Consider the following 72,089-nt stretch of genomic DNA (forward strand, 5'->3'; position numbering starts at 1 on the left):
GCATTGCATTGTATGGATTGGCATGACATGGTATGGTATGGTACGGTATTGTGTCATATAGTATGACATTGTATGGTATGGTATGGTTTGGTATGGTATAGTATGGTATGGTTTGGTATGGTATGGTATAGTATGGTTTGGTATGGTATAGTATGGTATGGCATGGCATAGTATGGTATGATATTGTATAGTATAGTCTGGTATGGTTTGGTATGGTGTGGTGTGGTGTGGTATGGTACGGTGTGTTATGCTAATGTATGGTATTGTATGTTTGTCTTATCGTACCAAAACTACACTTGGGCCATGCTGGACGCTATAGTGAACTGCTGCGCAATTACTTTGACCACATGGGGTCCTTTACCACCCGCTCACGCCACGTGGTATGCTTATTATTGCCTTAAGGCCTTAGGTGGCTGAATTATGTATACTGGAACAACTTTGTCGAATGAATGAAGTCTAGTGCAGCTGGACGATGCATTCTCTGTGTCCACGCTTCACAGGATTCTAAGCTGTCCAATGAAAGACCCGTTGCCTCCGGGGTCGGTTTCTGGTTTGTTGCAGTTCAGAGCAGATGTACAGCAGTTGCCATATAGCGGCAGTGCCGTGTCTGTCGTCACAAAAAAACTCGATTACGTCGCCACGCTGGAGTCACGTAATAGCCTCCTGACGGATGAGAATGAACTGTTGCTGTGTGCACATGCTCGGCAGTGAGGGTGTGCCACCAGTGGTCACGTGGTACAGTTATGTGGCCTGCAAGGGAAGCCCTGCTGAGGAAGGGGAAGCAGTAGCTATCGCTACGTGGAAGCTGTTCCTCACTTTAATAATAATAATAATAATAATAATAATAATAATAATAATAATAATAATAATAATAATAATAATAATAATAATAATAATAATTGGTTTTTGGGAAAAGGAAATGGCGCAGTATCTGTTTCATATATCGTTGGACACGGGAACCGCGCCGTAAGGGAAGGGATAAAGGAGGGAGTGAAAGAAGAAAGGAAGAGAGAGGTGCCGTAGTGGAGGGCTCCGGAATAATATCGACCACCTGAGGATCTTTAACGTGCACTGACATCGCACAGCACACGGGCGCCTTAGCGTTCTGCCTCCATCGAAACGCTGCCGCCGCGGTCGGGTTCGAACCCGAATACTCCAGTTCGGTATCCTGAGCGCCATAACCACTGAGCCACCGCGGCGGGTGGAGCTTTTATCCCTTTCTTATTTTTAGTGCGTTAGCGTTACTAGGCGCATTTTCCGAGTCCGGGCGTACGTACGTACATACGTACGCCCGGACTCGGAAAATGCGTTCATACGTACATACTACGTACGTACATACGTACGGACGTAGTACATCTCTGAAGCCTGCTTTATGGCAGGCGGCCTGCCTGCCCACCTGTTCGTGGGTAACCTGCCAGGTGTGTGCACCCGGCAGGCCTTTACCCAAGTCTTTACCCAAAGGCCTTTAGGGTAATGGCCTTTAGGGTGAAGACCTCTATGGTAAATGCCTTTCGGGCAAAGGTCTTTAGGTAGATGTTCGTCAGGCCAGAGGCCTTTAGGTCAAATGCCTTTGGCACGTAAGGACCTTAAGTGCACAATACTCCGCGCTTCGCTATGCTAAACCGTCTGCTATTTTTTTTTCCCGCGCAGAACTTTTCCGAAAAGTCCTACGGATTTCGCGCTGAAAACACTACCCGGAAAAACCTGGCTGTGGTGAGTAGCCTTCCTGGTTTTTCGCTTTCCCGAACATGCCTACAAGTGAGAGCTGGATCACTACGGCCCCAACAAGTACAGTGCGCATTTGCGATGGTAGCATTAAGTTGGCCTGTTGTTCGCTAGACTAAACTAAACGGCGGACCTGTTCTTTGCGTAAAACAAGCAAGCAAGCAAGCAAGCAAACAAACAAACAAACAAACAAACAAACAAACAAACAAACAAACAAAAACATTACAAAGGTTACTTCGTTCTTCCTAGCCCGTTGTGTCGCAAGACGAGGCGGACAGGGCAATTGTTTTTTCTTTAGCCCAATCTAACCTCTGTCCCTGCGACCGCTTCGCGCTCGACAAAACGTAATGGTATACAGCTTTCAAGTTCATGCGGAGTAAAAGAAAGCACATTCGTAAACATGACGGCTGGAGACCCTGTCTTTTGCCATGTTCTGGTTCCTGTGGGCCTAACTGCAACGTATTATTTGCGTAGACGAAGAGAGACGGATTGAAAGGTTGAAAAGTACTGCGCACTACGCACTTGTATGTCAGCCGACGCTGTTTACAGCACGCGGTGTGCATTTCGTCAAAAGTAAAGAGCCCAATGCGTTTCATTGAGGTCTATGATGTGCTGCTTATTAATCGCCAGCGCTCCAAATCTCTTGAAGATGAGAACTCTCAGCCAATCCCGTCCGAAGCTAAGTACTTCCACGGATGTTGCAGGATCCCCGCTACAAAGCTTAGAGAAAGGCTCCTTGGGCTCTAAACTTTTGAGGAAGTCTGTAATAATAATAATAATAATAATAATAATAATAATAATAATAATAATAATAATAATAATAATAATAATAATAATAATAATCGGTTTCTGTGGAAAGGAAATGGCGCAGTATCTGTCTCCTATATCGTTGGACACCTGAACCGCGCCGTAAGGGAAGGGAGGAAGACTGTACGTACTCTAAATCTGACCTGGAACACGCAAAAAGTATTGAGCAGTGAGGCGTACGCGGGCTCGGCCTGCGCCAGTGTTGCACGAAAGTAGTCCTGGACAGGCGGGGTGCAGTCACCAGAACGCACGTTTCCTCTCTCACTCTCTTTCCCTCCTTCCCCCACCCCTTCCTTATCCTCTCTCATCCCGAAGCGTTTGTTACAACACACGCTGTGCCTTTGGCTGGAACCGCTTTCTTTTTTGCTCGTTCTCGCGTTACGCCCGTCGGTGAACGGACGTCACGATCGCGCGGCTTCTTGGCCGAGTGACCGGTCCTTATCGGCAGCTGCAGAGCGAAAAAAAAAAAAACGCTTGTTGGTCCGATTGGCCTGGATGATTACGTCGTTAAGGAAGAAGAGGCGAAGTCGTAGCCTTTACGGCTGCAGTATAGACTAGAGCTGTTGCACGAATGGAAGTTAGGAACGCCCCTTTGAAACAAGCTGCTGACAGTTGCCACCATGCTCGGATCCCCCCCTATATTTCTTTAAGCAGCCCGTCAAACAAGGCTTGCAAAGTACGCCTGCTGCTGTGCGGTCGTGAAAACTTCCTCGTGGATGCGTGCTATGCTGCTAAAATTTTCGAATCGAACTGATTAGGAGCGCACGGTAGAGTTTTAGATAACACTTTTTGGTTGTGTTGCAGGGGCGTAATTCTTGACAGACACCTTGATACAGGGACAGCTGTACCTATGACAGCTGTAAGCGGCGGTAGCTGCAGCGTAGGTGTTTCTTCTCCTGGACAAATGGTGAAGGAGTTGGCGGCGTATGTTGTAACCCAAAAAACTCTCTAAATCCCTGCGACGCCATTATGGAGACTTACGTGCCATGGCTTGCCGGATAAGGACGGCTGTCATCGCAATTTTCCTTATTTCAGAACGTTCGTACGAATAAATATACAAAAAAGAAAGACTGGCTGCTTCAACAGGCGTTGAATTTTTTTAAATAATGTTTTATTAATTATGAGCTTCTTGATATTGCGAACTTAACTGTACTTCTCCCAATATCCTTTCACCTCTCATTGTCTGCTTTTCCCTCTCGCCTGTAGTCCTAACCTGTTCCTTTCATTCCCTTCCGTTGGCCGCAGCTAAGGTGTTTGACGAACATATGGCAGCTCCGCGGCTGTCAACAAATCTTTTACGGCTCAGCTTTCAATGTCTCGCTTGTAGGTTGAGCGGCGTTGGTGGTGTCCGGTTGTGTAGTGGTGACGTAACAGGATCACGTGACCAGCGGGCCGATCACGTCACTACCACTGATTGGTTCCCAGAATCGGGAAGTTATCGCTCACGTTACCTCTAGGACGCCTCTCGATTTGTTCTCAGAATTCGTGATGCCATCAATCAGCGAGGGTATATAAGGTGGCGTGATAACTTCATCGTACAATTGAAGAAACCACCCACAACGGCTACTCTGTAAATACGTATTCTCGAGTATGATAATTGTTCTCTGTGTTATATATTATTTTATTTAAATATTACTGTTTTAATAAAATCAACATACCGCGACAACCACCCACCAAATGTGTCACCAAATATCGCAGGAATGAGACTTGTAAGTTGAGTTTCGCCCCAAACGCGGTCATGGTGGCACAGGTTGGAATCACGTGATCCGAAAATACCGACACAGGCAGGTCTCGCTACTTCAATCGGCGTTGCCGAAACCGAACCTTTCATCCTCCCTCTTAAAAGTCAGATCACGGCGACCCGCAACGCCACGAGATCGAAACAACAACGTTCGCGGGGCCCCCCTCACGTATTCTCTACGTTCGCAGGCACTGACCGAGCACCTCTCTCTCGTTAATGCTGGCTTCTTCTCAGTGTTTATTCTCCCTTCTTGATTCCCCGTTAATGGTCCGACATTTTGCCCCCCCCCCCCCCTCCCCTCCCTCGCCGTATCTCCTCTATCGTCGGCGCCGCCCGGACCTCGTCTCTTCCCACGGTTACGCAACCCAGCGATGGAGCGTCGTGCTCGGCGTACAGCCCTCCCTCTCACCGTAATACGGTGCAGCGAACTGGACGCTGCGGAGCCGACACCGACGATCCTAGCGGCCAGTTCGCGCTTCAAACTATCCGCATTTGCATATCGGAACGCTCTGCTGCGATTGCCCTCACGTTTCTACAGATCATCGCATCGTTGGGTGTCGTGACTGGTTAGCGGTGAAGCCGCGTTCCGATGCGTACAAACGACACGCGGCGAAAATGGACCCCGTGTAACTGCTCGCTCCATCCGTGCGCCTTCCTGGGCTCTACTATACTGCACGGTTTTTTAAGGGGTACACAGTGTATACGCATGCGCAGACGCTATGCATCGAGCGGTCACGCGTGAGGGGGATTTCGCGCGGAAGCTCCCAGCTCGCCGGTGCATTATCGGTATAATCCAACCGCCCGACCTAGAGGGGACGAATAAGGTGGAGAAAGGCCTGGGGGGAGGGGGAGGGGGGGAGAGGAGAAGGCACGGAGCACGTCCCGTATGCTCTTCCATTCCGAACTCGCTCACTACCACCTTTTCTGTCAACCTTCTCACCCCTTTGATTGCGCAAAAAACACACAAAATCTCACTACTTGCTTGCATCCTCCCAGGGAGCACCTGTACCGTGGCACGCACCATGAGTGGCTCGGTGGACGTATCTGCGGCAAAGATCGCGGTCGTCGCCTGCGCGTCTTAGCGCGGTTGTGTTTGCTTACATCGAGCAGAGTACGAGGCAAGGTACAAACTTGATCGGCGCGCATCGATAAATATTAATGACGGGACTGTGGGGGGGGGGGGGGGGGGGGAAGAACCTGGCGTTCGCATAATCGAGGAGCGGCGTTTTATGAGCGCCTGCTGGTGAGGAGGCGTGCGCGGGTTTTGGTGTTCACTTTCGCGCGGATCCTTTAGAGCGCGTACGAATCCGTCCGCCTTTGTTACGCGTGCGGGGTCATGTTTGCGTAATAGCGTTTTGGTATTTCCCCTGAAGGACCCGCGTTTTGTCGCGAGCGATTGGCGCTTAATTAAAACGAGTTGGAGAATGCGAGCAAGGTTGGATTTCGGGCTACGCGATTTAGTTTGTTCTCAGGACAGTCATTTAAGTGATTCGGACAGGTAGTGTAGTAGTCGCAGTTGTAGTAGTAGTAGTAGTAGTAGTATCAGTAGTAGTAAGTTGTTTATTATAATAGTAATAGAAAGGAAGTAAAATGTTTTTGATTGCCCCGGCATCTGCCATCGATACTGAAGCACCTGAGCTGGGGCAGCGGAAATGAAGGATAGCAGGCAGAATGGAGAAATCAAATGAAAGAGGTGAGGGGACAGGAAGACAGAATAGGGGGGAGAGGTAATGCGCACAAAAACTATTCACGCAATAGTAAACATGTACAGGTTGCGCGCGTGATTAGTCAGCGAGTGGTTAGAGCGCTCGTCTACTGATCCGGAGTTCCCGGGTTCGAACCCGAGCGCGGCGGCTGCGTTTTAATGGAGGCAAAACGCTAAGGCGCCCGTGTGCTGTGCGATGTCAGTGCACGTTAAAGATCCCCAGGTGGTCGAAATTATTCCGGAGCCTTCCGCTACGGCACCTCTTTTTTCCTTTATTTTTTCACTCTCTCCTTTATCCCTTCCCTTACGGCGCGGTTCGGGTGTCCATCGAACGATATATGAGACCGATACTGCGCCATTTCATTTCTCCCGAAGCCAATTATTATTATTATTGATATTATGGTTGCGAAAAGGAAAAAATAGTCAGCTAGAAAACGGGAGAGTCATTAGTAAGCAATCAAGGTTACTAGTTTAATCGCACGCGTTCCTTGCGCGAGTGTCACAAACGTGGGAGCGTTTGTGCTTTTTAGTGTGTAGTTTAATTAAACATACATAGGCGCCGCCACAGGTGTAGTTAAAAATTTCATGTACCTTATGTTTTGGGATATAGTCCTTTTTGTCGTGCACGTGTACGAACACGTGGTGTCCTCGGGTCAACCACCGGATACAGAGGAGCGTATACGCCAAGCTTTTTTGAAGCGGCAAGCTTCACTACGCTAGGTAAAGCAGTCGTCGCGTAGGCCGGAGAATGACCTTGAACGACCTTCAGCCTTACCACGTTAGCCGTGTATGACTGTATGTGGTGCAGTTATAGTATCCAACCCTTGACTTTGACCCATGAGATTTAGTTGACTTTTGACATTGGGTGACCTTTGGGTTAACCTTTGACCTTGACAACATCCGAGTGGGTGATGCGAAGCCACGTGATGACATCCGATGGGGGTGTCGTAACACAATGTGATACCACGTCATAGCCACGTGGCCGTGTGGGTGCATATAGAACGGCTGTCGCGAGCGTGTAGCGGAGCTGCCATGGACGAGTCACAGACGCTTAGCAAGCGTGCCTGCTTTTCGCGGAATTCCAGGGTTAGCAAAGTTAAGCCACTGCCATTTGTTGTTTGTCCTTTTCGGTCTTCAAGGTGACCCTTAGCAGTGCGAAAGTAAGTGCGTACGTGCCTCTTTTTTGCTTGTGATGTACGTTTTTTGGTGTTTTATCTACTCTTTCTCTCAAAGATTTAATAATCACTCCTAGCGTGCATCTTTACTGCACGTCTTTATGGTTTTATGAAAGCCGGCCGGCTGAAGTGGATGAAAACGAGATTTTTTTTTTCTTCGCCTTTTTCCGTCACGACTCGGTTTGCGCAATTGAAAATGAGTGCTCAAGCATATTATTTCCCCTTAGCTTTCGCACTGCAAAAGCTCGTATGGTTCCTGTTGAATTATGTTTTTCTTCCCTTGGTTAGTCTCTTAGAATGCGTCTCTCACGTTTCGAGTTCTTGCCGGCGGATATCGTGCGCTCGGCCTTCACAAAAGCTCCACGGCTACGGTCTGCTTCATACGCGTGACATCCGTGCTTCAAACTTTTTTTTATTTCACGATGCTGCAGATCAGTGATTTGGCCGCAACAGAAGCTGGAGAGAGCTCGCCAGTAGCATGCGGGTTGTTAGGATTGTCAAGTTATAATCGCTGGAAAGCCTAACTCAACACTTTGTTTGTTACTTGGCCAGTTTCTGGTTTCCCCTGTTGGCCTGCCTTGAATTTGCTATTCTTTTGCGTCAGGTAGTGTCGCGAAGTGACCGAGCGCTCTGCGTGTGTTACCTCGGACGTTTAACAGCTGGGCGCCCCACCCCAGCTGTTGTGTGCAGTGTTGTGGGCGCGTGTTTTTCCTTTCTTTTATTAACTCTGCACGCGCGCGACTTGCACACATCAATTGTTATGTAAATAGTGTATTTATCACCTCTCCCCCTATCCTCTCTTCCTGTCCCCTCACCTCTTTCATTTCATTTCTCCATTCTGCCCGCTGTCCTTTACTTCCGCTGCCCCAGCTCAGGTGCCGCCGCCGTAGTGATGGCAGATGCCGGGGTTAGGAAAAATCTTTTACTTTTCTTTTTGTTTTTATTTTACATTAAACGCTTAGTACTACCTCTTGAACAGGGTAATTCTTAAATATATGCAAAGTATACCGCATGCCATAACAACCTAAGGCGACACAGCCGTGCTTCGATGCGCTGTCGCGTTTAGTGTTCTCCACGAACGTGTTCAATTAGATCGTGATGACGCTAGGTTTTTGATTTTTCAGTCTTGGCGCGCTGCTCTCTTATGTGTGACACATACTGGTCCTGTCAATGAGGGAGGCCGCAGTCCTTGTTTGCCTGTATGTTCTGCAGCAGGCCTCGCGATGTTCGCGTCCCGCCAAACGTGACCTGAAGGCTGAACGCTCAGCGTCCAAGCCCCTGCTGTTCTTCTGGCGATAAACAGCGAATCATGTTGAGCGTGTTCTGTCGTCGTTACGCCTACGTATCTGGAACATGCACGCCCGAAAAGCAAACGTGCACGTTGCGTGCACGTGTAGAGTTAGTCGCTGACAACTTGCACCTGTCGTCTAGCACGGAGAGAACGTGTGCGTCTACTAACCTCACTTTTGTAACATCTCGTGTTTTCTTTGTGCTGCCCCATGGCTCACGTTCTACACTCGCCTAACTCGTCGTACTGATTAGGTTAGTCTTAATTACGTCGCGTTCAAATGTTTGTGTTCGCACAGTGAAGAGCACGCGGTTGCTGTGACGGTCAGTAGGAGCGCCCAACACTTGCGAAAATTTCTTTAGACAGTCTATAGACTGTCCATAGACTTCTCTCTATAAAGTCTATACACTTTCCGTAGACAAACCGTGGAAAACAGTTTATGGCAATACAAATCGATAGACAGTTTATCGACAATCTATAGATTTATGGCCATACACTTTGAGTTGACTTTTGTCTATAAACAATCTACAGATTATGAATAGACAAAATGAAATATCTACATGAAGGCAATAGAGTCTATAAGAAGTCTATAAAAACATCTATAGACCATTTTTGTAAGGGAACACAGGTGAAGCCCGCAGGAGCCTCCCGGCAATCAGGTCACGTGACCAAGACACCATTTGCTGTCCATAAGGAATGCTCGGCCAGACTGTGCACAGAGCCCTCGTTGACTATTAAAGTCTACAGTATAAAACTAGAATAGCAGGGTGGGTTTCTTGCCTTTGCCTTTCAGTCGCCGTGAACGCCGCTCACCAGCGTCATGACGTCATGAACATGCGGGTGTTATGGGCGCACAGAAGTTGTCGCATTTAGTAACGGTAGTGTGCTTTCTGATGGGTCAATGTGTACAAGTATCTGCTTCTCTGTCTGCCTCCTCGGGGTTCGTGGTGATGGTGATAATGACGACGACGTATTATAATGGCGCAAGGGGAGCTTTGGTGAAACGTATACCTATGGCACAAGGGTGTTTCGTCTATACAAGGTGGAGTAAAATACCCATTTTTCAAGCATTGGCGAAACATAGCTATGGGACAAGGGTGTTTTGTCTACACAAGATGGAGTAAGACTCATTTTCTAAGCATTGGCGGAACATAGCTATGGGACAAGGGTGTTTTGTCTACACAAGATGGGTTAAAAAAAACATTTTCCAAGCATTGGCGGAACATAGCTATGACACATGGGTGTTTTGTCTACACAAGATGGGTTAAAAAAAACATTTTCCAAGCATTGGCGGAACATAGCTATGACACATGGGTGTTTTGCGTACACAAGGTGGAGTAAAAGACCCATTTTTCAAGCATTGGCGGAACATAGCTATGGGACAAGGGTGTTTTGACTAAACAAAGTGGATTAAAAAAGAACATTTTCTAAGCATTGGCGGAATATAGCTATGACATAAGGGTGTTTTGTCTACACAAGGTGGATTAAAAAAATTTCCAAGCATTGGCGGAACATAGCTATGACACATGGGTGTTTTGTCTACACAAGGTGAAGTAAAAGACCCATTTTTCAAGCATTGGTGAAAGATAGCTGTGGCACAAGGGTGTTTGCGATACAAGGGGGAGTAAAAAAACCATTTTCCAAGCATCGGCAAAACAAGCCTATGGTACAAGGGTATTTTCTTTGCACAAAGTGGAGCAAAAGAAAAAAATTTCAATCATTTCACCCCGGAGAAGCCGATCATCAGGCGAAGGGAAAACTTATACCCATTGGAAGCCGGTGGGCACAGGGTGGCACTGGGGATCGAACCGCGCACCTCTGGCATACCAGGCGGATTACAGACCAGAGGTGTACAGCGCTGTATTTCGCAGGAATGATATAAAAACTTGTGCTTAGCTTTGCGGCCCCGCGTGCGAACTTGTTCTTCGTTTTATCGCACCACGGACGGAATTGTGCTTAGTTTTGCCCACCCACGGCAGACTTGTGCACTTACCTCTGCCCCACCATGATGAAGCTTGCTTTGCACTTATACTGTATGAACCCGCGACCACATGCGTCACTTCATGCCCTCTAGAGGAACGAGGCACCTGTCGTGACCCGGACCGCTGACTATTCTAACGTAGCCGCCTAGAGAGCACCGAACGTTCAAATAATATTCTGAAATTCTAATGTAAGTTGCAATAACGTTACATGTCACATTAGAACGTAAATTTAGCGCTAATAATGAACAAATAAAGTTGTCTTGTATCGTTGATTAGTTTAACATTGGATATAAACACTGTTCTAATATTGTGTTCTAAGTGTCGTCATAATGTTTTAATTCCAAGTATAAAACAATATTACAAATATATTTCGAGCATTGTGTGCCAGAATTTTTCCCATTATTCTTACTTACTGTAAAGATGTTCAACTATAGCAATACTTCGCAATAAAGGTGTTGCTCACATATCTCGTGCATCGCCGCATTATTTTGTTAGAAAACTTTTTTTTTTCGTGTTGACCGCTGTCAGTCATGGGACAGACTTCAACAATGACTATATAAGCTTATCTCCACGGTATCTGTTCGGAGAGGAGTGAGTTTCACGTATTGCTGCTGTGTATTGTATAACTCAAGTGTCGTCTTCGCTGTTGGTTCTTGCAAAGCGTTGAAAAAGTTTTGTACCTTCACAAGTGGCGAGCCTACGTGCTCCTTAAGGTTACTTCACCATCTTAGAGAAAGTGGCGTTAATATTGTTTAAATGTTTAATTAAGGATAGGGAGATATTATTGAAGCGTATATTTAACGTTTCAGAAACGTTAGAAAAATGGAAGTAGTAACAATATACTAACGTTTTACTAAAACTAAAGATTAACATTGTAAAGTTTCGTTGCTGCCTGGGCCGCTGGTACCAGCCTCCGTGCACCCACCGGTTTTTCAGTGTGTACAGACTTTCCCCTGGTCTGGTGCTCGTCTCGTCTGAGGTGATACGAGCCGAAAAATGCATATTCGAACCAGCATCGCGCATAACAAGGGCAGCAGCAATGGTCATTATTGGCTGACCTGACCTTGCATCATTAAAATAAAGTCATCATCATTCACTGGCTTTCTGAAGTCATCTCGAGTCACGCACTGGTGGTAAGACAGAGAGAGGTTGCCATAGCTGAAGTTATTCAGTTAGCTGCGAATAAAAAAAACCGCATTCTTCCTTTCATAGCGTTCTCAAGTCCGCTGTAGTCACTACCGATGCCGCAGTGCGGTCGCCGCCGGCGCGTTGCACGTTATACTGACCGCGTTTGTACACGAACTCCTTTCGCTGCATGTCGCGACGCACGAAAGCGGAAACTGCGCCTCCTCAGAGGAACGGTCACGTGGCAGCATACATATCCGGTCCCAGTTTCCGCGTCGTCAGTCCCCTTTTTTCTCGTCGAAGAACCTGCGCTCCAGCGACAATGACGCGAGGAACGCATTCCTGACCGGCTGCCGGGGCTGTCGACGGTGCGACACGGAACGCGTCACACACACGTGCCGTGCGCCTGCGACAACTGCAACGGAGACCGTGCAGACACGACAGACGTAACGCACGGCGGCATCTCGCCGTTGTGTGGAGCACGCGTACCCCCTCCTCCTCCTCTCACTCCTCCTCATCCATTCCGCTAACCGCGGCGGTTCATGTGCGCGCGCCCGACGTTGGCATCGGAGGGGAGGGGGGGGGGGGGGGGGGGGGGGGACGCTCTGCTTGCTGCTCGTCCGGAAGTCACGTTCGGCATAGCTATGCAGAGCGCGTGTCTCTCGCGTCCACCTGTAAGCTGGCCCGCGCACGCCGGACTCAACGGGCCGACAAGAAAGCGCATAATATGCGGCCGCACGCCCCGATCTTCATTAAAACGGTGCAGTGTTGGAGAGGGAGCTGGAAGACCTGGTGTCGCCCCGAATCAGGCCTGGATCCTACTAACTCAACGCAACCCCTGCTGACACCTATAAGGTAATCAGTGAGTGTCCGGCGCCCGTCCGGTGATGATTGTACCCTGATAGTTAACGACGCTATGCATCCAAACTCTCCCGGAGTCCGCATGCGACGGCGTGGGAACGGCTTGTTACGGAAGTCGACGGGTCGCTTAGGTGGCAAGAGCGGAAGTCTATTCTATTTAAAGAAAGTTTGGTAACCCATTTCAAATCAAGTGTCATTAAAGGGCAGTTAGTTTCGCAGAGTTGATTCACGGTGCGTCAAAAGCGCATTAAAAACGCGGCGGAACGGGGACACATCTAGGGCTTGTCTGTGTCGCCGCCCCGTCCCCCCGTCTTTGATACACTGTTGAGGCGCAGTTAATACGTGCATCGGCTCGCCCAAATTTACTATTTACTCCCCGTATTGAGTCTCCCGAGGCCAGCCTTCTATAGTTTTCATAGGTCTCTAGCTGAAAGAAGTCACTTTAGTGGTTAGTGGTGTTTGAGGAAAGGAAATGGCGCAGTAACTGTCTCACTTCTCGGTGGAAGGAAATGGAATTATGTGGGAATGAAAGAAGACAGAAAGAAAGAGGGTGCCTTAGTGGAGGGCTCCGGAATAATTTCGACCACCTGGGGACCTTTAACGTGCACTGACATCGCACAGCACACGGGCGCATTTTTTTCATGAAGCAAGCCCTTTAGGTGCCACAGTACTGCACCGTTCTAGTGAGAGAGCGAGAGAGACATATTGAGGGAAGAAGGGAGAGAGAGAGCGTACAAAAGAAAACAGTGAGAGAAGAGTTGAAGTTGTTAGGTGCGCTGCAAAAGGGGCGCTTCCGTTACCACGCGTTTGCGGCCGCCTGCGTGATTTCTTTTCTTTTTTTCCCCTTCTTTCTTGCCTTCACTCTCTCTAGAGACTTCTGGTCGTGTCTCCTGGGTATTCTTTCATTCTTTCTTTTTCATTCCGCTCGGAAGTCCCCTCTCGGCTCCTTGCCAACGCCGGAGCATGCCCCGACTAAACGGCGGTGTTGTGGTCGGTGCTGGAATGAGGCAGCTGAACTCCCCCCCCCCCCCCCCCCACAACTTCTTCCGAGTTTGCTCTTTGCCTCCCGGCGGCAGCTTCGCTAAAAAGGTGTTGTAGTGCATACGAGAATTCGTGCCGGACCTCCGGCCGCGCCGCTATTAACGAGCGCTCGGTATGGAAGTCTCGTCCGGCGGCTCGCCTGCGCAGGGGTATAGGCGCGTTGACCCCCCCCCTCCCCCCCCCCCCCCCGCCCGTGTGTGTGTGTGCCGGTTCACCGCGTTACATGACTTTTGCAGAACCCGATCCATAACAGAAATACAGCCGATTGTAAGCAGCTTGCGGCCTCTTGAACTGCTCGCTGCGACCGGGTGGTCGTTCGTCTTTCTATCTTATTTGTTATTCGCCGAAAGAGAAGTACGTTTTATTTACTGGACTCATTAAGATTGTGGATGCAGATTGGAACGAATATCGTGGGAAACTTGAGAGGATTTCCATTTGTTTTGCAGCAGTAGCCATACGAGAGGGGCAGGTGACGGGGGTTACGGTGTCCACAGGTGAACGTAACGTCGATTGCACCCGGCCTCCACTGGTCGACTCCCACAAATGATGGTTTATCTATCAAAATCATGGTGCGGGCAAATCGATGGTTCATTTTAAAAGTAAAAGTAGTGCAGCGCATAAAAACAGGGACAGATGAGGAAGACACAAACAACAGGACTGGCGCTGTCCTGTTGTTTTTGTCTTCCTCTTCTGTCCCTGTTTTTTGCTCTGCACTACTTTTACTTAAGATGGTTTATGGTTTGTGATGGTTTGACGCCCCAAAGTGACTCAGACTATGAGAGACGCCGTAGTGAACGTCCCCGTAAATTTTGTCCGCCTGGGGTTCTTTAACGTGCACTAACATCGCACATTACGCGCACCTCTAACATTTCGCCTCCATCGATATTCGACCGCCGCGGCCGGGATCGAACCCGCAACCTAACAAATGAGTCTGAACCAGCCATACATGCATAAATTGACAAAGCTGGTCATTTATAGGTCTTTGGATATGTATTTCATGTGCATCAGATAGGGAAGTGGGGTGAATTAATTAATCACTGTACTGAATAAAAGATACTGCTCATTTGTCTCAAACTTCCTCATCCAGTTACACTTATCTTTTTTTCTGGTTGTTGTTGTTACCGCCTAATTCTGCCTTTCGCCATTCAGCCTTGGCCAACGTCGTGTTGTGATGTATCGTTTTTCATTTTATTTTATTGTATTATGTTTTGTTGTATTAACGTTTTATTCTCAATTGTACTTGCTTTGTACCCCCACCCCTTTATGCAAGGCCTCAATAAATAAATGATTGTGATGATGAAGTCCTGTCCAGCAACCGCTGTCGAATTTTCTATCAGGGGAGGGGGAAAGGGTTTGTTTGTTGTGTTTTCAGCTATGAGAAAAACAAAATAATAAATTAAAGCGTTTCCTGCGGCCGAATGTAGACCAAGCATAACATTGGGCTGATAACTGCGACGCGAACCGGCACCCATTGCGCTGATCGAATAACGTGGCTTTCGCCATCAACGTCGTTAGCGTCTTTCTCACGGCGAACTTAATTCATCGACATTCGCCTCACGTTCTTTCAGAAGCGTTTTGCCACCTTGCGAGGTTATGCCGGCGCCGATGACTCAATCGGCAGAGGGCACCGGTCTTGGAATTGTGAGGTCAAAGTAATGGTGTCAGGCACGACAGGAAGCTGATAGCTTTAGTGCCAGGGTTTTGAATAGAAAGTGAGTGCCTGCCATCTGGCGGTGTATGCATAAAGCCTGATTAAAGCCCTGCCTCAGGAGCGCATACTGAGAAACGGGCCGCTGGCGGTATTGGTATAGAGGTCATAGATAGTTGTGAGTTAATAAGAATAATAATAAAGGAATGGATAGGAGAACGAGTGATGCTCATAGCTCACTGAGAAAGAGGTCATGATGGACGAGAGAACAAACTTGAGATGATATCCTGACAGTGAAACATTGAAAATGAAAACTGGTTTTTCCGGGAAAGGAAATGACGCAGTATCTGTGTCATATATCGGCGGACACCTGAACCGCGCCGTAAGGGAAGAGATAAATGAGGGACTAAGAGTAGAAAAATAGAGAGGTGCCGTAGTGGAGGGCACGGAATAATTTCGACCACCTGGGGATCTTTAACGTGCACTGACATCGCACTGCACACGGGCGCCTTTTGCGTTTCGCGGTCGGGTCCAAACCCGGGAACTCCAGATCAGTGGCCGCCGAGGCGGGTACAGTGAAACTTTGCTTACACATTTTTTTAGTCATTGCCAGATAGCGAACTGGAACTGCTGATGCTGTCGCGGTGATGTGTTGAGGTATGGGACCCACCTTGTTTGTGCACGATGTTTTTTTTTTTCATCGTCAATGTTTTATCTTCTTTGGGTTGGGTTTTATTTTAGCTTCGTTATTTCATCGCCTTACCTTTCTTTTAGCGTTCTGTTTTTTACAATTCACAACTCTGGTTCTAACAGCGCGGTACGTGTCGTTTCCGTATAAAAATTGCGAAACCTTCATCACCAACAAACAACTGTAAATTTGCGCGCTTTGTGTGTCGCGTCATTTGTTTCGCGGTCGTCAGTGAAGTGTATAACGCGTCCAGTGTATGACGTGCAACCAACTACGCCGAGTTCTCGCGCTTTCTTTCATTAGCCGACAAGTTTCGGCCCCTCAAGTGAGTGCTGGAACGGTAGAGTGGTCATGTACAGCCGCTTTTGGTATTATCTGCAACGTACACGCGCCGACAACGGGGCAGTTTGTGCTTCATATTGGAAATGAATGCGCAGGTATATATGTGCCTAGTTCTTCCCCACCACCTGACTTCCACTGCTACGTGAAGGAAGCACAGACAGCGTATCTTACATGTTGCAAATCATATCGAGGGCAATCGTAGATTATTGTTAAGAGATATCGGTAGTACGCTATTGATAATTGAGCAGTGCCGGTCAAGCGCACTTTAGCCTGGTCTCGAAAGGGGCATTTGTCCTTTATCGGTAGCTCCAGACCTGTCCCTCGTCCCAGAACCCGCATGTCATCCCCCACTGCACCCACTCACTCTCAACCTGTAGCTAATGACCCCCCCCCCCCCCCTCCGGCCCTTTGTCACACGCTCTGGAAATGGCCCTTGTTCACTTCAGCCGTACTTGAAAACCCTCAGTTGTCTAGCCTGCAGGCCACGCCCTTCGCGCATAACGGCGCTACGTAGCCGCAGCCTTCGCACTGCATACTTCCTTCAGACTATGCCTCCTCAGTAGAATCGGTGACCTTGATTTCTACACTGTAAGTGGGAAACAGTGCACCGTGGGAGTGCCGCGACCTACGTTCTCTGCCGACAGGAACGCATGCAGGCACGGGAAAACAAAACGATAACAATAACAAGAAGCAAACGCACAAAGATGCACTTAAAGCCGAGCGAGCCGGGAAACGCTTTTACTTCCCAAGGCAAGACCATTGCGTATACGGAGCTGAAACGAGGAACGGGGCTTCTCCAGGGGGAGGGGGGTGGCGTGGGACTCGTTACGTAGAGTCGTGGCCCACCCATTCGCTACGAATGGGTTGCCGCTGTGGGCCGTGGGTGGCGTGGCGTGCTTGGGAAAGGGGTTCAGTCCATCATAGAGTTGCCGCTTCCAGAGTCGTCTCCGCTGTCGGCTCTGCGAAAAATAAATAAAAAAAAGATCAAGGGAAGGGAAAGACAGGGGGCGTACAAAGTGAAAACAAGACGGGCTTTAAAAAGTGTCACGTTAACCAGGCGGTCGTTGAACCTGTCCGTAAGTGAGCGGCTTGATGGGTGAATTTTAGAGCGAAGACGACTGGTAAAGAGTAAGCACGAGCATGTGCCAGCAGTGGCATTGCAGTTCTTTGCGAGCTTGAAAGCGAATAGCAGCTCAGTGTAGGACACGTTTATGAATGAGGCTCCTAAATATCGTCGGAGAAGCTCGCTTAGAAGTTAACTCGCGCCTGTAAACCTGCGCCTCAGAATTCCTGTTTTTTTTTCTCTGCTGATCCGACAGAAACTGATTTAATGTGGACGACTGTATTTAGTGTAAACTCATGCACGGATCTTAAAAGCATTTTCCTTAACTCTGTGAATTTTGCGAAGTAGAAACAGAACACGTGGACATAGCACATATATAGAGGGCGCTTCTTATTAAAACGGCTTTGCATGGGACCGAGGATGGTTTGCGACGATGAAGGAAAAAAGACACACACGAGCGCATCACTAAGGCAACAACAACAACAATGACCGCAGGCCCTGCATCCTTGTGCAGTGCCTGTCGTGATGCGGACGTCGGCTCTAATTACTGCGTTTCGTTATTCGGCTCAACAAGGCTGTGCACCGCATTCACCTTTGCTAAACAAGGAACACACAAATTAGCACCATGCGTCCAGATGTATAATAAGCGTTCCTCCCGAGCTCTCAGAGTTGTCCTTTCCCTATGCGGAAAACACACCTAACTCACTTGGACACAAATTTATGTTCCTTCCTTTTTTTTTGTTTTTACTCTCACGAAACAAGTGCGCAACTAGACGTAACGAAACCACGAAAGAAAAATGCCGAGACAGGCAGGAAACTAGTTTAGTTAGGTCAGGCCTCGCCATTTGCGAAATCCGTCTGGCGAGTTTTAAACCAGTAAATCGAATTTCCGCGGTCAAATCTTGCCGCGTCGTGTTTACACGTACACGTTGCGTAACTAGCAGCAGCGGCGTTAGTTTAACGAACACAGTTGGACCGGCGGCCTGGAATTGGGCATGCGTGTGCTCGCTGCTTTAACCTGGCGACCTCACCTGTTTTTTTTTTTTTTTTCACGCACGAAACAGGGCGAGCACAGTCGGTTTGATTTAGCAGAACGAGTCCACAACCAGGTGCAGCAAAACATAAAAGTAAAGCAACACACGCGGAAGACGAGAAAACTACGCGATGCGTTGCTAGTAAGTTTTCCGGCTGACCTGTACTCGACCCGGTTGTCACGTCGAGTTTCCGCCGCGGTCAAGTTTCCGGTCTTCCCGTAACCTCCGCACTACGCGAACTCTTCCATAAAGAAGAAAATAAACAAAACAACAAACGGGTGAAAGATGAAAAGGGGCCAATGGATTCCGTTGAACGAGAAAAAGGGATTTGTTATTATTATTATTTTGATCTCTCTTTTTTATTATTCTCCGGGAATAATGTCGTGAGAACGTCGCGGCGTGTATACCTTGGGAGGTTTTTTTTTTTTTTTCTCGATTGGCCGCGAGATATAGGGGGCGCTGTTTGAAGTGGCCACGCTGAGAATCTCGATGTGCCGATACGGTGGCCCCACTCAGCAGGCAGGCATATAGGGCTACACGATGGTCGTGAGATAACCCGGGAAATGAAACGCGGTCCTCCCCGCGAGCCGAATGTACGCGCGGGAAGCGACATTCCACGATTTCCATAATTGCGTGGCCTCCTATTCGTCAGCTTAGCCGCGCTCTCGCCATTGATCATGCTGCGCCCTTGATCACGTTACCGATACTCGCGACGCCGGAACCTTTAAAAAAACACACACAAAAAAACAAAAAAACGCTTATGCATCCAGAGCGGATAAAAGCAGGCAATTGAAACACGTGTTAGTCATCACGATGCGCGGAGTGTCGATTTTAGTTTGAGTTGCAGGCCTCTTTTATCGTAGAAGCCTACAAAATGAGAAAGAAACCAAGATTGTGCATCAGCAAACCATCCCCTCTCCTGCGTGACAGTGAGGTTGCCTATCTTGACCCAACAAAGTGCACGTGCCTTGTGGTTTTATTGTTTGGTTGTTACCTGTTCGCTTATATTTGCCTGGCTGCTGGGATTAAACTTTAGTTGAGAGTCAGCGCTTGTCCTGTGTTTTCTACCCTTGAAGTCCCCGTTTTCCGCGCTGTTATTTTTTAAATAGCATATAAGGATCCCTTAGGCTGACCCCTCTGTCTTTCCCTAAAATAAACCGCCTTCTGTCAGTTTAACTTCTTAGTTTTAACATCAGTGTATCACGTACGACACGGTCTGAACAAATATCGATAGTTTTTTTTTTCAATGCGTTATCATGTGTATCCTCACACTAGTAAAATCAGTTCGCGTGGGGTTGTGTGATGTCGCCTCCATCATCCAGAAGGCCTCCACCCACTGCCCACTCACCTAATTTCCCTCAACCTATCCTTCACCCATTGCCAACCAACCCACCACCTACCACCCACCATCAACCAACCCACCTCCACCCTCTACCCACCTACTCTCAACCTCCAGAGACCTGCACTCGGCAATACAATTCAAAGACGCCTCCAATTGCATACCATTGCAAGATTCCTCCAATACAATTCAAAGACGCCTCCAATGCAATTCTAAGACGCCTCTAATTACATACAGTTACAATATGCCTCCAATACAATTCAAAGACACCTCCAATACATACCAATACAGGACGCCTCCAATACAATTCTAAGACGACTCCAATTACATACCCTTACAAAATACCTCCAATACAATTCAAAGACGCCTCCAATACATACCAATACAGGATGCCTCCAATGCAATTCTAAGACGCCTCTAATTACATACAGTTACAAGATGCCTCCAATACAATTCAAAGACGCCTCCAATATATACCAATACAGGACGCCTCCAATACAATTCGAAGACGCAACGGGAAGGCGATCATTGTAGCAACGCAATATATAACCGATACGACTGACGCAGATTTCTCGCATCATGTTCTGAGAGAACCTGCATGTAGGTTTTCCCAGGTCACGAATGGTAGTTTACCAATATCCCTCAAGACAAAAGTGTACAACAGCTGTATGTTACAGGTACTCACCTACGGGGCGCAAACGTGGAGGCTAACAAAAAGGGTTCAGCTTAAGTTAAGGACAGCGCAGCGAGCCATGGAAAGGAAGACGATAGGTGTAACGTTAAGAGACCGGAAGCGGGCAGGGTGGGTGAGGGAACAAACGCGGGTTAATGACATCCTAGTCGAAATCAAGAGGAAGAAGTGGGCTTGGGCAGAACATGTACTGCGAAGGCAAGATAACCGCTGGTCATTGAGGGTAACGGAGTGGATTCCAAGAGACGGCAAGCGTAGCAGGGGCTGGCAGGAGGTTAGGTGGGCGGATGTGATTAGGAAGTTTGCAGGCATAGGGTGAGCGCAGCTGGCAAAGGACAGGGTTAATTGGAGAGACATGGGAGAGGCCTTTGTCCTGAAGTGGGCGTAGTCAAGCTGATAATGATGGTGGTGTGGCATGATCGCCTGTACATGTTCTTCCTCTACTTGAGAAGCGTATAAAATTAACACAGTATTACATAAGCCTTATTGTCTAACATTCCCACAGATGAGCCAAGACGAAGTAGTAGACGTGAAAAATAGGGTGAAGTTGGGTCGGCTGGACGCTTTCGGGAACTGACTTGGTACGCCTGGTAGGCCTGGTATGCCTGGCGTGAACGGACCTTGAGTAAAGGTTTCGTTCCCGTAACAAAATTATTACGAGGAAAGGCTTATTGAGTACAGAAAGCTTGAGGGAAGCTGGCGGATGCCCCCTTGCCGAATTTGAGCACGAGATGCCCGTACCTCCTCCTCATTGTTTTGCGTGCTCGGCATCGCCTCTTCATCACATTGCTCAAATCAGAATCGGAAGTGTCAGCTACGACCCGCCGCGGTGGCTAGGTGGTTAGGGCGCTCGACTACTGATCCGGAGTTCCCGGGTTCGAACCCGACCGCGGCGGCTGCGTTTTTATGGAGGAAAATACGCTAAGGCGCTCGTGTGCTGTGCGATGTCAGCACACGTTAAAGAACACCAGGTGTTCGAAATTATTCCGGAGCCCTCCACTACGGCACTTCTCTCTTCCTTCTTTCACTCCCTCCTTTATCCCTTCCCTTACGGCGCGGTTCTGGTGTCCGCCGATATATGAGACAGATACTGCGCCATTTCCTTTCCCCCCAAAACCAATCACTATTAAGTGTCAGCTAGAGGGGTACGCAAGACCTGCATTAGTATCACTCACTGCTAAAGGTAGCTTTCCTGGAGAAACAGCTTGAAATTTAAGCGAGCTTACTGTACTACATCAGCAGGTCATCAGTGACGTTACATTCCGTAACCTAAAATTCGCTTACTCCATCCTAAAAATCTCTCTTTTGGGCACTTTCTCCCTGCGGAAGTTCGGAAAATGTCTTAATTTTTGCAAGCGTTATTTTTTAGCATTTTTTCATTAACCATGGCAGTTCAAGAGGACAAATGAAGGCCATGTTGCGGAAATTAATTTTCTTCACGTTCAGTTTTAGACTTCATATTTCCAGAAGAAGGGAAAATAGGAGCATCACTGCCAGTGATGGAGGGATTCTGAATTCTTCTATTGCTTTATTGGTTGCATGAGCATAGTTTTCTCGTTTCTAGGTGTCCGACAATTAACCTAATTTTTTTTATTTGGATGAGGAAGGAAAAACGTTTACGTCAATAAATGTGCCTTTTTCCTTCTCTTTTATGAAGCCTAATGGACATGATGTCGATGTTTTTGAATCAGAAAACATTGTAGGTGAAATTCGTAGTTCACTGTACTAGTTCCAGGGGCAAAATTGACGATTAGGTAATCCTACGGCTCTCTTGTTCTCGAAATATTTCAGTGTTCACAAACAAGAGAATGCTAGCACTACCTAAGCGTCAATTTTTCTATGGAACTGATGAGCGGACTACGAATTTCATCTGTTATTTAGGGCACAGTAGAGAAGAATTAAACGCTGGAAAGTCATAACTATTATCTCTCATTTTCATTGCTACGACGTCAAGGGTGAGCGCCATATAGCGCCAGAGAAGTTTCAATTTTGCTATCGCTCTTCCGTGCAGTGCGGTTTGTAACGAGTGACCAGCACTTCACAGCTTAGGAAATTCAAATCAGTTTATTTTACCTCCATACTACGAGGACGCAAAAATGGAGGAATCACTTAAGCTCCGCCTTTAGGGTATGACGCGATAGACTAATGGGTTAACTGCCATATCTGTGAGTGGTCATTCCCTGCTTTGCTTTCATAGTTCCCTGGGAGTCCCCATACCCCTCCTGGCGCAGTGGTGCAGCTGGCAAGCGATGTGCCAGTATACCCTGCGATGGCAGGTGCTCCCGGCGGTGGGCCTTGTGCGACCCATGCTGCTCTTCCCGAGCGGCCAGTCATTAATTTACTGCTACCTGCCACGGCGGGCAGTTTGCTCGACCAAAATCTGGTGGGCAGGTTGTGATGACGTCGCAAGGTCACGTGACCTAGGTGACCCGCCTGCCTCCTAGGTTGCTCTGTGGGCATCACGTGGCAGAGTCATGCTCGTGATTTTTAGCTCACAACGCCGACGCGGGATTTTCGGCGTAACGGGGCCTTTAACACTATTAACAACAGGAGAGCTGCCATTGTCACGGGTTGTCGAGGTGGCTCCACCTACAGGATATGAGAGCAGTTACGCTCACATCGCGGGCAGTGGCGAACTCTCGTAGCACCCGCCGCGGTGGCTCAGTGGTTAGGGCGCTCGACTACTGATCCGGAGTTCCCGGGCTCGAACCCGACCGCGGCGGCTGCGTTTTTATGGAGGAAAAACGCTAAGGCGCCCGTGTGCTGTGCGATGTCAGTGCACGTTAAAGATCCCCAGGTGGTCTAGATTATTCCGGAGCCCTCCACTACGGCACCTCTCTCTTCCTTTCTTCTTTCACTCCCTCCTTTACCCTTACCTTACGGCGCGGTTCAGGTGTCCAACGATATATGAGACAGATACTGCGCCATTTCCTTTCCCCAAAAAACCAATTATTATTAACTCTCGTAGCGTGATCTCAGTAAGTCTTGTAGCACCAGGAGTCCCGCAAAGGCCTCCAGACCCAGACCAGACCCAGTGTCCAGAGAACTTTTGACGAAGATGGCGCATGCGCTGTGCTTTGTGCGTCCGGATTAATTCCGAGGTCTCGTCGTTTGATCTCAATCGGCAAATGCAAGCAGCGCAGTTCGAAAACAAAACCTCTTGTAGACACATCGCGGAACAGCCACAAGCTGGTCATCTTTTGGATAAGTTCCGAAGCTACCGACTTCCCGCCAGTGCGTTTTGTGAATTCCGAACCCAGCACCATTTTTGGCTTTCATTGCATTTTGACTGTTCGACAACCTTTACCCTGTAAAAGCAGGGAGTGGCATCCGGGCTACGGAATCGCGACGAGTGATGTGCGTGACGGATGCGGTGCAGTGGAAACACTAGAACACCTGCTCCTTCGCTGTTCCGCGTTCGCCGATGCTCGTCGCGATATGCTCGCGGTCTATAGGGCGCACGGCATACTACCGGACTCCATCAAGACGCTATTGTGGCCGCAGGGCAGTGCGCGCACTCGTGAGCGAACTTTGGTGAGCCTCTGTGCATTCCTCGAACATACGGGCTTGACGTCCCGTCTGTTCTCCGTCAGGTAGTTACACGCAGTGACCGAACGCTCCGCGAGTTCTACCTTGAACGATTAATAACTGGACGCCCCACTCCAGTTGTAACCTACACAGTGCTGTGCGCGTGTGTGATTTAATTCCTCTAAAATGAACTAATCACGCGCACAACCTGGACACATTTCTTACTGTGTAAATAGTTTGTACATATTACTTCTCCCCCTATCCTCTATTCCTGTCCCCTCACCTCTTTCATTTCATTTCTCCATTCTGCCTGCTGTCCTTTATTTCCGCGGCCCCAGCTCAGGCGCTTCAGTATCGATGGCAGATGCCGGGGCTAGCAAAAATCTTTTCCTTCCTTTTTACTATTATTTTTAATAAAACCACTACCACCACCATCCGGGCTGTGTGTTCTTCGGGGACGTACAGAGCGAGATCGTCTGCCGCGTCGCGGTTTGTTGTTAGAGGGTTTCCAACCCTGGAGCGATTACCGTTGTTAACCCAGTCACACACCTGTCACCTGGGCTCATCCGTCGCAGATACTTTGGAGGCGTGCTGATTAGTTAATGCGCACATTAGGGTAGGAGAGAACCGGCTTTAATGAAAACAAATTTAGAGAGAGAGAGAGAGAGAGAGAGAGATAAAGAAAAAAGAGAAAAAGAAAGAATGAAAGAAAAGAAAGAAAGAGAACACAGAAAGGAAGAAAGATAACAAAGAAAGAAAGAAGAAAGGAAGGAAGAAAGAAAGAAAGAAAGAAAGAAAGAAAGGAATAAAGAAAGGTGCTCGGCCGATGCACGCTTTATAGCCTGAGTGCTGTGTGCATTCACACCAAAGGCGTACGTCTCTTTTAAAACTATTCTAGAAAGCATTACCGACCAGCCCCGACAGTTTTTTTTCGGCCCGTTACTGATTCATAGCTGACACCGTTAACTTGAAACGACTGAAAAAAACACAACCGCCAACGCTTTTTGTCAAGAAGCGAGAGAAAGAAAAAAAATGCCCACAATTTTCTTCCTCTTTGTATTCCCAAAGACCTGCAACACACTTCACTGTTTGCATACGAACCCGCCACGCGCTCCGAGAGGCAGCCCGAACGTATACACAAGGCGCGGCAAATATGGTGATACGCGTAGAGAAGAACGCTTCTTCGCAGCTTAAAACGCTCGGAAAAAAATGCCAGTGGCTTTCGCTGCCTGCTTGCCACTTAGTAAGCCGCACGCATCATATGTGCCGCGTTCCTCAGGTAAACGCACCTCAGAGGCGGTCACCCACGCCTCCGTCTTCTTCGTCGCCGCCTCGCTCTAGTAAGCGCCGCGCGCTCGGCTTCGCGTCGCCGGCCGATCTGTCTCGGCGTTATCGCATTTGCATGTCGGGTCGTGTCGTGAGAGGCTCGGCATGTAATTGGCCCGCTTTTCCGTTGCCTCAGCTGTCGGCGCTGGGAAGAAGACGAAATGGCGGGGACGGCGCGTGTCTTTCCGTCTACGCTAGAGTGGCGCGTGGCATAGCGCGGTGCGTGTGAGTCGTGCGGCACAGCGCTCTCGAAAAACAGCGGGAGGGGAACGGAGCATTCCGAACGGAATCAGTGTTGGCGGAGGCATGCAGCTGTACAGACGATGACAGGTACACCGGAAAAGGGACCGGCTTAATACGACGCACTCGCTCGCAGTGCGATGAGGTTGACAGATAGGCTGAAAGGGAAGTTTTGACCCGTGGTAAGGTGTATACCCGCCGCCGTGGCTGAGTAAAGGCGCTCGGCTACTGATCCGGAGTTCCCGGGTTCGAACCCGACCGCGGCGGCTGCGTTTCTATGGAGGCAAAACGCTAAGGCGCCCGTGTGCTGTGCGATGTCTGTGCACGTTAAAGATCCCCAGGTGGTCGAAAGTATTCCGGAGCCCTCCACTACGGCACCTCTTTCTTCATCTCTTCTTTCACTTCCTCTTTTATCCCTTCCCTTACGGCGCGGTTCAGGTGTCCCCCGATATATGAGAAAGATACTGCGCCATTTCCTTTCCCCCAAAACCAAATATTATTATTATTATTATTTGGGGAGAGGAAATGGTGCAGTCTCACATATCGGCGGACACCTGAACCACCCCGTAAGGGAAGGGATAAAGTAGGAAGTGAAAGAAGAAAGGTAGAGGTGCCGTAGTGGAGGGCTCTGGTAATAATTTCGACCACCTGGGGATCTCTAACGCGCACTGACATCGCACGACATACGGGCGCATTTTACGTTTCCCCTCCATCGAAACGCGGCCGCCGCGGTCGGGTTCGAAACCGGGTACTCCGGATCACTAGCCGAGCGCCCTAACCACTGAGTCACGGCTTCGGGTGCTGAAAATAGACACGCGCCTTGGTTTGGACGGTAGGCCCTGGGGATACCTCGATGTATGTGGGCCAGAGCATATGAAAATCGCACAAGTATATAAGCGCTCAATACGTGGACATCAAAGGGGACCTTCAAGAAAACCGGCGCAGCTGTTGTTCGAGGCCGTTTATCCGCATCTACAGCGTCGAAAAGTTAACGCGTATAGCTTTTCACGAATCCCGAATATGCGTATACCGACGGCGCCCCGCTCGCAAGGCATCATTCCAGCCTCGTTTCCGCTGCAGTAATGTCCGCATAACTGCAGCAACGCTATAACTCATTCGAGGCCGAGATGCAGTCTTTTTTCACAGCCTATTGTGCGCTCTTACAGAAACGCGCGCGAGCTAGCTGGGCGCATGACCGCCCCAAGAGCCGGTCACCGCGCGATCTCCCGTGCATTAACGCGGACGCGACCTATCCCTGCAAATGGTCGACCAGTGATTGCGGCCGCAGCGCGGCACTGAGGTCGTATTCCAATACGCTCGTTTTCTGAAATGGATAACCGTAAGTGCGCCTTGAGTGATTTCGTCCGCGAAGGTGATGGTTGCGTAAGAGAGAGAAGGCGTCTTTATGCGTCGGTCAGTTTCGCTTTTACGTCTCCTTTACGTGGCGCAACTTTACCTCACTTCAGGCGACACCTTTGAACGGAGCAAAGCATGCCGTAATTTTTTTGTCTTTCTATCTCTCCTCTCCTCTTTTTCCTTATTTAAAGGTAATAAAGTCGAATTCTAGTGCACCATCTTGCAATTTCTAGCCCGTCGTAGTCGTCAGAAAATGCTTTCACGACATTATTATGGAGGCAGAACGCAAAGGCGCCCGTGTGCTGTGCGATGTCAGTGAACGTTAAATACCCCAGGTGGTCGAAATTATTCCGGAGCCCTCCACTACGGCACCTCTTTCTTCCTTTCTTCTTTCACTCCCTCCTTTATCCCTTCCCTTTCGGCGCGTTTGAGGTGCCCGCCGAGATACGAGACAGATACTGTGTCATTTCCCTTCCCCCAAAAAACCAATTATTATTATTATTATTATTATTATTATTATTATTATTATTATTATTATTATTATTATTATTATTATTATACTGGATGGTCGTCCATTGCGTTGTCTTTTCTTGGCCATGCAGTTGCTCGCGGCGTTTACATTGCGCTGATGTAGACAACATTTGTGGCTGCCACTTTAGATTAGCCTCGATAACGAGACCGCAGTCACGTAAGCGTGCCCTCTTCAAGCCGTTTTGCACGAATAACAAAAAATTTATAGCTGTAATGAATACATTTCGAATATAAAAGTCGCTTTTGTCAACAACGCAACACGCACGGACACAGCCATGGCTATGTCACTGTTGAGTGCGCCTGATGCAATCGAGAGGCAGGTTAGGGAGTAGTCACGGAGCCCCAAGAATTTCGCTCCGACTACGAAAAGATAGCGAGATTCTGCCCGGAGATAGCGTTGATACTGAAAAGTTAGACCACGCTGTTGTTAGCACAGCACAATTCCCACGTAATCAGTGCGAGTAACCATCACTTAGAAATAGCCGAGCTTTGATATCCAGTGAGGGAAGAGTACTTTAATACGAACGAACGCATTCCTTAGTTCATCGTAGAAAAAGGACTGGTTTAGTGTTCAGCAGTTCCTCTTGGTTCCGCTGCCGAGTTCGTGACAAAGCAGCACTTCGAGCGAGAATCGCGTCATCACGACAACAGGGCGACGAAACAGCACATTAGCGTGTCACAGTCTGTGTGGGCAGATCTTTGGCATCGAGAAACACTGCCAACAAAGGTAGCCATCTTCATCTCGCAGTGTTACGGCTCTTGTTGTTGTTGTCCTCAAAGAGTTAATGGCGCTGCGTGTTGTTGTTGTCGTTTGCCTCACTTCCTTGCAATTCCGGCTTCTTTGTTTACTGTGCTTCGCTTCTAAACTGCGCTGAGCTGGATGTCTTAGTTTTGACGGCCCACATTGTGTGTGAAGAACGGGGAAGTGCCAAACACTCCATTTCGCCTACGTGAGCCTAAGTAGCTTGCTTGCTTCCTTGGCCCTTCCCGTCATTAAGGTTTCCTTACCGAGAGTCTCTCAGTAATGAAGCTGTAGAAGCGCTGGAGCGCACGGCGTGATATGTCCTTGTTTCAGAACAACTACCGTTTCATATTCGCGACGCCTCCAAAGTTCTAACTTCAGCATTAATTTCTGCACCTTTGTGCAAATAGCTGCTTTTACCATATCTGTGACCTGTGCCACACAGAATGGCTGTCGCACATTTGTAACCTTAAAGCGGTGAAGTCAGCTGTGATGACCCCCATAATGCGCAGGTCCACACGGGACGGAGAGGCAAAGAGACACCGTATGGCTCAGTTTAAACAAACAGGTATATTCAATAATTACACATGATTAAGATTATACATCAGAGGCTGGGGCGTCCGAGCTTACGTGCCGACGACTTCATGGGGGCGATGGAGTGGCTCCGGAGTTGGGCTCGAGCGGTTGCTGGCAGAAGCTGCACGCCGACGGGCTTCGGCGCTGAAGGCCCTCTTGGCGAACGATGTCGTCCTGAGCGTGCTTGCAGTAGAATTTCGATAGTCGTCCGTTTCTTCGAGGATGGTTCACAAACCCTTCCTCTAGTGTCGTTCGGCTTGGAAGATGAACAGGAGGCGAGCTTGTAGATGATGACAGCAGAACATAATTTTACAACATACATATACAGAGAGTTAAACTGGAAAAAGCAGAACTGAATTTACAAAAGAACAAACTTTGCACTACTTTACTCATCGACCGGGCAGGTTAGTGCCTAAGTAGCATCACATTACATGCTAAGCATGGAGCCCCAGCTCAGACTGGACTGCATCCGTTTACATGTGCTTTTAAGCACTTGATTAACAAAGGACTAAGGGCGGTCATTTCCAGTGGCCCGCCCAAAGCATCAATTCTCCAATCCAAAATAACATGCGAGATGGGGACCACCCCTTTGGGTTGGGCTTAGCCTCGAACCCAGAGTCTGTTAACAATACAAACTAAATAAACAACAAAAACGCCACCACTCTCTCTCAAGTGAGAGTATACACAGGCTCTCTCTTCGGAGCTAATTCACTAGCGCCTGTCTTTCCACATTCTTGGCGAGTACTGCCTGTCCGCCATGACAGGTGTCCGTCGCGGCCCTTCTGGGAAGCTGTGGGTGCCTTCCCGGCGATAGCCCACGACAAAGGGGGGGGGGGAGGGAAAGAATGTCGTCTTCGCGGTTTCGCATAGCGTCGGCTGTGGTACGGCGCGCTCTGGCCCGCTGACAGCTCCCTTGTCCTGGAATGTAACCGGAAATTGGGGAGGGTAAAGCCTGTTTCCCCGGGGCGGCGGCGGGACCGGTTTTTCTGGTCGTCACTCAAAGAGCATGGCTGGGTAATTGATGATGCCGCTGTCACGGGTCTCCGTCTACGCCGCGCCGTCGAACGTGGATCCTCGTAGCACACACGGAATGTCACACTCGCTCACCCTCCAGAAGAATGTTCTCCGAACATTTGAGTCCACGCAGCCCCCCTTGTCTTTCTGAATCGCCTCGCACAGTGCGTCCGACAAAACACTTTTCGCTGCACTCAACACCACTGCACAACACCATATGCCTCCGCTGTCAATACTGGCGTCTCCAGGGGCAGCACTGATCTTCTTTTACAGATAAACATGAAACTCAGCACCCAAGCCTCTCCTTTCTAGTCCAAACTGGACGAAATAAATTTACCACAGTTACAAAGGAGCTCCCACTTCTAGCACGATCACGGCACAGACAAAAATATAGATAACGAAAGGAAGTAGGGCAGGTTCTGCATGCGCTCCGCATGCTCTCCTGTGCAGGTGTTACTTAATGACAGAAAGGTTTAACTACCAACTCCGATAACTTAACACATAAGCACATAGCAATGTTATGAGCTGCGGCATTACACAATTCTAACCAGTTCACAACTCCGCTCTGTTTACGCCATTAGTCCGACTTAGCTTTCCGATTTCGCAGCGGATATCGGCCTTCATGAGTCATACTAAGTAAGTCTGTGCCCCTTTGTCTGCTTTGGGACTCGCGAGGGCTCGTGGCAGGAGCCTCTCCTGGCGTTATCTGCGCGGCAACCTCGCGCGCTTCTTCTTCTAGCAATGCATGAAGTAAATCCGGTGGCATTCCGGCCGTCACCTCGGGCGCCTGCCGAACAAATGCAGGAGAGGGCGTTTCTTGCGAACTATCTGCGCGCTCCGCTTCACTTCTGTCCCCATCAAAATCCGCGCTTTCCCTTTCCTCATTTCGTGAATACTGAACCGGTGCCGACTTGAGGCCATTTGCGTGTATCCTTATCAAACGCCGGTTCACGTCTCGGACTCTGAAGTTTACCGGAGAAAGCTTCTCGACAACCTCGCACGGTCCTCTCCACTTCGTCTGGAACTTACGAGCTAGCCCAATCTGCCTTTGGCAGTTTTCAATGTACACGCTGTCCCCCACATCAAACGGCGCGTCTCTAGCACTGCGATCGTGCACCTCCTTCCTGCGCTTCGCCGCTTTCTTTAAGGACTCCTTTGCGATGTCCCTCGCCACTTGCAAGCGCGATTCTAGCTCAACCTTATAATCGTCCAGTGAAGCGTATGGGACACGACGGGGGCCCTCTGGCACTTCACTAGGCTGGTCCGGGTCTCGGCCGTAGAGAAGAAAGAATGGCGATTCGCCCGTGCTCTCGTGTGCTGCGGAATTGTAGGCAAACATTGCATACGGGAGCCACAAGTCCCAGTCCCGCTGGTCGCGCGAAACAAAATGCGACAGGAACCCGGCCACGGTTTGGTTCAGTCGCTCCACCGCGCCGTTGCAAGCCGGATGGTACGGTGTTGTCTGCTTCTTAGCGATCTTAAGCAGCTCGCAAACTCTCCTCATTAGCTGCGACACGAAGTTCGTTCCCCGATCTGTCAAGAGTTGCCTCGGGGGTCCATGTCGGAGCACGATCTGTTCGACAAATGCTCTTGCAACCGTGTCTGCCTTCTGATCTGGGAGTGCTACCGCTTCCGCGTATTTTGAAAGGTGGTCGACAAATACTAAAATGTACTTGTTTCCGGAAGTGGTCGTGGGCAATGGGCCCATTATGTCCATACCTGTCCGCTCGAAGGGAGCCGAAACCTCAGGGAACGGCTGAATTGGAGCTGGTCTTCGTCCCTTGGGTGTTTTTCTTTCGAGACAGGAATGACACTTCGCACAGTAGTCTCTAACATCCTGTCGCATGCCACTCCAAAAGTACAAACGCTCCACACGCCTGCGTGTCTTCGCTACGCCAAAATGACCGGCGCATGGCGCATCGTGAAACGCGCGAAGAACCCTTTCTGTCCACGACCGAGGTATGACGACTCTCTCCCAAGCGGTTTTCTCTGGTCTCCCTTTCCTGGTTGGCCTCGTGCGCCGACACAGGGTGCCGTCTTTGTCAATGAAATAACCTAGCTGTTCGGGATGAGACGGTGCGCCCTCTAAGCTTTCGATTATTCGCTTCAGGTCAGGATCTTTGCACTGCTCTGTGCGTAATTCGGCGGGGTCGACTACGGGGACAAACTCTTCTATAGCTGCCACGGCAGCTGTGCGGCTGAGTGCATCAGCATTCAGATGTGTCTTTCCTGACTTGTGCTCAACTTCAAAGCAGTATTCCTGCAGGTGTAGATTCCATCTAGCGAGTCGCGAGCTAGGGTCCCTGACACTCATCACCCATTTCAGAGGATGGCAGTCTGTGACTAGCTTGAATTTGCGGCCGTAAAGGTAGCATCTGAAGTGCTTTACTGCCCAGACAACGGCGAGGCACTCCCTTTCCGTAGCTCCGTACTTTTGCTCTGTGGGGCTCAACTGTCGGCTAGCAAAAGCAACGGGATGTTCTTTGCCCTCGATAACCTGAGATAGCACGGCACCAACTGCGAACTTTGACGCATCTGTGGCCATAACGAAGGGCAAACTAAAATCCGGGTGGCGTAACAGCGGTGCACTCATTAGCTTCCTTTTCAGGGCCCCAAAAGCATTCTCCGCGTTTTCGTCCCAACGAAAGGCGACATTTTTGGCTGTTAAGGCGGTGAGCGGCTTAGCGAGCTTGGCGAACTCCTCTATGTGCCTTCGGTAGTAACCGATCAGGCCGAGAAACTGCCGGACCTGGCGGACGCTAGTCGGGGATGGAAAATCCGAGACACACCTTAGTTTCTCAGGGTCCGGTCGCACGCCGTCAGCTGAAACAACGTGCCCGAGGTATTTCACCTCGTTTTTGAGGAATTGGCACTTAGAGGGCTTCAGTTTGAGACCCGCTGCTCTTAGTCGCACCAAAACCTGCTCAATATCGCGCAAATGGTTATCAAAACTGCCACTGTATATGATAACGTCATCCATATACACGAAGCACAGCCTCCCCAGAAGACCTGCCAGGATAACATCAGCGGTTCTCTGCCAGACAGCAGGGCTGTTGGCCAGACCCATCGGCATTCTTTTCCATTCATAGTGCCCTGAGGGCGTGTTGAATGCCGTTTTCTCGGCATCTGCCGGATCCATTGCTATCTGCCAGAATCCCGCCGCCATGTCCACTACCGTGAAGTACCTGGCAGAGCCCAGCTGAGAAAGCGTCTCCTGTATATTGGGGATGGGGTATGGATCGATGCGAGTTACGGCATTTAGTTTGCGGTAGTCCACTACCAATCGATACGAGCCATCTGGCTTTTCCACCAATAGTGCTGGTGCTCCCCAGGGTGACTTTGAGTGTTCGACAATGCCGCGATCAATCAGGTCCTGCACCTGCCGCTCCATCTCCTCACGTTGGGAGTAAGGAATCCTGTACGCACGCTGGTAAACGGGCGATGAAGTGCCGGTTTCTATCCTGTGCTTTATAACGCCACAGCAGCCCAAATCCAGGTTGGACGCGGCAAATACCTCCGAGTAGTCGTTCAGCAAACCAGCCAGAGCCTCCCTCTCCCTGGATTTTACGTGAGAAAGATCGAACGACACCTTTGGAGCAGCCGAAGGACTAGCATGCTCTACAGTTGCGAGTACCGTATCGGTGGGCTCACGTTGCTCTATCGCAGAGGTGAAGAAAGCCAATGTTTTGTTCTTGGGAAGGCTCAGTGGCTGCTGGCTACAGTTAACCACCCGTAGGGGCACTCTGTGGGCGTCATTAACTGTCACGAGGCACGCGGCTGCCTTCAGGCCATTGCTGAGAGAGTCGACCGGCTCAAGCACTCCCACGGCGCCGCTCTCTACATCTGAAGGCACAAACGCGTACAAAATGTGCTCCGACCAAGGAAGGACGACCGCCTCCTCGACCAGCCGGACGGCAACCCGCGAATATACCTTCTCCAATGATCCCACTGTTTGACGGGTGTCAATATCGGTAATGCGAATCTCAGCCCCTCTCCTGTTCAAAAACGGAACTTTTGAGCCGCCCGCATTAACCTCTTCCTCAGAGAATGAGACTACTACCTTCCCTTTTCTCAAAAAATCCTGCCCTAATATACCTGACACTCCGTTTGGCAGAGACACCGTGTCCGGGCATACGTAGCAGGGGTGCTCCAATGCAATTCCGCCGAGAGAGAAGTGTAACCGGTAGAGTCCACTTATGCCAAGAGGATCCCCCGTTATGCCTACAAATTTGGTTGCCATACCACCAGACGCTTCCAACACCTCGCGGTCCCCCTTCCTTCGAAGCGTGTTAGAACTGCTCTCCTTAAGCAATGTCACCTTTGACCCCGTATCTATCAACAATTCCATACAACAACCATTTAACTTGCAACGCACAACAGGGCATGCCTCGTCGGCCACACAAACTACCACCACCTCATCATCTACTGCTCCCTCCCCACGCTCCTCAGGCTGGGGAGGACTAACTAGTTTTTTGACTCGGTATCTGGAGCCCCGCTGTAGGCTTGCTTAGGGCGTGTCTCGCCTGCTTCTCTTTGTGGCTCCCCACGGCGCACGTTTTGGCAGAACCTGGCGATGTGTCCGCGACCCTGGCAAGCGAAGCATACGATTTCTTCAAAATCTCGCATACCGCGCCTGTAGCTTTGTGGCGGTCTCCGGTTTCCAGCGAATGGGCGCTGTTGAGCGCGCGCTTCAACCTGGCATTCTACCTGCTGAGATAGCAGCTGTTCTAAGCGATCTAACCGCTCTGTCAAGAGAGCAACCTCAGGGTTGAGCACCGCTCTCTCTATGACGCGTACTCTCGCTGCGGCTGTCGTTAACGCCTCATTTTGTTCCTCATTCAATGCGGCCTCCACGGCTTGGTCGAAATTGCTCGGCTTGCGCGAGAGCACGAACCGGCGCACGGGGTCTTGCAGACCAGCCACGAACAAAGCGGTCATTTCCTCTTTAAGTATATCCTCCGCGTATTTCTTCTTAAGCTGGTCTCCTTCCTCCTCCCTGCTTAACGTATCGCGCGCTAATCGCTGAAGCCGCGACGCAAACGTTCGCACGTCCTCCCCTACCATCTGTCCGGCGTCACGGAACCTTTGTACTCGCACGTGACGTGGTTCAGTGTCAAAATGCTCAAACGCGAGCTTCTTAAATTTCGCAAATGATTTTGTGGATTTTACTTTTTCGTCTCGCCATGCAAAATCATGAGCAGCTCCTGCCATCTTACACCTCGCCATTCCCAGCATTTGAGCATCGGACCATCCCCCCATTTTCCCAATCTCTTCTAGCATGGAAAAGAAATCGCAGATTGGAACCCCTGTCTTATCTCCCGTAAACGTCGGAATGACGCTTCCTAATGCCAGCATGCTTTCTCCGAGCGACGGCTGTGGAGTGGGAGCTCCCTCAGATACAGTCATTTTTTTTTTCAAGCCCTCCAGTGCCTCAAGCCTCTCAAATGGGGGTAAAAGTCCCACAATCAGTCCCGTGATTCCCTTTTGATTACAATTTTGAAGTCATGAATGTCACAGCATTCAGAGGACATTTGCTTTTGAGACCCCACTTCTGACACCAGTGTGATGACCCCCATAATGCGCAGGTCCACACGGGACGGAGAGGCAAAGAGACACCGTATGGCTCAGTTTAAACAAACAGGTATATTCAATAATTACACATGATTAAGATTATACATCAGAGGCTGGGGCGTCCGAGCTTACGTGCCGACGACTTCATGGGGGCGATGGAGTGGCTCCGGAGTTGGGCTCGAGCGGTTGCTGGCAGAAGCTGCACGCCGACGGGCTTCGGCGCTGAAGGCCCTCTTGGCGAACGATGTCGTCCTGAGCGTGCTTGCAGTAGAATTTCGATAGTCGTCCGTTTCTTCGAGGATGGTTCACAAACCCTTCCTCTAGTGTCGTTCGGCTTGGAAGATGAACAGGAGGCGAGCTTGTAGATGATGACAGCAGAACATAATTTTACAACATACATATACAGAGAGTTAAACTGGAAAAAGCAGAACTGAATTTACAAAAGAACAAACTTTGCACTACTTTACTCATCGACCGGGCAGGTTAGTGCCTAAGTAGCATCACATTACATGCTAAGCATGGAGCCCCAGCTCAGACTGGACTGCATCCGTTTACATGTGCTTTTAAGCACTTGATTAACAAAGGACTAAGGGCGGTCATTTCCAGTGGCCCGCCCAAAGCATCAATTCTCCAATCCAAAATAACATGCGAGATGGGGACCACCCCTTTGGGTTGGGCTTAGCCTCGAACCCAGAGTCTGTTAACAATACAAACTAAATAAACAACAAAAACGCCACCACTCTCTCTCAAGTGAGAGTATACACAGGCTCTCTCTTCGGAGCTAATTCACTAGCGCCTGTCTTTCCACATTCTTGGCGAGTACTGCCTGTCCGCCATGACAGGTGTCCGTCGCGGCCCTTCTGGGAAGCTGTGGGTGCCTTCCCGGCGATAGCCCACGACAAAGAAGGGGGGGGGGGAGGGAAAGAATGTCGTCTTCGCGGTTTCGCATAGCGTCGGCTGTGGTACGGCGCGCTCTGGCCCGCTGACAGCTCCCTTGTCCTGGAATGTAACCGGAAATTGGGGAGGATAAAGCCTGTTTCCCCGGGGCGGCGGCGGGACCGGTTTTTCTGGTCGTCACTCAAAGAGCATGGCTGGGTAATTGATGATGCCGCTGTCACGGGTCTCCGTCTACGCCGCGCCGTCGAACGTGGATCCTCGTAGCACACACGGAATGTCACACAGCCCAACTGGATACATGCTTCGCAAGCCTTGCTCTTTGTTTCCGGAATCCCTTTTGGCCTTGTTAGCGTTAAACTTTGTCACACGACCAGGAAAGTAGCATGCGCGGAGCACAATGCTGCATGGCCTTTATCGCGTTAATGAACGAACTGTGTTTGATTACGCTTTACAATCTGTGCTCACTCACCGCGGTGGCTGAGTGGTTATGGCGCTCGGCTGCTGGGCCGAAAAACGCGGGTTCGATCCCGGCCGCGGCGGTCGAATTTCAATGGAGGCGAAATTCTAGAGGCCCGTGTACTGCGCGATGTCAGTGCACGTTAAACAACCCCAGGTGGTTGAAATTTCCGGAGCGCATCACTACGGCACCTCTCATGGCCTGAGTCGCTTTGGGACGTTAAACCCCCATAAATTAAACCTTCCCCTCAGTATGCAGAGATGCTGCGTCCCAACGGCGGTCTCTGTCTTTCTGCATTCGCGAAGGCTTCAGGCCCCCGACCCTCAAGGCTTTGCTTGGTTCGCCCCTGTGTGTTCCCCTTTCTTGCTCACGTTGTTGTGTGTGCAAAATTTCCATCCATTGTGACTTTCCTCCGCTGCTGCGGACCTGCCGAAGGCGCTCTCAGTCAGGCCTCAAATACATGACGTGCAAGTGGCTTTCTGTAGTCTCTGCTGGCGGCGCTGTCGTCGTTACCTATCTGAGCTGCGGTTTCCAGTACTGACGTGTGCTCTGCCACACACACAAAAAAAACTTTTGTTTTAGAACCGAGATAGCCACCGTGCTAAAGCCTCCTCTGTTCCTGTTTCTTTTATCAGATCGTGTCTATGAAATGCGTATTTCTACATCCTGCACGCAAAGCACTTGCCGCGTATACTTAGCTCATCTATAATTACAGAAATCAACTCGCTGTTTACTGTTTTATTCATTTATACAAATACCTGCAGCGTCACTAGGTCGTTATTGCATGCAGGGGAGAGGGTGATGCATTTTGAAAATCCGTCCGCTCGAAAACAACTTGTTCTATGAGAAAGCACACAAAAAAAAAAACAAGCTAGGAAGAGAACAACAACGATGATGGGATATTGAACGGCAGCATCACGAAATTGATTTTTGTTTTATGATCAGTAAGGCTTTCTTGCCTCTCCTATTATATATATATATATATATATATATATATATATATATATATATATATATATATATATATATATATTTTAAAACCATGCAGTCTATAACCTATTTTTTCCGCTTACATGTGCGGCCAATCCCCCTTGTGGGTGTGTGCCATTCTCAAAGTTCAACACAACAACAACAGCAAGGACTGTAACAAATGCATTGCCGTCACAGTTTAAAAATTTCACGCATAGGAAAAGCATTCATTATTATACTTTCAATTCCATTATTGCAAAATATTTTCGAGCATCAGGACGTCGCCGCCAGTAACGAAGAATCCTCCACAATGAGTACGTGCCATTTTTCCTTCTTCAACGACGTCGACAACACCCCCCCCCCCCCCCCCCCATGAATGTGGAAGCTGAAAGAAGAGGAAAAGAAGGGAGAGAGTCCGAGCGCTCGCACACGACGGCGGTGGTTGTGGCGGCGTAAATATGGCGCACGGCTACTACCTGGGCTACCTGCGCACCTCCGGCGGCCAGCTGAAGATGTTCGAGGTGATCGTGGGGCTGGTGCAGCTCTTCTACCTCATGGCGGTCAACTACGACCGCAACCACGACTGGTACGTGCTACGCATGGACCTGCTCATCATGCTCATGGGCACCTTCACGGGCGTCTTCGCGGCCTCCTTCCTGTTGCTCACCGTGCTGCTGGGGTCCACGGAGGTAGTCCATGCACGTATATCATTACGATACAGGGCGTAGGCAGGACGTCAGGGGCGTGGTGATGATGGACTGGGACGTCACGGGCAACAGGTTCATGGACCGTGATGTCATGGGCACCGTGAGGACGGGCCGTGCCTCCGCATAACGTACTGATGGAACGTGATATCATTGATAACGTACTGATGGAACTTGACGTCACTGGTAACACGATGATGAATCGCGACGTGACAGATGCCATAATGATGGACTTGTGTCGTCACGAGCACCGTGATGGTGGACTGTCACGTCACGGGTAACATGTTGGATAGTGACGTCATAGGGAACGTGATGGTGGCCACCATGATAATGGACAGCGCTGTCACGAGCGCCATGATGATGGACTGTGACGTCATAGTCACGACACGTCACAGTCCACATGACACAATGGTGTTGGGCCATGCTGTTACAAGCATTATGATGATGTACCGGGCGGCGACGGCCACCATGTTGATGGACTGCTCAGTCAGGAGCATGAGGATGGTAAACTGTGACGTCACGGGCAACATGATGATGAACCACACTTAGCTTTCACATTGCACGCCGTAGCAGAAGATGATAAACCCTGGTACGGCGAGACGGCGTAGTACTGTAGACTTTCACCGTACCGTGGTACTGGGTCCGCCACTGTGGCGGCCGCTATGACGTTAGATCAAGGTGTCTTACGCGATGTGCTATATTACTTCGCGTATCCTGTTTTACGTCGCCTCCGCTGCGCTTGTGGACTCGTTTTCCAACCGACGTTCTCGCAGCTTTGGCTGCAAGACCTCTTTGATTCGTATACTTTAGCTTATCGATGAATCGGAGGACACCTTTGTATATTAACGGTTCGTTTAAACAGACAAAATATTTTGGTCGTTACGATAGTTAGCCTATAGCACCTTGGGACATAACCCTGTTGCATCACAGGAGTTCTTGTAATAACGACTACATATTATGCAGTAGTAGTAATTAACCGTTGAAAAATATCTGCTGAGCTTTTTTGGGGTGGATTTAGCGCCTGACGGCGACTTCTAGTGAAAAAAAGAAAGGACAGGGTGCAGTGCTCGTCCTATATCAGTACAGGAAGAGGAAACGTGAACCAGCTAGCCAATCTGCAAGCGTTATTGAGCGACTGAGTGTGTCCGTAAATTAGGCAGAACACCTTCTGTAGCGACAATGTTCACGTTATAATGCATGGCTGCTGAAGTTGCTGGAGCCGTGTCTACGCCGCGACGACAAGGGACGAGCCCAGGCGGAACGCTAAATACAATGAATCCTCAGCATTCTACACGATAGCAAGGCGGGCGAGTTGGTGATACATATTTAAAAAATAAAAGCGCGGAAAACGGGGACTTCAAGGGTAGAAAACGCAGGACAAGCTCTGACTCACATCTAAAGTTTAATCACAGCAAACAGGCAAATATAAGCGAACAGGCAACAACCAAACAATAAAACCACAAGGCACGTGCACTATGCTGGGTCAAGATAGGCAACCTCACGGTCACGCAGGACAGCAAACCATCCCTGCTCCTGCGTGACAGTGAGGTTGCCTATCTTGACCCAGCATAGTGCACGTGCCTTGTGGTTTTATTGTTTGGTTGCTGCCTGTTCGCTTATATTTGCCCGTTTGCTGTGATTAAACTTTCGTTGAGAGTCAGCGCTTGTCCTGCGTTTTCTGCCCTTGAAGTCCCAGTTTTCCGCGCTTTTATTTTTTAAATCAGCATTCTAGGCATTAAAATTTTCACCCCGCGGAAACTGCCGAGGCGCTGAATGAAAACACGCGCCGCAGAAACTTCTGGCCCCTTCGCCAGGTGCCGTTCTCCCTGCTCTACCGGCTCCTGTACCTGTCCCTGTGCGTGGTGATGATCCCGGCGACGGCCGTGTTCCTCAAGGAGACCAGCATCCACGGCTCGAGGCGCGAGCTCATCGTGTCCGGCGTCACGTCAGTATGCTTCTGCATCGGCCTGCTGGCCAACTTCGTGCTCGCCTACCGGCCGACCATCTTCGAGACCAAGGTCTCCGAGAGAGTTCCCAAGCAGCCGCCGCCGCCGCCCCCCAGCGAAGGCGCCCAATGAGCGAGACCAGCGCCACCTAGCTTGTATCCTCCGCGTACAGTGCTCCATTTCGATGGCGGTGTGGCGTTGTCTGGCCACGAAGCGCCAATTGAAAATGTTCCATTTCAGTTACTGTGTTCGTATCCTGTGCTTAACGTTACAATATCTATCTTTGATACCTTCAATAAATAATTCGGCGCGGGTATGTGGTTCGGCTTAATTGAAGCAACTATAGCGATTGTCTAGGAACGTGACACACTTCACTAGGGTTGGGCTTGAATTCGCCGCGGTAGCGTAGTGGCGAAGGCGTTCTGCTGCTGAACTCGAGGTCGTGGGTTAGAATCCCGACCGCAGGTTCTATACCACGACCTCGCGAATATGCATAAACGCCCATGCGCAGCGTGACGTTAGTGCATGAACTCCAGGTGGCCGAAATTGAATCGGAGCCCTTCGCTTCGGCGTCTGCCATATCCCAGATGCAGCTAGGGAGTTTTACCCTAGGTATCATATCTCAAAGTACTCTACTATTCCTACCGCAGTGGTGGCCTAGGGGTTTGAGCATCCGCCTCGCATGCGGGAGGTGCGGGGCTTGATCCCCAGTACTGCCGGGCACCCACCGGTGCTACAATGGATACAAGCTTTCCCCTGGTATGGTGCTCAGCTTATTTAGGGTGAAATGCTTAGGAAATGGGTCTTCGACCCCACTTTGTGAAGTCGGAACTACATTGTGCCATGACACTCTTTGGCCATAGATGCCCTTGCGCCATAAAAAAATCCATAACTATACTATACCGTGCCGTATCGTATTGTACCATACCACACTGTGCCATGCCATATCATGCCGTAACGTAACGTAATGTACCGCACCATACCATAATATACCATATCGTATCGTACCTTACAGTACCATACCATTCCTTTCCATACAGTACCGTAGCACACCGTGGCTTACCGCAGCTTACCGTACCGTATAATACACCAACCATACCAGCAGCGCGTAGTGCAAGGAAGCCTTTTAACCTTTCCGCGGCACTATTGTTCACATATATTTTCTTGGTCACCGGTTCCTCCTCTCTTCCCGCCATCGATGATAGGTGATAGTCCTGGAAGCTGCATAGGCGTCTATACTACGCAGCTCATGCGACGCGTGCAGTCTTCGCCTTATCGTTCGCAGCAGTGGAGCCTCTTGTCTTCGTTGAAGATATTGTAAGGGAAGACTTCAAGGGAGACGTTTATTCCAGCCCGCTGGCAAAGCCCGCTGGAAAATACGCTCCTGAACGTGCTCTCTTTTCCCTTCTTTCAGGGGAACCGGCCAATGATGGCACTTTGCTTTCACTGACGTACGAGTGATCTTAATTGAGAAAGGAACAAGCTTAACGAAACGCCTCCGGGCCGTTAAATTTTTGCTCTCTGTCATAATTAGTGGCGACCTTGCTGATGTTTAAAAAAAACAGTCGCTGTTGTGAGCAAAGTTTATTCCAAGGACACAAGTGCAAATAACCGACATGTGAGGCGACCAACGCGACATTCGTGCAGCATACTCCGTGAAGCCGTTATACTGCTATCATCTCACCTAACGGGGTTCCTCGAGCGACCATCTGTTTGAGTGGTGTTAGAGCAGTGCGACATAACAGCACGTGGCATGCAAAATGACCGAACGTTGCAGTCATGTAAAAGCTGGTTTTGCTGCTTCTGATTCTTCGAATTTTAGAGCGCACCTCTTAAGCGCCCGTTCTTGGGTCCAGCCGCGTCGCCGCCGTCACTGTAACGGAGCCGGACCATAAGTAAGAAAACATTGCCGCGACGCCGCGGGTTCGAATCCCAGTCGTGACTGAGATTCGAACCCGCGGTGTCGCGAACAGTATTATAGCATTAGGCTATCGCCGCTGTCGATCATGCGTCGTGTTAAACTGAAACACATTCTCGCGTGCTGTGCATTGCACTTCGTCGTCTTCATCAACTAATACATCACTTACGAAATAATATGGTCGCCAGACGTGCCGACGATGCAGCAAAGCAAATCAAAGAGCCTACATCGCCTGATACACCGACAGAGCTGCGCTCAAATTTCGCGTTAGGAAGAAGCGTAATAGTCTCCTTAGAATTTTTCAGAAAAGAGTGAACTTCAGTTCTTCCACATCTAGCTTGAAACCTTTGTATGTGTGTGCTCACAGCACATCCCTTTACTGCTTGCCCTGTTTCGAGACAGCGTGTGAATCTATTGCTCTTTGTCACATGCACATGTATACCTGCAGTCTTAATGTGAACATGGTTTTAGGCCCGTGCGCTCGGACTTTGTAATCGGCACTGAAAAAAAAAAATTGAGGTTGGTTACGAGTTTGTAACGCGAATGTGTAAGCGTTTTCTGTGGTGTGAAATCAGAAAATTTAATAAACCCTCCACGGTGCCTCAGTGGTTAGGGCGCTCGGCTACTGATCCGGAGTTCCCGGGCTCGAACCCGACCTCGGCGGCTGCGTTCTTATGGAGGCAAAACGCTAATGCGCCCGTGTGCTGTGCGATGCCAGTGCACGTTAAAGTCCTCACGTGGTCTAAATTATTCCGGAGCCCTCCACTACGACACCTCTCTCTTCCTTTCTTCTTTCACTCCCTCCCTTATGCCCTCCATTACGGCGCGGTTCAGGTGTCCAACGATATATGAGACAGATACTGCGCCATTTCCTTTCCCCAAAAAGCAATTATTATTATTATTATTATTATTATTATTATTATTATTATTATTGCCAACCCTGCCGTTGTCTGGTGTTAGCTGAGCGTTTCTTTTATACCCTTGCTCCCTGACCTGTTTTAAAGGTCTCGCAATATTTCCTTCTCCTAACAAGCATATTTCGGAGCGATGCTTACCTCGGGTGGCCGCCAGCAGTAAAATAAAGACCAAACAAAAGAAGCAGGCACGGCTAACAAGAGCCATTTTTTTTTGTCTTAATTCGTTTCCCGCACGGAAGGGCGGAAGCGGACGCTCGGGTGGTCGTCTGTCCGTCCGTCGTTTTCCTGATGGGTGAATGATACGCCCGCCACCGCCGTTTTGTTCCGAACCCAAGCACTCTCACTTGCCGTCGCTTTCTAACTCCGCAAGCGATGTTATAGCAGCCGCAAGCGGGCCGGTGCATATACTCAGCGCACGACGCCTGCGTCTCCCCCTCCCAACACCGACAGCACACGTCACCTCACCGATCCCTTTGCGCTCTCGAGGTACATGCACGTAGGGCATATATAGCGTACATTGCGAGGAGGCAGAAGCTGCCGGAGTCGAGACGAGCAGTCGGTCGGTCGGTTCAAAGGGCCCCGCCGAATCGTCCGGGAAGACGACGGGCGTATAACAACATCCACCCGTTTTTTTCCGCTGGCTTCCGGTTATGGTTAGTTCGAAGATGCGCCGGTACAGCGGGGACCGTTTGACCTGAAAGCGAGGGACCGTGCGCACGGATCGGGAGAGGTCGGAGGCAGTAAGGGCGACGAAAAGAAAAAGAAATGAAATTTCACAAGAAAGCGAGGAGAAAGACAAGTTAACGGCGGAATATATATATATATATATATATATATATATATATATATATATATATATATATATATATATATATATATATATATATATATATATATATATATATATATATATACGAACAAGCTTCACCTCACGCGCCGCCGTCGCTCCCCCCCCCCCCCCCCCCCCCCTTTCCATTTCTCTTTTCGTCGTCTTTGTGAAGCACACCGCGCCGTCCGGCGGTGTGGGCCGTTTATTTTTAAAAACCAACTCCCTTTCGATGCCCACGAAACTTGTAGGTGGCCCCGTCGTGGAGAACGTGTAGTCGTACATCGCCGGGCCTGTAACTGGAAGAGGAAAAAATAGAGGAATTAGAAAGCGCGGATTCGCGCGCGAGCGGCGTGACTGTATAGTCGGATGCATCTAGGCCTAACCGATGAAAACGGATGTGTCCGTCCTCACCGACAGCGTGTTCCCACCGAACCTGTCGGCACACTACAGTGTGGACGAGCGGGCAGACTTTGCGTGGCATCTCTTTGAACTCCCCGAGCCTAACTTGTAGCTGCAACGCTTCCCCTCTTATCACTTGTGCTCCTGCCTTTTATCTTTGTTATTCCTTTGTCTTATCTCCACTGTTGCCATAGTGGTTCACCTAGCGGAAATTAAGGGCGCCGCGGTGCACTTGCATTTGGCGTCGCCCTCCTACGTAATAATAATAATAATAATAATAATAATAATATTACGTAGGAGTAATATTATTATTATTACGTAGGAGCGCGACGCCAAATGCAAGTGCATGCACCGTGGCGCCCTTAATTTCCACTAGGTGAACCACTATGGCTACAGGGGAGATAAGACAACGGAATAACAAAGATAAAAGGTAGGAGCTCAAGTGATAGAAGGGAAGTGTTGCAGCTCGCGATTTCCTTTTGTACTTCATTATGCGCATTAACCATAGTGCCCTGTACTCGTTTAGGCCATTAATGCGACCGAAGTTGAAGATGGTTGGAAAGCCACCGTCGTACGCTCTAAACACAAGTGCACCTATATAGGAGTAAAAAATGGAGTATTCTATCCTCTAGCGCACCCCCTCTCATAAATGGGTGTGCGCCAGAAGACAGCTTACTCCCTTTTTTACTGCTTTCTGCTGAGAGTGATAGCACAGCTGGTAAAGTACCGTACACAAAATTCGGAGGTCGGCCGAGTTGGGATGCCACCAGCGGCATGTAGTTTTTTCTTCTTCTTTCTTGTCAGTTATCTTACAGCGATAAATGGCATTACTATTGATTCCCCATTGATCAGCACCCCAAAACTAGAAAAAAAAACATTGCCTTTTGCATCCTTTGGTTTCAGTCACCTCGCGTCATCAGTAACTGCGCTAGTACTCCACTTTTAATACTAAACAGCTTCAAGTACGATAAAAGCAATGATGAAAATTATTCTGACAATACATTGCATTTTTAAGGGACACAGCGCGGCGGCCCCAAACTACATTTTCTGCAGAGGCTATACTAATTGGTGTTGCCCAGGCGGGCTTGAAAAACCTAAGAACACATAACCAGCTTTTCCTGCCAAAGAAGGATGAAAGGAAGAAGCATTTTGGGGCAGTCGTGCCGTACGTGCACGGGATCTCGCACAAGCTGAAGATTGACGAGAGGTTTGGGGTGAAGGTCATCCTTTCCGCTCTCTTGAAGTCTAAAGGAATCTGTAAAATGTTTAACTAGGAAGAACCTGCAGGCGAGGAAAGGGGTGTGATGTTTGTCATGTCTCGCCTCTTGTCCCGTGCGCAATGGGGGTCGTTTATAAAATCACTTTATCCTCCAGCAAGTACTACGTGGGACAAACCGGGCGCTGCTTAAATGAAAGGCTTTTCGAGCGCAGAAGGAATTGTCGCTTCCTGCAGGCTCCTGGAAACTTGGCCAATCATTGCCTCAAACACAAGTGTCAACCATCTATTGAAAACGCAGCAATTTTGGCGCGTGCAAAAGACAAGAAAACGCGTGAGGTCATTGAGGCCCTCGCCATGGATTTAAATAAAGGTGCTTACGTTAGCTCCCCGTTAGTTGCGCTCACTCGGAGGCAAGTAGGTATTTTGAGCGCTGATATACGGCTAACATGAGTGTCGCCTAGGCGTGGGCACCTCTTGGGGGCAGAGGGGAAAGAAAATTTGGTCGGTTAGTTTGTACGGTTCTTGCTATAATCGCTGCGTGTTTCTGTGGTTTATTGTTTTTTTTTCGTTCATCATCGGACCTTAGTCACGTGTACCTGCTTTATTCGTTCCATTCTTCTCGAATAAAACCTCAGTTGGTAGATTGCGCTTAACGTCTCTAGCTCTCTAACACGTCCCTGTTTGGCCAAGCAGCGCAGCCTCTGAAATGAATTCATCGCTCATCAGAGCCATTTCCCGGGGATGGTGGTCTCTTGGTGATTATAACGCGACACCCTATCGACAAAGGCCAACTTCTATTTACATCAGCGCCCCTTAATTCAATCAACCTGAAATGCCAGGAAAACGATGGGATTGTCCGATTATAAGCTGCTGGCGTTAGCCGCTCGACCTAGTGGTTGAGCATCCGCCTCGCATTCGGGAGGTGCGGGGTTCGATCCCCAGTGCCGCCGGGTACCCACTTTTGATACAATGGGTACAAGCCTTCCCCTGGTCTGGTGCTCGAATTATTTAGGGTGAAATGCTTGGGAAATGGTTGTCTGACCTCCACCTTGAGAAATCTAAAATACCTTGTGCCACGGCACTCTTTGGCCACAGATGTCTTTGCGCCATAAAAATCGATCACCCTAATCATCATCCGTCGCGCGCCGTATGCGAGCGTTCTCGGTAGGGCGTGCATTGAATGAACGTTTCCCCCCCTCCACAGTTGGCATCGCACTATTGCTGGCGTCGCAACCAGGTGGCGCCGCAAACAAAACCGATGCGCGGTCAGCTCCAAGCTGCTTCCTGCCGCTGTGGGAGCACGCGAAACGCCGTTATTACCGGATGAAAGAGCGTGCAGCTGCTGCAGGCGGCGCAGCCTCGTCCGGATGCTTTCTGCATGCCTCTTCTTCGCGCGGGCGTGCGTGCCATTCTGACTTTGTTTTATTTTCTCCACCTCGAGAGAGACGACGGCGTGGGAGCGCGCCGTATGCAAATGAGATCGTGCAACTGCCCTCGAGCAGTGGGGGTCGTCGTTTGGAGCGATTCCTCGAGTTCGTGCGTCGGAAGAGGCTGCCTGGCTTATTTCTGGCTTCGCCCTGGGACGGGCAAGGGGATGGCGCAAATTAGCACGACCCTTTGCCAGTCTGTCCAAAAGGTTCTCTTCCGGCTGACTGCCGGAGTGAGTGCCTTGGTGTAAGCAAGGGGAAGGCGAAAGACCCGGAAGAATCTAGTTTTGTAGCGATAGCTACATTACGGTAGCATGTCGAGCCTTCAGCGTGGCGGCGCCGCCACGCTGTCACGTGGTTGGTCACGTGGTGCGAAGCAGCTGCCGGCGGCGCGGTGCCGTGGCTGATCACGTGGTTCGTCACGTGACCAAGTTCCACTCGGCCAGCTGTAGCTATCGCGTCACTCCAGGTTTAACCAACGCTAAACCACCGCCATTTTTTTTTCTGAAACGGTTTCTTAGAAAGTAATAGACACTCGCGTTAAAGACGGCTAGCCCTCAGTGAACAGTAGATAGGAGTCACGACAGTAGACTCCAGTGGTGGTAGAGGCTAGTTCATGTAGGGTAGCTAGGATATAACGGTTACGAAACGACCGTGTGAGTGTACGAGTGCGTTCACAATTCTTAAAGCTACAGTTTAGGTACAGCTACAACTAGATAAAGCTAGAGTTTAGCTAGGCCGTCGTGGTGTCTCAGTGGTTATGGCGTTCGGGTGCTGTCTCGAAAGACGCCGGTTCGATCCCGGCCGCGGCGGTCGAATTTCGATGGAGGCGAAATTCTGGAGGCCCGTGTGCGGTGCGATGTTAGTGCACGTTAAAGAACCCCAGGTGGCCGAAATTTCCGGAGCCAATGCGAGAGCATCTGAGGCTGTTAATGCCTTTACCGGAAGTGACTGGTGGGACTTGTGAGTCCCAATGTTGCTCCTTCCGGGAAATGCGGAGAGGAAAGTCCGGTAACCCTCCGTTTTACGCAGATAGTACTTCCGGAGGCTGTATAATTTGCACGTAAGCCTACTGTTGTCTCAGTCATTCTCTTCTTTGTCATTAGCCTACACCTGCTGACCACCTGCCACAGTTGACAGTCCATAGGTGGGGGTTCACACAGACAAAACCGGGTCTGGTGATGTCACGTCCCTCTAGCCAATGGGGTTTCTGAGATATCGTGACGTCACTTCCGGCGGGCCAATCAGCGAATTTTATGACAAACGACGCCGGACGTCGCCTGGTTTTTAGCGAAAGCTGTAATAGCTTTGTACAAGCCATTTAGTAGACGGAATTTAGGGGGTACAATGGCAGTGTGTAACGCGGTACACGTAACGGTGGACAGCTGTAATAGTTTTGTAGAAGCCATTTATTAGAAGCAGTCTCCCAAGCAGCACAGGTAATCGGCCCACTATTGGAACTGAATGTTTTCACACTGGTCCTTTGCAGGACCAGTATTTGTCAATGTATTCTAATATTGAGCCGATGACCTCTGATGCTTGGGTTAGAGGGTACAACCACAACAGTGTAACGCGTTACACGTAACGCGTCAGGTGGACACCACCGCCACGTACCTCAAAGCGCGACTGAGCTGTCCACCGTTATGCGCCAGTTATAAGCCAGTTATGCACCTTTCTGTTCATCAAAATCAACGGAGTCTAAATCCTCCGTTGGTTTTTATAAAAGGAAATCTGCATAACTGCCTCAATTTTTTTTCTCCGACGAGGCTTTTAATGTTGTCGCATTGATATGAAGGCCGGGGATAACGTCATATTGCACTGAGACTGCACTGGAAAAGTTCTTAAATTTACCCTGTTACTGAATGCCGCGCATTTAAAGTAACAGTCTTGTTCTGCACTGTGCCTAATAATTGGTTTTTGGTGGAATGGAAATGGCGCAGTATCTGTCTCATATATCGTTGGACACCTGAACCGCGCCGTAAGGGAAGGGATAAAGCAGGGAGTGAAGAAGAGGTGCCGTAGTGGAGGGCTCCGGAATAATGTCGACCACCCGGGGATCTTTAACGTGCACTGACATCGCACAACACACGGGCGCCTTGGCGTTTTGCCTCCATAAAAACGCAGCCGCCGCGGTCGGGTTCGAACCCGGGAACTCCGGATCAGTAGCCGAGCGCCCTAACCACTGAGCCACCGCGGCGGGGCCTGCACTGCACCTATGCTCAAGTTTGATAGTTCTCGCGTGTTGGGAGTCTGCACCCATATAGCGTGGGGGTGGCTGCGGGTCCCTTCCTTGACCTTAATCGAGGAGCGGCGTTGTTCTGTATTCCGGCGATGCTCCCGCCGGTCCGATTGTTAATCAGGACGCGCTCGGCGGCGACGTCGCGACTTCCGCGCGACTATATGAGCGCATTCCGCGACGAAACATCGGCGACGATGACCGATCGCGCGATCTCTCCGCGGTCGCTCGCGTCGCCAGAAGTTCAAAGCTGCCGCTGATAGCGGTTTCATTTATTTGATTGATGCTGTTGAGAAGGGTGATACTTTATAGCCTAGGTGAAATCGAGAAGATGAATAGGACTTGGGTCGGCAACTAATGCGAAGCGAAGATAACTCTGGTGGCCCCTTTGGGTTACAAGAGAAGGCGAACACAGCAGGGGGTGACAGAAAGCCACGTGAGAAAATAAGATTACGAAGTTCGTGGTTGTAGGGCGAGTACAGTCGCACCTGGCACGGGAGAATGTTAATTGACGGTCAAGGAGAGAAAGCTTTGCCCTGCGGTGACGTAAGCAAGCTGGTGATAATAATAATAATAATAATAATAATAATAATAATAATAATAATAATAATAATAATAATAATTGGTTTTGGGAGAAATGAAATGGCGCAGTATCTGTCTCATGTCGGCGGACACCTGAACCGCGCCGTAAGGGAAGGGATAAAGGAGGTGGTGAAAGAAGAAAGGAAGAAAGAGGTGCCGTAGTGGAGGGCTCCGGAATAATTTCGACCACCTGGGGATCTTTAACGTGCACTGACATCGCACAGCACACGGGCGCCTTAGCGTTTTTCCTCCATAAAAACGCAGCCGCCGCGGACGGGTTCGAACCCGGGAACTCCGGATCTGTAGCCGAGCGCCCTAACCACTGAGCCACCAAGACGGGTAATTATAGAAATGAGAGAACTCGCGAGTTTCCACACTCCCACAACGGTGAAGCGGCTTCGAGTGGAATTTCCTCAAATATTAGGCTGCGGCGCGTTCGTCAAATAGGCTTCATCGACTACTTCTGCACTATTCTAACACTACACTGTCTCAGGTGAAAGGCGGTTCGTAGCCTGTGATCTTTGTGCATTGGTCGAGGCTGAGAAAAACAGATCGCTCCTGCAAAACCAAGGTCACTTCAAGCGCGCGGGAGTCATCATAAAAGAGAGCCTCGCGGTTAGTTCTCTCCCACCAACGTCTCTTCGCTTGTAATAAGGGAGTAATTACTCATTATCATCTGCCAAAGCACAGCCATTGCTCAGTTATAACAAATTTACTCAACCTTGTCGGACTACCCTAAACACATTGGAAGGGAACAAGGCGCTGGTGCGACCAAAAAGGCCAAGGAGAAATTTTGTCGACATAGATCTTATAGATGATATTCGGGAGAAGAAATCGATAGGAACAGCCCGGGACAAAAAGCAGTGGAAGACGCTAACTAGAAGCCGTGCCCCCACATAGAGATAAATTGAAAGGGTGAAAGATTGTGCCCACCAGATTGTGAGGAAACTGCCCAACGTGGCAGGCGACAGTTCAGTTATTGGTTGGCCGCGAGAGGGGTTGCTCAGGAAGCGCAACCTGGGTCTTACAAGCCCCACCGATTGCTGCACCTGCTGTCATCGCACGGCAGTGGCGAATCTCTGAACAATGCGGCTAAAACCACTCGAAATGCGGTATCGTGGAACTGGCAGTTCGTAGAGTTACACTTGTATGCGTTTTCCTTCTAATTTTAAGAGTCGTCATCTCCATATGCTGTGCGCACGTACAGTGATGTCCTTGATAAAGATATTCCTGTCTTGAGACGACACGTGGAACTTCGGAGGCAATCCGTGGCAGGCCCGGGCACATCTCCGTTACTTATAGATCGAAACCGATAGAGAGAAATTCCCGAAATTAAACCTTCTAAAAGCACCGAGACACGGAATGACCCCGCCGTGAAGGTAGCGCAGTCGCATACTTAACATGCACACCACGTGACCGCATGCCTGCACGGGCGGGTATATTTGCGACGACGTTCTCCGTTCAACCTTGAAGCTTACCGCGAATGACCCGCCGTTATCTGCCGTTTACTATCTGTCGCGTGATGTCAAAGCTGCGAAGCCGGATCAGTTTCCTCTTTCATTTCTTGCACCTTTAAAAACGTCTGAGGCAAAAATTATGCGCATTACGCGCGCGTTAAGCATTTTGTACGCATGACGTCAATCGCGATCTGTACACCAGCTTTCCTGGAAAATCTTGACGGTCTAATGCTCCCAGTGACGATAAGACGGCGTCTTGTATAGCTCTGGCGCTATACATTAGTAGACACCGATCTTCAGAACGCCTGTGCTCCGTCTTAGTAGAGTCTAGTGTGAATCTCTCCATTTGCCACGGCCCCTAACATCACTATCTAGATGCAGAGGGTTTGTAGTACACTATTATTAGAAAGGGAGTAATGTGTCCTCTAGCGCACACCCTTTTATCTTACTCAACAATTGTGAACAAAAGTATTTTGAATGGAAAACTGTTTGCGAAGGCAATTTTTTTCCTATAATATAGTATTTCAGTGTAACAATCAATATATCTGCCGACCACCCGACGGTAGTCTTGAATTTTTTTTGTTGCTATTAGCGTTTTTGCTACCGCCAAAAGAATTCCCCATTAGGTTTCTATGGAAGTCTTAACAGCTCGATTTGATTGATGGAAACACATTAGTCAGTGCACGTTATGATCCCCAGGTGGTCGAAGTTGTTCCGGGGACCTCCACTATGGCCCCTCTTTTTTTCCTTTCTTCTTTCACTCCCTCCTTTATCCCTTCCCTTACGGCGTGGTTCAGGTGTCCACCGAGGTATGTGAGACAGCTACTCCGTCGTTTCCTTTCCTCAAGACGCAATTTTCATTTTCATTTTTCGAACGCGTGAAAAGAAATATTTTGTTACAAATCAGAAGAATGGACCATTGACTCCCACCCGCCGCGGTAACTCAGTGGTTGTTAGGACGCTCGGCTACTGATCCGTAGTTCCCGGGTTTACGAAGGCAATTTTTTTCCTATAATATAGTATTTCAGTGTAACAATCAATATATCCGCCGACCACCCGACGGTAGTCCTGAATTTTTTTTTTTTGCTATTAGCGTTCTTGCTACCGTCAAAAGAATTCCTCATTGGTTTTCTATGGAAGTCTTAACAGCTCGATTTGATTGAGCGTCCTAACCACTCATCAGTGGTTAGGACGCTCGGCTACTGGTCCGTAGTTCCCGGGTTCGAACCCGACCGCGGCAGCTGCGTTTTTATCGAGGCAAAACGCTAAGGCGCCCGTGTGCTGTGCGATGCCAGTGCACGTTAAAGATCCCCAGGTGGTCGAAGTTATTCCGGAGCCCTTCACTGCGGCACCTCTTTATTCCTTTATTCTTTCACTCTCACCTTCCTCCTTTACCTTACGGCGCGGTTCAGGTGTCCGCCGATATATGAGACAGATACTGCGCCATTTCCTTTCCCCCCAAAACACTTATTATTATTATTACTATTTATATTGACTCCGATATTTTCAGAAGAGCATCTCAGAATTTTTCAGCATTCAAAATTTTTGTCCAAGAATGACGGCTATAGAGGACACTAGAGGACATCTTACTCCTTTTTTTTCTCATTTATGTTAAGAGTGTATACGGTCAGGCAAAGCGGACAGTCTTCTTGTTCCCGCCCTTACCGCCACAAAGTACCAGGTGCGTTCTCAGAGAGAGCGCACCAGACGGAGTTGCCTCTCCCCATCCTTCTCCCGCCATTAGTACACACTCTCCCCACGCCCAACTTATGAGCGGCCGCAATTTATTTAACGCGGGTGCGTGATGGCAGGCTCAAGATAACGCGGGAGATTTAAAGCGGCCTCGTGGGCGCAGCGGCGAAAGGCGGAGGTGAGGCCGAAAGACCGCCAAGAGCAGGGAACCGTGGCAAGGCCGTGCGCAGGGACCCGTAAAGAAGAGCGGGGAACCTTCTGCGGACGCGGTCTTGTGCAGCACCCTGATGCCCGTAATGAGAGAGGCTCACATGGGGGCCTCTTTGGGACGAGCGTAGACTGATAAACAAAACAATAAAAGTGCGGACCGGGGGGCCTCCGACGGTGGCTGTGGCGGCATTTTGATGCTCTGGGAAGATACGGAGCGCCCGAGGCGTGGGCATACTTCGGGCGTTCGTGCTTGTTGGATCCGATTAATACCGTGCAACATCTGGAAGCCAGACCTGGGCTGCTCTTTTGAAAGTTTTACTCCCTTGAAGGTGTAAACGTCTTGGTGCAGGGCTAACACTCCTGGAGTGTGCTGACGGGGAATCGAAAAATTACTCTCGTGAGAGTGTAAAAGACGCCCTTTGAGAGCGCTCATAAACGCTCTTGGCCTTAAGGGACACTGAACACATAACTCCACCCAATTTTGGTTTTTAATAGAATTCGATTGATTGGTTTTTGGTGGCATTGTTAACGTTTGCTGAGAATTTCGGAAGTTGAAAAACTGTCAGCAACAAATGCGTATTCTGCCGCCGAAACAACGCTAACAATGCGCCCATCACTTTTATTCGCACTCGTGACGTTGAAGATGACTCTCGACAGTATTAGGGATTCCGTCATCGTCAGCTACGTGCAAATGGCGGTGCGATCTAGCCTATAAGAGATCCGAAAACCAAACAGTACTTGTCTTCACCGCAGTTTTCTGTGGAAATGGTCTGTAACAACTGCGCCTATATACTTGATTTTTTTTGCCTCGACAGTAGTCTAGAAAAGATCGACTTTTTTAGTGTAAGTATCCTCTTTGTCAGCGGAAAGCAGTCGGGACCCAATACAGGAAAACAGAACACTTCAATGTTTGTTTGACACGACACCTCGGAAGATGATTGTGCAATTTTATGGCGCAAGGGCATCTATGGGCAACGAGCACCATGACACACGGTATTTTGCGACTTCTCAAGGTGGAGTCAAAGTCCCGTTTCTCCAAGCATTTCACCCTAAATAAGCCTAGCACCAGGCCAGGGGATATCTTGTTACCCATTGCATCACCGGTGGGTACCCGGCGGCACTGGCGATCGAAACCCGCACCTCCCGCATGCAAGGCGCATGCCCCCGGATGGGTGTTAAGCGTGCGTGTGCACTTCACATTTTAATTCGCATACAGGCGCCAAATCGCTGGAGCTGTTCGCATCATTCTACTTGTAACCAGTCAGGAATCTCGTATACGGCATTGTTAACCTTTATGTTCGTTCCGAGGCGTCACCTTATTGCTAACCACTGCCACGCGCGGGACGAGAGAGCTCCGTGAATTAGTTCCGTGGCCGGCTCACTCTGAATAAGCGTCCACAGTACTGCACCGTTTCGACTGAGCTGACCGTTCGTGTGCTCTTTGCGCTGCTCGTGTCCGTCCTTCACACGTCAGCTTCTTTCACACGGCGTGACCCCCACCCTTCGGGAAGCGGCAGCATGGCTGTTCTGCCAACAGCGCCGTATAGTGTATGCTCATTACGAGCGCGTCGACGTTCCCACAGTTTGGTCGGCCCATTTGCATGCCACGCATACATGGTGAATGCGTGCAGCAACAACACGAGCGCACGCTGTTTGTGGCGGCTGTCTGGGACGCGGGGCTGCGGAGGAGTAGCAAGGTCTCGCGCTCTGCCGTCAGCCCTTGTAATTTGTACGTGTCGACGGAGTTGGAGTGGATTTGAAACCGGAGAGTAATTACTGCTCGGCATCTGCCCAAATGCAAGCCACATTCATTTCATTTCTTTATTGGCACAGAAAACATCCCGGAAGGGTCCCACGGCTGAAAGCTGTTGGAAGAGCTTGAAGAGACCTAGGAACCCTATCACTTAGCTGTTGACGGTAGAACTTACTCAGGATACAAGAGGAAAACAGAAGCAAAAGACATGACAATCAACAGCAATTATCAGACTGCAGTGTACGAACAATTGTACATAAACAGAACGACGGAACAGTGCATATGTAAAAATAGCAAGAATGACAAGGCGACAGTCAAAAATGTATCTGTAAAATGTGCCTAAAATGTGCAACTTAACAGGTAATAATAAAGTGGGGTAAACAGTGTAGAACACAATTCACTTCAAATATACAAGAAGTAGTCACGGGACCTAATTGTAACTCTATAAAAATATTCTCAGCCTACTCCATATTTAGGAAAAGTGATCGAACATCACTCATTGTGGGCTTCTGTGCCATTTTGTATTTAGGATATATGGCAAGTTACACTGCAACGTCTGAAAGTTATAAATATTTCGTTATTATTGCAGTAATTTTTACAATGAAAGCTATACAGTGGCTCAGTGGTTATGGCGCTCGGCTGTTGAACTGAAAGACGCGGGTTCGATCCCGGCCACGGCGGTCGAATTTCGATGGAGGCGAAATTCTAGAGGCCCGTGTGCTGTGCGATGTCAGTGCGCGTTAAAGAGCCCGAGGTGGCTGAAATTTAAGGAGCCCTTCGCAACGGCGTCTCTCATTGCTTGAGCCGCTTTGGGACGATAAACCCCCATAAACCAAACAAAACCAAACCAAACCATAAAGCCATAGAGCCCTTATAACTGAAGAAAAGTTCGTACTGTTTCGTTGAAGATATGCCACCTCGTTTGAACAACGAAGCAGCCGTTAGGCGCGCGATTTCGTCTAACCGTAGCTAATACTTCCTGCCTCGTCAGAGCGTTGTGTAATCATTTTAGACTGTGCCGCGCCACCCTATCGCACGCGCTAGGCGGACAAGGTGTCACCAAAGTATCTGAGGCGTGTCTTCTCGCATCGAGGCCGCGTAAACCCCGACTGGCGGGGGGCGGGTGTCTTCATTCTTTTCCGTGGACGAGCAGCGTCTCGACCGGTTGTGAAACCGGGCTTGGCGCGCTTTTTTGCTCCGTGCGAGGTTTCGCGGGAAGCGCGAACGTCGGGGCCACCCTGGCGTGCTTTCACCTTTTAAGCGAACGATAGAAAGACGAAAAAAAAAAATGGCGCTTGCGAATGCGCGTCACCTGCTGGCGCCGGCGTGCGACTTTGAGACGTTTCTGTGAGCTGTAGATTTGGAAAGCATATGTAGAAATTCTGAACGATCCTTCACTTCGTGGTTCCTCCGCTACGTGCCTTTCCTTGAAGGTAGTGATGTGTTTAACTAATAAGAAAGAAACATGAACCCGAAAGACAGCTGAAGAGCGTTTCATTGCGATGCAGCTATGCCAAGGGCACTTGCTATAGATCTGGAGCCCCACGCTCACTCACCGTTCGATGACCTGCAGAGCTTTCTCTCCAGTCTATCGCCGCAACGCTGAGATTACTGCCATGGTAGCACGTTCGAAGAAACTGGAAGGCCCGAGTTGTCAACATGACTGGGTGTGCACTGCGAAGTACTGGCTTGAGCTTGAAGGGACTCCTGGCAGCCATAACTTGTGTTTCTTCTGCCACCGTTATTTCTTCATTAGGAGCTCGATGGCGCCAAAAAGCGTCGTCGCTCATAAAATTCACCTATTCGCTGGAGGGATATGATGTCACCAGACCGGAAGTGACGCCACTTCCCTTCAACCAATGGGCGAATTTTATGAACATGACACATCCGGTAAAGGCGTCAACAGCTGCTAATACTGTCGCATTGCCAGCGCATATGGGGATTAGGTGTCCGTGTTTTTTCGCCACCTTTTCTTGTTCCCTCGGAGTAATGGTTGACATGGTGAATGGGCAAGTGTAGAGTGATCATGCTGAAGTCTTATATCTCATTAGGTGCCTCACTATTACATATGTAAAGCGTCGAGCGTTTACACGATACAAAATGTAATATCACGACCGGTGCTTTTTTTTGTTTGCCTGAAATTTAACAAACGAAATAAAAGCGAATCAAAACCAGGTACTCGTAAACCTGCCGCGCTTATAGAACGTGCCGTATCACTGAAGCTGCCGTTTTCTTCAGGTGGTCGACGAACGGCTGTTGAATATGTTTGGTGAACTGCACACAAGCCGTGCAAGTTCAAACGCACAACGAGACGAGGTCCGTAAAGAAAGACAGGTAACGCACGAGCGCAAACTTGCAACAATTCATTATGAACCGCAGAGTGTAATATACAGGCAAGTCGCGGCCTGACATCACTTGTGTGCTCTTAAACTTTCATGTCATGCTCTGAAACTTCAAATTTATTGCGCACAATCGTATGTAATGGCGTGCGACATCCCGACAGTGAAACTTCTAAAGTAAGCCCTGCTCGAAATCCTCCACTTTCGTATTGCGGGGCATAGTGCACAACACGCTGAGTAAAGACAACAGTGTTCTGGACAGAGGAAAGGCCGCCACATTTCTGCCTCTTGGTAATCCCTCGTGCTAATGTGTACGGCCCCGCATCGGGTGATGAACAGTGTTTATTCCCGATAAGAAGGCATATATATATATATATATATATATATATATATATATATATATATATATATATATATATATATATATATATATATATATATATATATATATATATATATATATATATATATATATATATATATATATATACACAGTGTGCTGACGTATTGGGTCATGCGCAGATTAGGCTGGAGCGAGTGACGTCAGACTTGCCCAGCTGTGCTACATCTTCCCTTCTCTGGACAAACCGTGTCCAGCTTCGTTCGGGTAGAAGGTACCGACAGGGTTCGCGTCGAAACCTTGTGCTTCGACGTATATCTGTTGAGCGGGTTCTGTGCAAGGGCCGGGACTGGTTTCCGGTTGCGGACCTTTCAGTCGTAGACGTTCTCGCAATCGTCGAATTTCCCTGCCGTCTTCCGTTTTGATAATCGCTTAGCGAGGTTCGTTAGGTGGCCTGAGGAAGACAGCTGAAGACTAGGTCTGGTTGGTTATGTCATACACGATGACCTGCTGGCGTGGTGTTGCAGGTACAGCATTTTCCAAAAGCAACTAGGCTGCAAGGTTTGCTTCTCATTCGAATGGTAGAGTCCTTACGGCTTCCGTAAATATCAAAACGTTCTCGGAAGGTGAGGACAAGGGTTCTGCTTGCCATACAGAGATTTAGAGCTTGAGGGCTAGAATAATAGCTTCAATATACGACTGAGGAGCGAAAAGTCTAGCCTGGTTTATTTTGGCAGACTATACCTGCTGCCGCGGTTAATTGTAGTACGTCCTTTGGTGTATCTCACGAAGCTGGCCCTGGATCACGTTGCTGGGTATAGCTTGTGGTTCCAAGTGGCTTGTAGGCACCGGGAGAGGAGTCAGAGTTTGGCGTCCCATCAGCCTGCGCACAGGGGACTGTAGCACAGCATCACGCGGAGTATTGCGCCATTCAAGCAAATCCATTTCAAGTACAGGCATTTTGATGGAGCATTTTTTTACAAGCGTCTTGGCTTTCTGCACCGCTCCTTCCGTCATGCCGTTTGACTGCAGGTGGTAGGGGCTTGACGTGACGTGGGCGATACCTGGACTGTACAGAAAATTCCTTGAGCTCAGGGCTGGTGAAAGGCGGTACATTATCACTGCACAACTTCACACAGGCAAGCAATGTACAGATACGATTTCAGAACACCAGGTGCTCAACGTGGTTGCTGTGGCGGTGCGAAGTTACCAAATTTCGGAAAAAAAACGAGTGAAAGTCCACGATGAGGGCAAATTCGCGACCTGCGTGAAAGAGCATGTCATTGCCAACCACTTGCCAGGGTAGGGTGGGAACGTCGCAACTGAAGAGGGGCATTTTGGCGCTTCGCAGCTGATTCTTCAGACACACCTTGCAGCCTTTGCAGAACTGCTCGATGTCGATTTCTATGTTCGGCCAGAATATCACGTTCCTAGCCCTCGCCTTCATTTCACCCGCTCCAGCGTGTGCCGCGTGAAGGAGACGGATCAGGTATCTTTTTGACCAGGGTATGATTACCTTGTTGCTGCGCGAAACACGGGGCCATGCCACGCGTGTACCTCGTCTCGGTACCCCCAGTAGGTCCGAAGTTGCTCTGGCACTTCGAACTTGCGAAGAGGCCGCGCTGTCTCTGCGTATTCCCGCAGCTTTGTCAGGTTGCTGTTCGTCGCCGGTCGCTGCGAGCAGGTCTTTCAAACAGTGCTCCGAGGCTGAAACGCAATCAATAGCAGATTTCAAATTCCTCATGTTCTTTCATGCATGCTTTGCTGGGAAAACGAGATCTGCGTGAAAGAGTGCTTTGCCAGGTTTATACGTCACAACGGTGGCGTAACGTTGCAACGTCAGTCGTATGCGTGGCAATCTTAGCGGGCAGTGGTTTGCTACCCTCCAATGGCGGATAATCCTCCAATGGCGGATGATCCGTCTCAACAGTTACTGCACGCTGTCCAAATAGATAGTCATGAAATTTGGTGCAGCTGTGCACTATCGCGAGCGACAGCTTCACTGCGCCATGTAATGAATGCCAAGGTCACCGGGTCGAGCCGGAGCCGTCACTGCGCATGCGGTGAGCAACAGCTGCGCCGCTGCTGCCACCAACTCCGCAGCCTCGCTGCGCCGAGCTACTGGTGCGCCGCGCGTGACGTCAGAGTTGCGGCGCTGCCGCCACCGACTCCGCAGCCTCGCTGCGCGTCGCGCATGCGCAGTAGCCACGAAATTCTTCACTGATCACCGCAGTGTCTTCATACCTCCTCCTGCTGAATAAAGAGCTTTACCACGTGCATGAAGCTATCGCATAGGCACAGGTGTCACCGGTGCTACAGCATCAGCAGTTTTTCTATGTGAGCATATGTTTGCTGGGCATTTGTGAGTGACCGTGACGAAAACGCAACGGGGTGCGCATCTTGCATCAGAGCGGCTCCTACCCAGAACTGACTTGCGTCAACTGATAAGGTAATTGCATTCTGGGGGTCAAAATAACGGATCGGGGCTGCTATCAGGGCCTCGCCCAACTTTTCGAAGCTTTCTTGCGGCTTTTCTGTTCATACCCATGCGATTTCTTTGCGAAGACCGAAGAGGGGCGGTCACCACAGACATGTTAGTGGTGAAACGTTGCACAAAGTTTATTGCGCCCGAAAAAAACTTGCGGTCCCTTACTATGCTTTGGAGCTGGCATTTCCAGAATAACTTGTACGCGTTGTGGATCCACTCAAAGGCTGTCTGCAGTGAGCACGTGTCCCAGGTAGCGTACCTCGGCCTGGAAAAAAAATGGAGCATTTCTTCAAGTTCATTTTCAGGTTATGTTCGCGACAGCGTGTTGAGAAAAGCTGCAAATGGTAGTCGGGCTCTTCTTCTGTCTTCCCCCATAAGAGGATGTCATCCATTTCTACTGCGCCGTTTTGAAATCCTTCTAGCACGTGATTAAGCGCTGTCTGAAACACTTTCGGGGGCTGAGGCAATTACGAAGGGCATGCGCAGGAAGCGATAGCTGTTTTCCAGAATCCCGATGCTGCGTCTAGAGTGGTAAAGAACTTGGCTCCGGCAAGCCCAGGCACATCTTCCAGGTTCGGAATGGGCTAGTTCTCTCATAGCAAAGCTCTGTTTAGTGCTGTTGGGTCTATGCAGATGCGCACTTATTCTTTAACTACCGTGAGCAATGTGACTGGACCATTCTGTTGGCTCATTTACCTTGGATATGAAGCGTTGTTCTTCCATACGCTGGAGCTGCTATCTTTTCTTTAAGGGCCACCGGAACTCTCCTCGCCGGTACTACCACTTTCCCACAGAGTCGGGCTTTAGCTTCATCGTGCACTCAGTTCCCTTACAAAAATTTCTGTAGACAGTCTATAGACTGTCCGTAGACTTATGTCCATAAACTCTATAGACTATAAACAGTCTACATATTTATGGCCATACGCTTTTAGTAGACGTTTGTCTATAGACAGACTATAGACTATGAATAGACATAAAACAATATCCATAGGAAGGCAATAGAGTCTATAAGAAGTCTATGAACTGTCTATAGACAATTTTTATAAGGGAATGCCTTTTAACTGCCCCAGTCACTGAAAACATCGTCAAACGATTGCGCTGCTGGGTGCGACGGGTGTGCGTGCACATTTTGCACGCGACAAATAAATCCCGGGCGTTCAGATACTCTGATCCACCGAGAGTCATGGGCATGTTCTGGTCGACCACGAAAAACTTCTCGTTGTGCACTGTGTTAGCAGGCAAATGCAGCCTAATTTTTGCTTTGGCCTCAGTCTTGTGGCCGAAGAACGCCGTTAACGCTACACGACATTCTTGGCGAGGTTTGCTCGGCAGCTTGCCGACATGCTTGCTCCAAATTACACAGCAGTTAGCTCCTGTGTCCAGCTTGCGCGCGTATGGGCGTCATTCGATGTAAACTGTCGCGCTCCAATGGTCTGAGGCTACAGCGCCGGCGGTCGTTGTTCGCAAAATGAAATCGCCCTCATCCTCGCCTTGTAGTTAGCGCAGTTCCTTTTGCTTCGGCGATGTGATTACGCCCACCGCACTTCGTACACCCCCCCCCCCCCCCCCCCGATTGGGCAGGGCACGTTAAATAACGGTGAGTGAAATAAACCACAAACGACTACAAGGCCGGTTCCTCGGGCCAACTGCATGGACTAATGCGTCGTCTGCTGTTTCGGTGCCTTCACTGATTCCCTTGTTCATGGGCTGGTCATATTGTGACTGCCTTCTCATACGACGGGTTTTCGGCGGTAAGCTTTTGCTGTAAACCTTTGTCTTGCACTCCCAGGATAATGTGGCTGCGGAGCAAGCGGTCTTTCAAGTCTCCGCACTCGCAGTGTTTTTTTTTTTTTTTGCCAGGAGCTTTTTAGGTCTGTCAGCGAGTCGTTAAAATGTTCCCTAGTTTTTGTTCTCTTGATCCCAAGCGGAACTCGTGAAGTCTAAGATTCGTCGATGGTTTGTAGAATTCTTCAAACTTCATAAGCGAAATGTGGACGTTGCTCTTGGCCTCTTCGTTATTGAACTTGAAAGTGCTACAAGTTTTCCTGCTGTCTTCTCCAATGGTTACAAGTAACGTCGCTGCTTGCTGCTTAACTAGGTGGCCATGGAAAATGGCATCAACTCACTTTTTGCATGTCTTCCAAGCAGTCCATGCGTCGCCCGAAGTATCCAATGGTTTCGCGGCCAGGAGCAGCGTCGGCGGGGCGCACATAGTCAGTGTGCACCGCTGCCACCATGTGCAAGGCCCCGCGTCGGGTGATGAACAACGTTTATTCTCGATAAGAAGGCACATGTATGTACAGTGTGCTGACGTATTGGGTCATGCGCAGATTAGGCTGGGACGAGTGACGTCAGACTTGCTCAGCTCTGCTACAGCTAAAGGCACAGTGAAACCATACTGCATTCGGTATGCCTGCAAGATTGCTTTCCGTGTGTGCCTAGGGCGTGGTTTCATTGGAGCGTTTAGTTGTGTTGTATCGGTTTTAGTGGCGCATAAGCGTCTGAGGCTGTCATGCGCGAAACGCAAGGTAAGAAAATTGTTTTGGGCAGGATTTTATAAAAGAAAGTGTAAAACAACGGTGGTGTAAGGGGCCTAAAACGCTATTTCGTACCACCTAGTGAAGGTAAAGCGCAAATGTTTTTTTTTTTAAATGGCTAAAATGTTTAATGTAGTTAAGTTGAGTGTTCCTATTGGTGGCCTATATTTCATTTTGTCGGAAACAGTGAACTGCATTTTCGTTTCCTATATACTCAAGAATAAAACGTTATTTCATTCAGATGAAAATTATCAGTGGTAACTTGTGTCAGCGTTCTTTCGCGCGCACACACACGCACACGCGCACGCACGCACGCAAGCGCGCGCACACACACGTTAGTTTTATTGATCAAGCATCGAGACAAAGCCCTGTGGGAAATGACTGATGTAGCTTTGCGTGAAACTGGGCGTTCAAAGCGGAGTTACCAATTTGGATTTATTTGTCCAGGTCATCAGAAACACTGAAGATAAAAAAAAAAACTTACTCGGCGTGCACTTAGCATTGAAGCTGACCACACTTCGTAGAAAAAAAGAAGGAAGGAAGGAAATAGGTACGTATGCCATCACATCCCTATATATGATCAACCCAGTCGATTAGCCTTCGCTGCGTGTTCCGCTGGCACAAATATACGATCATAATTATGCAACATCCTTGGTGAAGTTGTGCCCTCTCTCGGGTTGGGGCTAAGACTGCTGCTGCTGTAGAGAGACGTGCTTGGCCAATGCCACCTAGCGCCACCTAGGAGGAGCGACGTGAGTAGTCTCCGTCTAGCGTTTCTGCAGCTCCCATAGAAGGCGGGCTTGGTCGGACTTGTTACCGCCTGCGAACTTTTACGATATGTATACCAACTTATTCTTGCCTTTTGAGAAAAAGTGTGAAATGCCTTTGGATGTTCTTTTTTATTTTTATGTAGATAGGACCGTTCAATTAGAGCGAGAGCCATTTTATTTACGGATATGCCGAGCCACCACATTCGACGAAAAATTACTTCCTTATTTGCAGACATGCATCCTTGCCTCGTCTATGCTTTAGCATGTTCGACCGACGTTAATCTCTCGTGCAGCTCTATTCTTGTATTCTAGCCGTACTTATCCCTCCGATTTCATGCCGCCATTACTAATTGTCAGATATCTCTGATAACTTTTACCTAATGGACCCACGTAGCGCATATTTTTATGGCGTTTCCTGGGCAGCGCAGGGGGCCTCCGTAGAGCGCGCATGAATGATCTGTTTCCGAATAACACGTGTTTCTGGAGTGATGTCGTCTATAATTTTCTCGCTTACCCAAAAACTGCGTGCATGTATGTGAACACATTGTAATGCGCCAAAAAGACGGTGGACGCAGCTTGGGTACCGGCTTGAGGCGACAAATAAACGACGACCAAGAAAGAGACGACACACTGAACTTGATCTTCCGACTTGAGTAATTATCTTTGCAACCGCCGTTCGACTGCATGGGCATGCGGCCATTGGTGACAGAGGGTTAGAAGAGGGAAGACGCACCGCTTAACGCATGCTCGAAGGCGGCATCAGATAAGCGGCGAATAAGACGCGACCGATATTAAAAACTGCATGCCAATAGCAAAAGAGGAACGGAGCCCGCGTTTAATGAAAATGAATAGTTGCAACGATAGGGTTCCCATATGCACAATATTCATCACCACTTAAAGGTTTTCACCGGCTTGCTTTCAATCTAACATGCTTTTGGACACATATCGGCGCTTCTGAAAATAAACCGTCAGCTGAAAAACAGCGTCTGCGTGTTCTCTTGACTGCTTTTTTTTTTCTGAAATGACCACGTGCAAGCAAGCCCGATGTGAACACTTCAGCTATGCGTACGCAGTGTCAATGCCTCGTTTAAGTTTTTGAGCGTCGCGGGAAGTGGTATATAAAGTCGTCAGACGGAACGGTAATTCGCAGTGCGCTTTTTTCTTTTTACTTCTTCTGCTGAGCTACTACTGTGACGAACTTCCAAAATTCCTCATGACGTACGGGCGCGCTTACGGTAGCGGCCGAGCACTATCTGTACCTGCTACCCTTTCGCGACAAGCAAGCCACTAAGCACTCGTATGCGGCAGCCCGGAAAAGAATGCCCCACACTGGAGCAAAGATCCTGAGTTGAGATATGGCGTGAACCTAACTTTGTGATAAGTCAGACTAAGGAAAAAAGAAACCAAAGTAGTCGCAATCGCCTCAGCCGGTGCAAGTGACAAAAAAGAAATTAATTGTCGTCTGCTCTGTCTGTGCAGGAATGCCGTAACTGCCAAGGCTTTGCTTAGGCCTAGAAGAACGCAACGAAGCACCTCAGGCTCGCCCTTCGAATGGTGCCCCAATGGCGTCTTCTCGGTGGTTCCCGAAACTTTCTGAAGCTGCAGCCTGGCCTGCATGATTTAACCGACGCCCGACAACGACATGTGTTTGTGTTAGCTATACCACTGACTCTCTGCAGCCACATTGTGTCTCCTTCTCCACAGTGGACGAAATGGCTTCTGCCGAAGTGTGTTCTCGGTTTCACTCTCAAGTACGGCGTCATCGGCGTCGTCTCTTCGATGAGGAAACACGGCTTCAGTGATCGAGTCATCGTAAACTTTGTTGCTCCTTAGCTGCAAGCGCCAAAATGGTGAGTGTGGTGTAATAATAATAATTGGTGTTTTAGGGAAAAGGAAATGGCGCAGTATCTGTCTCATATATCGTTGGACACCTGAACCGCGCCGTAAGGGAGGGGCTAAAGGTGGAAGTGAAAGAAGGAAGAAAGAGGCGCCGTAGTGGAGGGCTCCGGAATAATTCCGCTTACCTTGCTGAACGCTCGAGTGTTCCAAGCCCCGAGCCTTGGCCAGTGCGCAAAATGCATTGGTTGCCCCCGTGCAGATCGCCGTAACGACATGTCCTCACCCTGTAGAAGTACTTGCGCAAATATCTGAAAACGAATAAAAGGTGCAAATCTGCTTATGAACGTAATCACTCTATAGTGCGTGCCGACGAGAGCTAATCGCGTCTGTGGTAGTAAATATTGAAGGCACGCATTGTCGCCATATAGCTAGTCATGTGGTTTAGAAAGCGGGCGACGGTACGAGCCGAATTTGGCGTTTGACACTTGAGCTGCCACTTTTAAGTTTGGAGAAACTGTAATTGAATTTCTATTTGCATCAATTTACGGCAGCGATGACCTATAACCTGAGCGCTTGTGAGCTGCGAGTAACCGTACAGTCGTCAGTACGCCTGTGGACCCAGGTTGGATGCCCGGACCAGGCCGAATTTTTACTTGAACTTCGAAGCTTTTGAGAAAGCTGTGATGGACGTTAATTAGTTCGGTTTATGGCGGTGGTGGTGGTGAAAACATTTATTACGGATGAATAGGAGGTATGTTTGGATCAGCCCGTAAGGGACCGATCCGTACAAGCACTAGGTGGAGGTTCCTAGTATGGGACCCCAGTGGCGGTTGCCGCCGCCCGGGCGCGCCCGACTAAGGCTTGTTGGGCCTGTAAGTCGTGGCAGCCGAGCAGGGTCGCCTCCCAGTCCTCCCGGGTTGGGTTGGGGATGGGGGGAATAGCGGGGTTGGAGGGGCAGGCCCAAACCATGTGATAGGTGTCAGAGGACACTGCACTACAGTGTGGGCAGCTGCCACTAAAGGAGGGGTCAAAATGTTTTAGCGCTGCCGGGCACAGCAATGTATTGGTGAGAAGGCGGAGAAGGAGCCGCTCATCCGCCTTCGTCAGGCCTTTACATGGACTAGGGTAAAGGCGATGACAATTTTGATAATATGTTGTAATATCTTTGAATGTATAGACCGGATTAAAATCGGGTTCCTGATCGGATGGGGAGGAGAAAACAGCCCGGTGAGAGAGCGCGCGGGCGGCTGCGTCTGCTGCCTCGTTTCCTGCCAACCCCTGATGAGCAGGGGCCCATATGAGGTAACGGTGTGCGGGGTCCGTATCACGTATGCAATTTTGGTATATTCGATAGGCTAGGAAGGGAGTGCAGCCTTGTTCGACGTTCCGACAGGCCCCTCGCGAGTCGGTGATTATGTATTTTGAATTGGAATGTGAGGCCGCGAGAGCAATCGCGACCTCTTCTGCTTGTGTTACACTGCGGGCTCTGAAAGTTAGGCCGTTAACTGTGTTGGTGTTGTGAACTACCGCGGCCGTGTACCATCCCCCGTGGTGAGGGCCGGAGGCGTCCACGTAGTAGACACCTGTTTTGTTGCCATAATATCGGGCTAGCGCTTCCGCTCGTGCCAGGCGCCGACCATTATGGTCTTCGTGTGACATGTTTGCTGGAAGAGGCCACACGTGGAGGGCACGTCTCCACAGTTCCGGGATGCGAAACCTGTCTTCCGTTGGAGGGGTGTGTTGGATATGGAGTCGAGCAAGAAGGCGGCGACCCGACTCCGTTAGCGACAGGCGCGTGTACTGGTTTGTAAGGTGCGCCTCCCGGAGCTCCCGGAAAGTGTTCACCACCCCAAGAGCCATAAGCCGGCTGTTTGAAGTAGTGATGGGGAGGTCAAGGGCACGTTTAACAATTTTGCGAAGGATGACCTCAAGGGCGTCCTCCTCTTGTTTCCGTAGGTGGAGATAAGGAGTCGAATAGAGAATTCGACTAGTTACGAAGGCGTTTGCCAGCCGCAAGGCATCCTTACTTCGTAACCCTCCGCGTTTGTTGGAAACCCGGCGGACCATGCGGCCCACCTGGTCCCCCACCTTACGGAGTTTGGCCAATGTAGTGTCTGGCCGCCTGTGTTTGTGGATGTAGAGTCCGAGTACCCGTATCTCATCACTTTCGCGTATGGGACCGCTCTCAAGAGAGAGAGATATTTTAGTTGTGCACTTCTGTGAGGGGCGGAGGTGCACAAATTCCGATTTTTGAGGGGAACATTGAAGACCGCAGCGGCGGGCGTAGCGGTCTACTATCGTCGCCGCTGTTTGCAGGCTGGTTTCAATGTCTCCTGTGCTGCCCTGTGTGGCCCACAGAGTGATGTCATCGGCGTACAGGGCGTGCTGCACGCCGGCGACACCACTCAGCTGGGCCGGCAGGTGCATCATGGCCAGATTAAAGAGCAGCGGGGAAAGTACCGCGCCTTGAGGGGTTCCCCGCGTGCCGAGTAGGTAAGGACCATGGTCTCTATCTTGAATTCGAATGTAGGATTGACGATCCATTAAAAATTGGCTTATGTATTGGAATGTGTTGAGGCCACAGTCGGTGTGACTTAGGTTAGTGAGTATGATCTCATGTGTTACATTGTCAAATGCCCCTTTAAGATCCAGGGCGAGTACTACCCGGTCATTATGGGGGCATTCAAGGGGGTCAAGGACTTCCCGATTGAGTTGCAGGAGGACATCCTGTGCGGATCTGTGTGGGCGGAATCCGAACATGGTGCTCGCAAAGACGTGTTTGTGTTCAAGATATGTAGATAACCGATCCCGCACCATCGTCTCCATTAGTTTGCCCACACATGAGGTGAGAGAGATGGGGCGGAGGTTATCTGTGTCAATTGGTTTGGCAGCTTTAGGAATAAAAGTCACCAAAGCCGTTTTCCATTCGATTGGCAGGGGGGTGTCCCCGCGCCAAATCGCATTGACGTATTCCAGGAGGGACTGGTATGCCAAGTCGGGCAGGTTCGTCAAAAGCTTGAGGGTGACCTTATCCCGTCCTGGCGCAGTGCCCCGTTTCATTTTGGCGAGAGCCGCCCGCAAATCATGGAGCTGGAAAGGTTGATCCAGCTCCGTGTTCTCTCTGCCTGCATAAGAGTACGCAGATCCACGGGGGTCTTGGGCTGTACACAGATACTGGTCCCGAAGTTTCTGTGCCAGTTGAGTCGTGTTGCCAGGAAAATGGTGCATGGCTCGCTGCAAATGTTTTTGTGTTTCGGTTCGTGTTTGGGTTGGGTCGAGTAGGGCTCGAAAGAGACGCCAAGTGTTTCGGCTGGACATTTGTCGCGCGGCCGTGTTGCATCTATCTACCCAGTTGGAGTCGGCGAGTTGGGCCGCGTACTCTGCCGCTTTCTGGGTAAGCTCGGCAATTCGAGCTCTAAGCTTTCTGATGTGTTTCTGGCGTCGCCAACGGCGGACGAGGCTGCGACGGGCTTCCCAGAGGTGTAGAAGGTGGTTATCCACGTCCGTGACCGCCTCTGAGAGCTGGATGTGTGTTTCATGCGAGGAAAGGTGTGCCAGCAGTCGGTTTATGGCGGTTCAACGTCCCAAAGCGACTCAGACTCTTAGGGGCACCGTAGTGGAGGGCTCCGGATAATTTCTACCACCGAGGTTCTTAAACGTGCACTGACATCGCACAGTACACGGGCCTCTAGAATATCGCCTGCATCGAAATTCCACCTCCGCGGCCGGGATCGAACCCGCGTCTTTCGGGTAATTACTCCCAAGTGCTATGGGCTGCACGGATGGCGTGTATACCGATAATTTCTGGTTTGAGACAGCCTGCCTAAGAGCATCGTTTCGATGGAGGCGAAACGCAAAAGACGGCCGTGTGCTGTGCGATGTCAGTGCACGTTAAAGATCCCCAAGTGATCGAAATTATTCCGGAGCCCTCCACTACGGCACTTCTTTCTATCTTCTTTCACTCCCACGTTTATCCCTTCCCTTACGGCGCGGTACGGGTGTCCATCGAGATAAGTGAGACAGGTACTGCGCCATTCCTTTCCGCGAAACCAATTTTAATTTTTTTCTGAACATGCAAAGACTGAACAAAAACGGATATAACACATAGCGGCGCGCTCTGCCCTTCAGTTTTCGCGTACAGCTGAAGCGAAGCATCTGCTTTCGTCACTCTTGTGCTGACGTGTTATCACTGTTCTGCGTGCGCTGCCTGTCTGCTTTCTGCGCAGAGCTTGAAAATTTGTCACCGTCGAAGTCGTACAGATGACGTCATTGGTGACGTCACCGATTACGGTCTTCGCCATCACTGCGTCGTGAACCCACAGCGTGGAATAAGCTGAGCAGCGTGAGGGATTGCATGAATGTGATCTGTTCGGTGAGTTTGCGGTGTTTGGAGGCGTGCGCACCGAACGCATGGGTACGGGGGGTGGGGGGGGGGTTGTTTTATTGACAGTGTCTCCGATAAACACCTTCAAGGCACTTGAAAAAGAGACAAAAAGCGAAAAATAATCAAAGAATTCAAAGGTAGCCAATGTCTTGTTGTCGAATTGGGAACGAAAAAAAAATAAGAGGGAGAGAGAGAGAGTTGGGAGATGGGAAGGGGAGATGGGAGAGAGGGGAGATGGGAGAGGTGGGAGAGAGGGGAGAGAGGGGAGAGATGGGACAGATGGTACAGATGTGAGAGAGGGGAGATGGGAGAGAGGGGAGATGGGAGAGGTAGGAGAGAGGGGAGAGAGGGGAGGCTGGTTAACTAATGCTGAAATAGTTAACCGTTTTAGCTATTACTCTTAAGCTCCTTAATTTTTGAGAGGTGTGTAGCCCGCTGTAAGCAATATCCTTAGCGGTTTATGGAATTTCGAAAATGTGACTATGCTAGGCGCTGTGACCCAAGAAATTTTGACTATTTCGACGAGTTACCTCCACTAGAGAGGTTGCTTTGCCTACAAGCTTCTCGAGGCGCATGTATTTGGGCGCGATGTAGCCAATAATTTTATGGCATCAAAATATTTTGTGTTGTGTAAACCGGGCTTGTACCTTAGCAATCATTCATGCTTTTTTCATGGTAGAACCAATTTCTAAGATTTGTGTCTGTAGTAGTGTCACAGATGAGACTGCAGCAGCAGAGGCGAGAACGAAATAAAGAGCAAGAAACTAACAGCATAATACGGGACGGTAAGATTTCACGGTTGCGACAAAGAACACCAGTCATTTGTGATGCCTTAGAAATAATGTGGGATATGTGGTGGTCCGAAGACACGCTCTGATTAAACTGAACGCCCGAGTTCTAAAATTGTGATAAAATTTCCACCGCACAAGACCTAAAATATGTTTTGTCATAGTAACATGGCTCCAAAGATAGCTGCCTTTGTTTTTCTCACACTGATTTGCAAAGCACAAGTTTTGACCATTGATTTAGGTGTTCTAGCAAGCAATTAGTACTACCTATTAAATCATTAGCATTTTCAGCAGCTGAGAACGTGCTTGTATATTCTGCGTATATTATTACAAACTTCTGAAAAGAATTTGTCTTTGGATAATGTCATTAATGTAAAGATTAAAAACAGTTGCTCCAAATGCACTCTCTTACGGAACACCCCTACGGACTGGGAGAGTTTATGATACGAAGTTATTTACAATTCCTGGTTGGCGGTATTCTACATAACATATAACAAATCAGTCAAAAGGTTTTATTTAGATAACGCAGTTAGAGTAGTCTAGGGGGCAGACATTTATCCGCCCCCCGAGATAATTGCCCCTGCTTGCTCCCGTCTTGATCCCATTGAGGAGCATAAGACATTCAGTGCAGAAAACACACGCTCAGAATGGACGCAGGAGTGGTTAACAGTGTAATGTCTATATTGAACGTCTATATGCGGGCATACGCTGGGCGCAGCTGGCAAATGCCAGGGTTAATTCGAGAGACATGGGAGAGGGCTTTGCCCAGCAGTGGGCGTAGTCAAGGTGATGATGATTATGATGATGGGGTGGCAACAGGTACAGAGGTATGCTCTCTTTGCAAGCTTTGTATGACTTGCTTTCTTGAACAATCTTCGCAGCAAGATGATGGTTATTTAAAAAAGCTGTAAGTTCTGCAAGTTTCTTAGTGCCATATTTGTGCATATTTTTTTATTATAATTCCTGTGTCGTGTCATAGTTATGCACTTTCGCAATGTACGCAAGTGAGACTGCGTTCCCGTGGTAACAGTAACGTTCAGGTATCCGGAGAAATAATTGAGGATTGATATGGTCAAACGCCTTCTTGAAATCAATGAACATGCGTATGACTGCCATGGTTCGTTCAAGTTTTTTCAGTGTATACCCCCTCTTCCTCTAACGGTGCGAATTCATTCTTTTGAAAGGCGCTTTCTAAATCTTTGCTGTGAACCAGTGAGCGTGTGTCGTTGAGATTCAATTCCCCAACCGTATAGTGCTTTTTCCAATACTTCGAGAAGATTGGAACCGTATGTATTAGGTGGCAGTTGACTGATTCCTATCATCACCATAATCGCAATAATCATCGCTTGCACTCTTAGAATCCATTCCGTTACCGTTAACGACCATTGGTTACCTTGCCTTCGCATTACATGCCCAAGTACAGATTAGGACTGACCTGTAGGGCCCCGTCTCAATAAGAGCATAACAGCAACTGTTTTTTGAGGAGAAAACTTGCATCCATTTCTGTCGCCCCAAGCACCCTGGTTATTTACTGTCATTTATGCTTCTCTCACAGGCAGATATGCAGGAGGTAGTCCATGTAACTGCTATTGACTTGGTGGTTTTTTAGGTTTCAGAAAAGGTTCTCTGACTGCAAGAGTTATCAGGAAGTTCAACGGTAAAATTAAAACTGGGAAAAGCAGACTTAAAAGATGCTAAAACCTCCATCACCACCTGTGTCAACTTATCATTGTGGTCAATATTTAGAAGGATTAAAAAGTTGTCGACGTAACGGAACACCCTAACGATACGGTCGTCAGATAGAACTCGCGATAGCGAGTAGTCAATTTCTGCTAAAAAGATCTCAGGTAAAA

At 49.3% G+C, this 72,089-nt stretch overlaps 1 protein-coding gene across 1 annotated transcript; it reads left to right on the forward strand.

Annotated features, from left to right (window-relative positions):
- The first annotated feature begins 37,881 nt into the window (after window positions 1-37,881).
- On the forward strand, window positions 37,882-40,281 carry LOC144110746 (uncharacterized). The gene is made up of 2 exons (XM_077643819.1): window positions 37,882-38,151; window positions 39,981-40,281. Exons 1-2 carry the CDS (start codon window positions 37,921-37,923, stop codon window positions 40,242-40,244), a joined length of 495 nt encoding a protein of 164 aa, XP_077499945.1. The 5' UTR covers window positions 37,882-37,920; the 3' UTR covers window positions 40,245-40,281.
- Window positions 40,282-72,089: the final 31,808 nt, after the last annotated feature.

This window comes from Amblyomma americanum, chromosome 11 (genome assembly GCF_052857255.1).
Source record: "Amblyomma americanum isolate KBUSLIRL-KWMA chromosome 11, ASM5285725v1, whole genome shotgun sequence".
Classification (NCBI taxonomy): domain Eukaryota; kingdom Metazoa; phylum Arthropoda; class Arachnida; order Ixodida; family Ixodidae; genus Amblyomma; species Amblyomma americanum.

Coding starts and splice junctions, on each gene's coding strand:
- LOC144110746 (XM_077643819.1), top strand. CDS start 37,921: ATGGCGCACGGCTACTACCTGGGCTACCTGCGCACCTCCGGCGGCCAG. Junction 38,152..39,980: donor TGCTGCTGGGGTCCACGGAG/GTAGTCCATGCA, acceptor CCCCTTCGCCAG/GTGCCGTTCTCCCTGCTCTA.